At 45.1% G+C, this 71,599-nt stretch overlaps 3 protein-coding genes, 1 long non-coding RNA gene and 2 pseudogenes across 4 annotated transcripts; all 6 read left to right on the forward strand.

Moving 5' to 3' along the window:
- The first annotated feature begins 30,299 nt into the window (after positions 1 to 30,299).
- Positions 30,300 to 31,919, forward strand: LOC124699819. Its single transcript, XR_007001533.1, has 3 exons — positions 30,300 to 30,411; positions 30,843 to 30,936; positions 31,664 to 31,919. It is a non-coding gene; the product is annotated as an uncharacterized LOC124699819 (long non-coding RNA).
- A 125-nt stretch (positions 31,920 to 32,044) lies between these two features.
- On the forward strand, positions 32,045 to 35,187 carry LOC124699820. Its single transcript, XM_047232057.1, has 8 exons — positions 32,045 to 32,204; positions 32,285 to 32,498; positions 32,607 to 32,810; positions 32,896 to 33,072; positions 33,211 to 33,576; positions 33,656 to 33,793; positions 34,627 to 34,692; positions 34,863 to 35,187. The coding sequence occupies exons 1-8, from the start codon at positions 32,089 to 32,091 to the stop codon at positions 34,995 to 34,997; spliced, it is 1,416 nt and encodes a 471-aa protein (XP_047088013.1). The 5' UTR covers positions 32,045 to 32,088; the 3' UTR covers positions 34,998 to 35,187.
- Positions 35,188 to 37,223: 2,036 nt separating this feature from the next.
- LOC124696808 lies at positions 37,224 to 41,015 on the forward strand (annotated as a pseudogene).
- A 2,667-nt stretch (positions 41,016 to 43,682) lies between these two features.
- On the forward strand, positions 43,683 to 45,147 carry LOC124699821 (probable indole-3-pyruvate monooxygenase YUCCA10). Its single transcript, XM_047232058.1, has 4 exons — positions 43,683 to 44,294; positions 44,419 to 44,652; positions 44,747 to 44,869; positions 44,968 to 45,147. Exons 1-4 carry the CDS (start codon positions 43,683 to 43,685, stop codon positions 45,145 to 45,147), a joined length of 1,149 nt encoding a protein of 382 aa, XP_047088014.1.
- Positions 45,148 to 47,288: 2,141 nt separating this feature from the next.
- Positions 47,289 to 48,402, forward strand: LOC124696809 (annotated as a pseudogene).
- Positions 48,403 to 50,710: 2,308 nt separating this feature from the next.
- LOC124699822 (probable indole-3-pyruvate monooxygenase YUCCA10) lies at positions 50,711 to 52,174 on the forward strand. Its single transcript, XM_047232059.1, has 4 exons — positions 50,711 to 51,322; positions 51,447 to 51,680; positions 51,775 to 51,897; positions 51,995 to 52,174. Exons 1-4 carry the CDS (start codon positions 50,711 to 50,713, stop codon positions 52,172 to 52,174), a joined length of 1,149 nt encoding a protein of 382 aa, XP_047088015.1.
- The last annotated feature ends 19,425 nt before the right edge of the window (positions 52,175 to 71,599 follow it).

Here is a 71,599-nt window from a genome sequence, read left to right on the forward strand (position 1 = left end):
CGTTGGCGCCGAAATCCCTGTTGTTGCGCCGCATCACATTTCGCCACCATCAACCTTCAACGTGCTTCTTGGCTCCTCCTGGTTCGATTAAACCTTGGTTTCTTTCTGAGGGAAAACTTGCCACTGTGCGCATCATACCTTCCTCTTGGGGTTCCCAACGGACGTGTACATTTACGCGCATCAAGCCTGTTTTCACGGCGCCGTTGTCGGGGAGATCAAGACACGCTGCAAGGGGAGTCTCCACTTCTCAATCTCTTTACTTTGTTTTTGTCTTGCTTTATTTTATTTACTACTTTGTTTGCTGCACCTAAACAAAACACAAAAAAAAATTAGTTGCTAGCTTTACTTACTGTCTTGCTCTCTATATCGAAAACACAAAAAAAATTAGTTACTTGCATTTACTTTATCTAGTTTGTTTTAATTACTGTTGCTAAAATGAATACCCCTGAAAATACTAAGTTGTGTGACTTCACAAATGCAAATAATAATGATTTCCTATGCACACCTATTGCTCCACCTGCTACTACAACGAGAATTCTTTGAAATTAAACCCGCTTTCTTGAACTTGGTTATGAGAGATCAATTTTCTGGTGTTAGTTCGATGATGCTGCTGCCCATCTCAATAATTTTGTTGAACTTTGTGAAATGCAAAAGTATAAGGATGTAGATGGTGATATTATTAAATTGAAAGTATTTCCTTTCTCATTAAGAGGAAGAGCTAAAGATTAGTTGCTATCTTTGCCTAAGAATAGTATTGATTCATGGACTAAATGCAAGGATGCTTTTATTGGTAGATATTATCCTCCCGCTAAAATTATATCTTTGAGAAGTAGCATAATGAATTTTAACCAATTAGATACTGAACATGTTGCTCAAGCATGGGAGAGAATGAAAACTTTGGTAAAGAATTTCCCAACCCATGGACTGACTACTTGGATGATAATCCAAACCTTCTATGCAGGACTAAATTTTTCTTCGCGGAATTTATTGGATTCAGCTGCTGGAGGTACCTTTATGTCCATCACATTGGGGGCGGCTACAAAACTTCTTGATGATATGATGATAAATTACTCTGAATGGCACACGGAAAGAGCTCCACAAGGTAAGAAGGTAAATTCTGTTGAAGAAACCTCTTCCTTGAGTGATAAGATTGATGTGATTATGTCTATGCTTGTGAATGGTAGATCTAATGTTGATCCAAATAATGTTCCTTTAGCTTCATTGGTTGCTCAAGAAGAAAATGTTGATGTGAATTTCATTAAAAATAATAATTTCAACAACAATGCTTATAGGAACAACTCTGGTAATAACTATAGGCCATATCCTTCTGCTAATGGTAATGGTTATGGTAATTTTTATGGGAATTCTTACAACAATAATAGGAGTGTACCCTCTGGTCTTGAAGCTATGCTTAAAGAATTTATTAGTACACAAACTGCTTTTAACAATCTGTTGAGGAAAAGCTTGATAAAATTGATATTATTGCTTCTAGAGTTGATAGACTTGCCTCTGATGTTAATCTTTTAAAATTGAAAGTTATGCCTAATAATGATATTGATAATAAGATTACTACTACAGCAAATGCCATCCAAGTTAGAATTAATGAGAATATAAGATTAATGGCTGAATTGCCTGCTAGGTGGGATAGAGAAGAAAATGAAAAACTAGCTAAAGTGAATAATGTAGCTAAAGTTTGGACTATTACCACTACTAGTAATGCTAATTCTTCACATGTTGCTGCACCTCCTACTATCAATGGTAAAATAATTGGTATTGGCAATGTTTCTACTCCTAGTGCAAAGCGAACAAAACTGCCTGAAATTGCTAAAGCTATTTGAAACTGCTTGTGATAAAGCTGCTGAAATTTTTTCCAACCTTGGGAACAATGATCCCATTGCTGTAGCTCATAATGATTTAGATTTTGATGATTGCCACATCTCTGAAGTTATAAAGTTCTTACAAAAACTTGCTAAAAGTCCTAATGCTAGTGCTATAAATTTAGCCTTTACAAAACATATTACAAATGCTCTCATAAAAGCTAGAGAAGAGAAACTAAAACTTGAAACTTCTATTCCTAGAAAGTTAGAAGATGGTTGGGAGCCCATCATTAAAATGAAATTCAATGACTTTGAATGTAATGCTTTATGTGATCTTGGTGCAAGTATTTCGTTATGCCTAAAAAGATTTATGATATGCTTGACTTGCCACCATTGAAGAATTGTTATTTGGATGTTAATCTTGCCGATAATGTTAAAAAGAAACCTTTGGGGAGGATTGATAATGTGCGCATTACGGTTAACAATAACCTTGTCCCCGTTGATTTTGTTGTTTTGGATATCGAATGCAATGCATCTGGTCCTATTGTATTGGGAAGACCTTTTCTTTGAACCGTTGGTGCTGTTATTGATATGAGGGAAGGTAATATTAAATATCAATTTCCTCTCAAGAAAGGTATGGAACACTTCCCTAGAAAGAGAATGAAGTTGCCTTTTGATTCTATTATTAGAACAAGTTATGATGTTGATGCTTCTACTCTTGATGTTACTTGATTTGCACTTTACGCGCCTAGGCTGAAAGGCGTTAAAGAAAAGCGCTTATGAGAGACAACCCATGTTTTTACTACAGTACTTTGTTTTATATTTGAGTCTTGGAAGTTGTTTACTACTGTAGCAACCTCTCCTTATCATGTTTTTGTGCCAAGTAAAGTTTCTATGTCAAAGTTGATATTATATTTGGGATCGCTGCGCAGAAACAGCATTGCTGTCTGTCACGAATCTGGGCACAGGCCTCTGTAGAAAATTCGAAAAAAAATGCCAATTTACGAGCGTGATCCTCAGATATGTACGCAACTTTCATTAGTTTTGAGTTTTTCCATTTGAGCAAGTCTGGTGCCATCTTTAAATTCGTCTTTACGGACTGTTCTGTTTTTGACAGATTCTGCCTTTTATTTCGCATTGCCTCTTTTGCTATGTTGGATTCATTTCTTTGATCCATTAATGTCCAGTAGCTTTATGCAATGTCCAGAAGTGTAAAGAATGTTTGTGTCACCTCTGAATGTGTGAATTATTAATTGTGCACTAACCCTCTAATGAGTTTGCTTGAAGTTTGGTGTGAAGGAAGTTTTCAAGGGTCAAGAGAGGAGTATGATATACTATGATCAAGAGGAGTGAAAGCTCTAAGCTTGGGGATGCCCCCGTGGTTCACTCCTGCATATTTTAAGAAGACTCAAGCGTCTAAGCTTGGGGATGCCCAAGGCATCCCCTTCTTCATCGACAACATCATCAGGTTCCTCCCCGAAACTATATTTTTATTCAATCACATCTTGTGTTCTTTACTTGGAGCGTCGGTTTGTTTTTGTTTTTGTTTTTGTTTGAATAAAATGGATCCTAGCATTCACTTTGTGGGAGAGAGACACGCTCCGCTGTTGCATATGGACAAATATGTCCTTAGGCTTTACTCATAATGTTCAAGGCGAAGTTTCTTCTTCGTTAAATTGTTATATGGTTGGAATTGGAAAATGCTACATGTAGTAATTCTAAAATGTCTTGGATAATGTGATACTTGGCAATTGTTGTGCTCATGTTTAAGCTCTTGCATCATATGCTTTTCACCCATTAATGAAGAAATACATAGAGCTTGCTAAAATTTGATTTGCATATTTGGTCTCTCTAAGGTCTAGATAATATCTAGTATTGAGTTTTGAACAACAAGGAAGACGGTGTAGAGTCTTATAATGTTTACAATATGTCTTTTATGTGAGTTTTGCTGCACCGTTTCATCCTTGAGTTTGCTTCAAATAACCTTGCTAGCCTAAACCTTGTATCGAGAGGGAATACTTCTCATGCATCCAAAATCCTTGAGCCAACTACTATGCCATTTATGTCCACCATACCTACCTACTACATGGTATTTCTCCGCCATTCCAAAGTAAATTGCTTGAGTGCTACCTTTAAAATTCCATCATTCACCTTTGCAATATATAGCTCATGGGACAAAATAGCCTTAAAAACTATCGTAGTATTGAATATGTACTTATGCACTTTATCTTTTATTAAGTTGCTTGTTGTGCGATAACCATGCTTCAGGGAACGCCATCAACTATTGTTGAATATCATGTGAGTTGCTATGCATGTCCGTCTTGTACGAAGGATCTATCACCTTAGTGGTTGGAGCATGCAAAATTGTTAGAGAAGAACATTGGGCCGCTAACTAAAGCCATGAATCATGGTGGAAGTTTCAGTTTTGGACATATATCCTCAATCTCATATGAGAATAATAATTGTTGCTACATGCTTATGCATTTAAGAGGAGTCCATTATCTGTTGTCCATGTTGTCCCGGTATGGATGTCTAAGTTGAGAATAATCAAAAGCGAGAAATCCAAAATGCGAGCATTCTCCTTAGACCTTTGTACGAGGCGGCATGGAGGTACCCTTTGTGACACTTGGTTGAAACATGGCATGCAAAGATCCGGTAGTCCAAGCTAAGTAGGACAAGGTGCGGGCACTATTAGTATACTATGCATGAGGCTTGCGACTTGTAAGATATAATTTACATAACTCATATGCTTTATTACTACCGTTGACAAAATTGTTTCATGTTTTCAAAATAAAAGCTCTAGCACAAATACAGCAATCGATGCTTTCCTCTTTGAAGGACCATTCTTTTACTTTTATTGTTGAGTCGGTTTACCTATCTCCCTCCACCTAAGAAGCAAACACTTGTGTGAGCTGTGCATTGATTCCTACATATTTGCATATTGCACTTGTTATATTACTTTATGTTGACAATATCCATGAGATATACATGTTATAAGTTGAAAGCAACCGCTGAAACTTAATCTTCCTTTGTGTTGCTTCAATACCTTTACTTTGATTTATTGCTTTATGAGTTAACTCTTATGCAAGACTTATTGATGCTTGTCTTGAAGTACTATTCATGAAAAGTCTTTGCTATATGATTCACTTGTTTACTCATGTCATTACTTTTGTTTTGATCGCTGCATTCATTACATATGTTTACAAATAGTATGATCAAGATTATGATGGCATGTCACTTCAGAAATTATCTTTGTTATCGTTTTACTGCTCGGGACGAGCGAGAACTAAGCTTGGGGATGCTGATACGTCTCCAACGTATCGATAATTTCTTATGTTCCATGCTACTTTATTGATGATACCTACATGTTTTATGCACATTATATGTTGTATTTACGCATTTTCGGAACTAACTCTGTTAACAAGATGCCGAAGAGCCGATTCTTTGTTTTCTGCTGTTTTTGGTTTCTGAAATCCTAGTAAGGAAATATTCTCGAAATTGGACGAAATCACCGCCCAGGGTCCTATTTTTGCACGGAGCTTCCAGAAGACCGAAGAGGGAAGGAAGTGGGGCCACGAGGTGGCCACACCATAGGGCGGCGCGGCCCAGGCCCTGGCCGCGCCGGCCTGTGGTGTGGGCCCCTCGCGCCGCCTCTTGACCTGCCCTTTCGCCTACTTATAGCCTCCGTCGCGAAACCCCCGTACGCGAGAGCCACGATACGGAAAACCTTCCCGAGACGCCGCCGCCGCGAATCCCATCTCGGGGGATTCAGGAGATCGCCTCCGGCACCCTGCCGGAGAGGGGATTCATCTCCCGGAGGACTCTTCATCGCCATGATTGATACGTCTCCAACGTATCGATAATTTCTTATGTTCCATGCTACTTTATTGATGGTACCTACATGTTTTATGCACATTATATGTCATATTTATGCATTTTCTGGAACTAACCTATTAACAAGATGCCGAAGAGCAAGTTGCTGTTTTCTGCTGTTTTTGGTTTCAGAAATCCTAGTAAGGAAATATTCTCGGAATTGGACGAAATCTTCGCCCGAGGTCCTATTTTTGCACGGAGCTTCCAGAAGACCAAAGAGGGAAGGAAGTGGGGCCACGAGGTGGCCACACCATAGGGCGGCGCGGCCCAGGCCCTGGCCGCGCCGGCCTGTGGTGTGGGCCCCTCGCGCCGCCTCTTGACCTGCCCTTTCGCCTACTTAAAGCCCTCGTCGCGAAACCCCCCAGTACCGAGAGACACGATACGGAAAACCTTCCAGAGACGTCGCCGCCGCGAATCCCATCTCGGGGGATTCAGGAGATCGCCTCCGGCACCCTGCCGGAGAGGGGATTCATCTCCGGGAGGACTCTTCATCGCCATGATCGCCTCCGGAGTGATGAGTGAGTAGTTCACCCCTGGACCATGGGTCCATAGCAGTAGCTAGATGGTCGTCTTCTCCTAATTGTGCTTCATTGTTGGATCTTGTGAGCTGCCTAACATGATCAAGATCATCTATACTGTAATACTATATGTTGTGTTTGTCGGGATCCGATGGATAGAGAATACTATGTTATGGTGATTATCAATCTATTGTTTATGTCTTGTTTATGATCTTGCATGCTCTCCGTTATTAGTAGAGGCTCGGCCAAGTTTTTGCTCTTAACTCCAAGAGGGGTATTTATGCTCGATAGTGGGTTCATGCCTTCATTGACACCTGGGATCGTGACAGTAGGTTCTAAGGTTGTGATGTGTTGTTGCCACTAGGGATAAAACATTGATTCTATGTCTAAGGATGTAGTTGTCGATTACATTACGCACCATACTTAATGCAATTGTACTGTTGCTTTGCAACTTAATGCTGAATGGGGTTCGGATGATAACTCTGAAGGTGGACTTTTTAGGCATAGATGCGGTTGGATGGCGGTCTATGTACTTTGTCGTAATGCCCGGATTAAATCTCACTATATTTATCATATCATGTATATGCATTGTTATGCCTTTCTCTATTTGTCAATTGCCCGATCGTAATTTGTTCACCCAACATGCTTTTATCTTATGGGAGAGACACCTCTAGTGAGCTGTGGACCCCGGTCCTATTCTTTACATCGCATACAATCTCTTGCAATACTTGTTTTACTTGTTTTCTTGCAAACAATCATCTTCCACACAATACGGTTAATCCTTTGTTACGACAAGCCGGTGAGATTGACAACCTCACTTGTTTCGTTGGGGCAAAGTACTTTGGTTGTGTTGTGCATGTTCCACGTTGGCGCCGGAATCCTTGTTGTTGCGCCGCATCACATTTCGCCACCATCAACCTTCAACGTGCTTCTTGACTCCTCTCTGGTTCGATTAAACCTTGGTTTCTTTACGAGGGAAAACTTGCTACTGTGCGCATCATACCTTCCTCTTGGGGTTCCCAACGAACGTGTGAGTTACACGCCATCAAGCTCTTTTTCTGGCGCCGTTGCCGGGAGATCAAGACACGCTGCAAGGAGAGTCTCCACTTCTCAATCTCTTTACTTTGTTTTTGTCTTGCTTTATTTTATTTACCACTTTGTTTGCTGCACCTAAACAAAACACACAAAAATTAGTTGTTAGTTTTACTTTATTTATTGTCTTGCTCTCTATATCAAAAACACAAAAAAATTAGTTACTCTTCTTTACTCTGTTTGCCTAGTTTACTTTTTGCTTATTGCATCATGTTTCCTCCTAAGTACACTCTAAAAGACATACCGGTAGGCCGAGGGTCTATAATTGGAAGAGATAATATAGAGGAATTTTTCACTCATGTTAGCACAGCTGAAGATTTTGAGGATAGACACTTGGTAGAACTTGCTCCTACTTATGAAATTGCTTGTTGCTTCTTTAGTACACATGCTGGAAATTAAATTTGTTAATCTCAATCCTATAATCCAACACATGTTTCTCACACTTGGTGATATGGAGGAAGGAGAGAAGAAAGACTTTGTTTTAGAAACCCTTCTTAAAGAATTTGGTGGTGTAGCAAGAGAGGCTAGAAAAGTCTTTGCTAAATATAAAATGCTTGGTTCTTACACCAATTTTGTTAGTCTCCTTGAAAAGATGGACATGGAGAGAGTAAATTACACTAATAATATTAATGATGGTGGGGAGGTTAAGACAACAATACCATGTAAACTCCTAGGAATGCATGAAGCTCTAGAAAATAACTATGGTTGGCTTGTTCCTGAAAATTTGTTTGATGAGAATAGCAAGCCTAAGAATAATGAAAAAGGAGCCTCTGAAACTTACATAGACGAGATAACATGCATTGTTGAGAAAACTCCCAACACCCAAGGTAATAATGTTGATGCTTCATCTCTTGATAATACTTGATTTGCAATTTCTGCGCCTAGCTGAAAGGCGTTAAAGAAAAGCGCTTATGGGAGACAACCCATGTTTTTACTACAGTACTTTGTTTTATATTTGAGTCTTGAAAGTTGTTTACTACTGTAGCAACCTCTCCTTATCATGTTTTTGTGCCAAGTAAAGTTTCTATGTTAAAGTTGATGTTATATTTGGGATCGCTGCGCAGAAACAGCATTGCTGTCTGTCACGAATCTGGGCACAGGCCTCTGTAGAATATTCGAAAAAATCTGCCAATTTACGAGCGTAATCCTCAGATATGTACGCAACTTTCATTAGTTTTGAGTTTTTCCATTTGAGCAAGTCTGGTGCCAGCTTTAAATTCGTCTTTACGGACTGTTCTGTTTTTGACAGATTCTGCCTTTTATTTCGCATTGCCTCTTTTGCTATGTTGGATTTATTTCTTTGATCCATTAATGTCCAGTAGCTTTATGCAATGTCCAGAAGTGAAGATAATGATAGTGTCACCTCTGAATGAGTGAATTATTAATTGTGCACTAACCCTCTAATGAGTTTGCTTGAAGTTTGGTGTGAAGGAAGTTTTCAAGGGTCAAGAGAGGAGTATGATATACTATGATCAAGAGGAGTGAAAGCTCTAAGCTTGGGGATGCCCCGTGGTTCACCCCTGCATATTTTAAGAAGACTCAAGCGTCTAAGCTTGGGGATGCCCAAGGCATCCCCTTCTTCATCGACAACATTATCAGGTTCCTCCCCTGAAACTATATTTTTATTCAATCACATCTTTTGTTCTTTACTTGGAGCGTCAGTTTGTTATTGTTTTTGTTTTCGTTTGAATAAAATGGATCCTAGCATTCACTTTGTGGGAGAGAGACACGCTCCGCTGTTGCATATGGACAAATATGTCCTTAGGCTTTACTCATAATGTTCAAGGCGAAGTTTCTTCTTCATTAAATTGTTATATGGTTGGAATTGGAAAATGCTACATGTAGTAATTCTAAAATGTCTTGGATAATGTGATACTTGGCAATTGTTGTGCTCATGTTTAAGCTCTTGCATCATATGCTTTGCACCCATTAATGAAGAAATACATAGAGCTTGCTAAAATTTGATTTGCATATTTGGTCTCTCTAAGGTCTAGATAATATCTAGTATTGAGTTTTGAACAACAAGGAAGACGGTGTATAGTCTTATAATGTTTACAATATGTCTTTTATGTGAGTTTTGCTGCACCGATTCATCCTTGAGTTTGCTTCAAATAACCTTGCTAGCCTAAACCTTGTATCGAGAGGGAATACTTCTCATGCATCCAAAATCCTTGAGCCAACCACTATTTCATTTGTGTCCACCATACCTACCTACTACATGGTATTTCTCCGCCATTCCAAAGTAAATTGCTTGAGTGCTACCTTTAAAATTCCATCATTCACCTTTGCAATATATAGCTCATGGGACAAAATAGCCTTAAAAACTATCGTAGTATTGAATATGTACTTATGCACTTTATCTTTTATTAAGTTGCTTGTTGTGCGATAACCATGCTTACGGGGAACGCCATCAACTATTGTTGAATATCATGTGAGTTGCTATGCATGTCCGTCTTGTACGAAGGATCTATCACCTTAGTGGTTGGAGCATGCAAAATTGTTAGAGAAGAACATTGGGCCGCTAACTAAAGCCATGAATCATGGTTGAAGTTTCAGTTTTGGACATATATCCTCAATCTCATATGAGAATAATAATCATTGCTACATGCTTATGCATTTAAGAGGAGTCCATTATCTGTTGTCCATGTTGTCCCGGTATGGATGTCTAAGTTGAGAATAATCAAAAGCGAGAAATCCAAAATGCGAGCTTTCTCCTTAGACCTTTGTACAGGCGGCATGGAGGTACCCCTTTGTGACACTTATGGCATGCAAAGATCCGGTAGTCCAAGCTAAGTAGGACGAGGTGCGGGCACTATTAGTATACTATGCATGAGGCTTGCAACTTGTAAGATATAATTTACATAACTCATATGCTTTATTACTACCGTTGACAAAATTGTTTCATGGTTTCAAAACAAAAGCTCTAGCACATATACAACAATCGATGCTTTCCTCTTTGAAGGACCTTTCTTTTACTTTTATTGTTGAGTCAGTTTACCTACCTCCCTCCACCTTAAAAAGCAAACACTTGTGTGAACTGTGCATTGATTCCTACATACTTGCATATTGCACTTGTTATATTACTTTATGTTGACAATATCCATGAGATATACATGTTATAAGTTGAAAGCAACCGCTGAAACTTAATCTTCCTTTGTGTTGCTTCAACACCTTTACTCTGATTTATTGCTTTATGAGTTAACTCTTATGCAAGACTTATTGATGCTTGTCTTGAAGTACTATTCATGAAAAGTCTTTGCTATATGATTTACTTGTTTACTCATGTCATTACCTTTGTTTTGATCGCTGCATTCATTACATATGTTTACAAATAGTATGATCAAGATTATGATGGCATGTCACTTCAGAAATTATCTTTGTTATCGTTTTACTCGCTCGGGACGAGCAGAACTAAGCTTGGGGATGCTGATACGTCTCCAACGTATCGATAATTTCTTATGTTCCATGCTACTTTATTGATGATACCTACATGTTTTATGCACATTATATGTCATATTTATGCATTTTCACGGAACTAACCTATTAACAAGATGTCGAAGAGCCGATTCTGTCGTTTTCTGCTGTTTTTGGTTTCAGAAATCCTAGTAAGGAAATATTCTCGGAATTGGACGAAATCTTCGCCCATGGTCCTATTTTTGCACGGAGCTTCGAGAAGACCGAAGAGGGAAGGAAGTGGGGCCACGAGGTGGCCACACCATAGGGCGGCGCGGCCCGGGCCCGGCCGCGCCGGCCTGTGGTGTGGGCCCCTCGCGCCGCCTCTTGACCTGCCCTTTCGCCTACTTAAAGCCCCCGTCGCGAAACCCCCGATACCGAGAGCCACGATACGGAAAACCTTCCGGAGACGCCGCCACCGCGAATCCCATCTCGGGGATTCGGGAGATCGCCTCCGGCACCCTGCCGGAGAGGGGATTCATCTCCCGGAGGACTCTTCATCGCCATGATCGCCTCCGGAGTGATGAGTGAGTAGTTCACCCCTGGACCATGGGTCCATAGCAGTAGCTAGATGGTCGTCTTCTCCTAATTGTGCTTCATTGTTGGATCTTGTGAGCTGCCTAACATGATCAAGATCATCTATCCGTAATACTATATGTTGTGTTTGTCGGGATCCGATGGATAGAGAATACTATGTTATGGTGATTATCAATCTATTGTTTATGTGTTGTTTATGATCTTGCATGCTCTCCGTTATTAGTAGAGGCTCTGGCCAAGTTTTTGCTCTTAACTCCAAGAGGGGTATTTATGCTCGATAGTGGGTTCATGCCTTCATTGACACCTGGGATCGTGACGGTAGGTTCTAAGGTTGTGATGTGCTTGTTGCCACTAGGGATAAAACATTGATTCTATGTCTAAGGATGTAGTTGTCGATTACATTACGCACCATATTTAATGCAATTGTACTGTTGCTTTGCAACTTAATGCTGAATGGGGTTCGGATGATAACTTTGAAGGTGGACTTTTTAGGCATAGATGCGGTTGGATGGCGGTCTATGTACTTTGTCGTCATTGCTGGATTAAATCTCACTATATTTATCATATCATGTATATGCATTGTTATGCCTTTCTCTATTTGTCAATTGCCCGACTGTAATTTGTTCACCCAACATGCTTTTATCTTATGGGAGAGACACCTCTAGTGAACTGTGGACCCCGGTCCTATTCTTTACATCGCATACAATCTACTGCAATACTTGTTTTACTGTTTTCTTGCAAACAATCATCTTCAACACAATACTGTTAATCCTTTGTTACAGCAAGCCGGTGAGATTGACAACCTCACTGTTTCGTTGGGGCAAAGTACTTTGGTTGTGTTGTGCAGGTTCCACGTTGGCGCCGGAATCCCTGTTGTTGCGTCGCATCACATTTCGCCACCATCAACCTTCAACGTGCTTCTTGACTCCTACTGGTTCGATTAAACCTTGGTTTCTTTCTGAGGGAAAACTTGCTACTGTGCGCATCATACCTTCCTCTTGGGGTTCCCAACGAACGTGTGAGTTACACGCCATCAATGATCGCCTCCGGAGTGATGAGTGAGTAGTTCACCCCTGGACTATGGGTCCATAGCAGTAGCTAGATGGTCGTCTTCTCCTAATTGTGCTTCATTGTTGGATCTTGTGAGCTGCCTAACATGATCAAGATCATCTATATGTAATTCTATATGTTGTGTTTGTCGGGATCCGATGAATAGAGGATACTATGTTATGGTGATTATCAATCTATTGTTTATGTGTTGTTTATGATCTTGCATGCTGTCCGTTATTAGTAGAGGCTCTGGCCAAGTTTTTACTCTTAACTCCAAGAGGGAGTATTTATGCTCGATAGTGGGTTCATGCCTTCATTGACACCGGGACGAGTGATGAGAAAGTTCTAAGGTTGTGATGTGCTGTTGCCACTAGGGATAAAACATTGATTCTATGTCTAAGGATGTAGTTGTCGATTACATTACGCACCATACTTAATGCAATTTTCTGTTGCGTTGCAACTTAATACTGAATGGGGTTCGGATGATAACCTGAAGGTGGACTTTTTAGGCATAGATGCAGTTGGATGGCGGTCTATGTACTTTGTCGTAATGCCCGGATTAAATCTCACTATATTTATCATATCATGTATATGCATTGTTATGCCCTTCTCTATTTGTCAATTGCCCGACTGTAATTTGTTCACCCAACATGCTTTTATCTTATGGGAGAGACACCTCTAGTGAACTGTGGACCCCGGTCCTATTCTTTACATCGCATACAATCTACTGCAATTGTTCTTTACTGTTTTCTTGCAAACAATCATCTTCCACTCGAGACGCTTAATCCTTTGTTACAGCAAGCCGGTGAGATTGACAACCTCACTGTTTCGTTGGGGCAAAGTACTTTGGTTTTGTTGTGCAGATTCCACGTTGGCGCCGGAATCTCTGTTGTTGCGCCGCATCACATTTCGCCACCATCAACCTTCAACGTGCTTCTTGGCTCCTCCTGGTTCGATTAAACCTTGGTTTCTTTCTGAGGGAAAACTTGCCACTGTGCGCATCATACCTTCCTCTTGGGGTTCCCAACGGACGTGTACATTTACGCGCATCACCCATCTTGCCTTCGAGTGCCTTCATGGGCCTCTACCTGGACCGTATAGGGTAGAGCAATATAGATTACCCGAAGGGTAATGCCCACGTCAGCAGCTCATGAGATTATTGTATTGAAGTACATAGGAGAGAGATGAACCGCATAGCTACCGGTACAGCCCCGAGCCTCGATGGAGAACTACTCCCTCCTCATGGGAGCAGCAGCGGTGATGAAGATGGCGGTGGAGATGGCAGCGGTGTCGATGGAGAAGCCTTCCGGGGGCACTTCCCCGTCCGGCGGCGTGCCGGAACAGAGACTCCTGTCCCCCAGATCTTGGCTTCGCGATGGTGGCGGCTCTGGAAGGTTTCGCGTACCGTGGCTTCTTCCGTAAGAGTTTTCGACGCAGGGGCTTTATATAGGCGAAAGGGCAGCGTCAGAAGGTCGAAGGGGCGACGACACCATAGGGCCGCGCGGCTAGGGGGTGGGCCGCGCCACCCTATCATCTGGGGGCCCTGTGGCCCTCCTCTGGCGGCTCTCGGGTGTTATGGATGCTTCCGGGCAAAATAGGAACCTGGGCGTTGATTTCGTCCAATTCCGAGAATATTTCGTTACTAGGATTTCTGAAACCAAAAACAGCGAGAAAACGAGAGCTGGCTCTTCGGCATCTTGTTAATAGGTTAGTTCCAGAAAATGCACGAATATGACATAAAGTGTGCATAAAACATGTAGATATCATCAATAATGTGGCATGGAACATAAGAAATTATCGATACGTCGGAGACGTATCAGTGGGTACCCTGATATAAAGTGTCAAAATGACCATTATCATATGTGAGTGGGTTTTGCTTTCTCTTTTGATTTTCTTGGTATTTCTTTGATTCAAAAGTGATTATTATGAGTTTAGTTATGTTTCCAAACCATTGGCACAAGGTAGAATGGCCTAGGTTAAAGTTTTGCAAAAAATAGCCATAGGCTCATATGTGATGCAAATTTTATTTTCCTTTCTTTTTCTTTGCTTCTATTTGATCCAATTGATCATGGTTTAAGGTTTAGAAACCTTGTCAAGCACTTCAAACACATATCATGGCAATGTCACACAAACATGCATTAATACTATGCAACATACTTAAAGTTTTTGTTAGCTCCAAAATTTGAATAATGGAAAATGTCTCTTTATTGATTTGAAATTTTTGGGATGTTACATGTGTTTAAGCTGCCCTTTGGTCTTTGCGATGAATTAACAAAGATGGTAAGAAACTATTGGTGGGGAGAAGAAAACGGGAAAAGGAAAACTCATTGGATGGCCTGGGAAAGTCTGATGCGGAGCAAAGATCGTGGTGGCATTGGCTTCAGGGATCTTCGACTATTTAACCAAGCTCTGTTGGCTCGTCAAGCATGGAGCTTGATACAACTACCAGATTCCCTCTGTGCACAGGTCCTAAAGGCTAAATACTTCCCAAATGGATCCATACTAGACACTGTATTCACTGGCAACGGATCAGCGACTTGGACGGCAATTGAGTATGGGCTGGAACTTCTAAAAAAAGGTGTCATTTGGCGGGTAGGGAATGGAGCAAATATTCGAGCTTGGCGTGACCCCTGGATACCAAGAACAACTTTGTTTCGGCCCTTTTCGAAGCAAGGGCGATGCCGGTTAAAATGGGTAGCAGATTTCCCCCAAGTCGATGGTACCTGGAATGAACAACTACTAAGGCGTTGGTTCTTACCAATCGACGTGGATGACATCTTCAAGATCAAGCCCTCAAGGCGAAATGCGGAGGATTTTGTTGCGTGGCAACCAGAAAAAGGTGACATCTTCTCGGTCCGAAGCACCTACAAGATGGCTTTTGAGGAATGTCTTGTGGTCTGTTTCCACCGTCAGGTTCTGCAGGGGAGAGACCAGTTTGGAGGCTTATATGGCACTGCCCAGTACCGCCAAAGGTGCGAACGCTGGCTTGGAAGATTGCAAGCAACGGCCTAGCGACAGAAGCAAACATGCATAGGAGAGGCATGGAAACATTGCCGACTTGCAAAATCTGTGGTACTGGACCAAAGGAAACCTTCCATACGTTCATCATATGCCCACCAGCGAGAGACTTGTGGCAAGCCATGCGAACTATCTGGGACCTGCCCAGGGAGGACATGATCATCCCCAATGGCCGGGAATGGCTGCTCCACCTGCTAGCCATACTACCGGAGATACAACGTGCAATGGTGCTCATGATTCTATGGAGGATATGGCATGTGCACAATGAAATAACGCATGACAAGCCGATGCCACCAGTGGAGGGGTCCAAAAGGGTTTTAGCAAGTTACTTAGACTCTCTGTTAATGATTAAACAAGAGCCAAATGCAGACCCAGTTAAAGGCAAAATAGTGTTGTCATATAATCATGGATCCGCTAGAGGGGCAAAACATACAGAGAAGAGGCACATGGATGCTGCGAAGTGGGTTGCTCCAAGTGAAGGTATGGCCAAATTAAATACTGATGGATCGTTTGTTAATTCTGATGAAGCAGGTGCAGGCATGGTTTTAAGAGACCACCACGGAACAGTCATAGTCGCAGCGGCGAGGCAACTGTACCGATGCCCTGGACGCGGATCTTGCGGCGATATAGGAGGGCTTAGCGCTGGCGCTACACTGGATATCCATGAACCTGACGGTGGAAACAGACCGTGCTGAAGCCGTGGAGTTGATCAAGCAAACCACGCCGAACATGACCATATATGCATCGAGAATTCAAGAAATTCGTGAAATGTTGAGGGAAAGAGAAATAAGAATAGCCAAAGTGTATCGTGAAGCAAACCTTGTTAGTCACGAGCTGGCAAAATTAGGTAGAGTACAACGTAGAACTGAATCCTGGTTTCAAAACTATCCCCAGGATATTGCCAAGGCAATTGCCTCCAATTGTAACTCTATGAATAGTTAAATAAAATTCTCTTTTCCCGTGCAAAAAAAACAATAGTAACTATATAGATGGACTGTTTTCATACTAAATAGTATGTCGTAGTTCCCGCATGAAGTAGTTATGGGAATTGCTACTCCAACGATGGAGAGATACACTCTAGGGACCCACTGAAGTATCATGGTGTTCCTCATCATCATGCTAGACCGGACACCACACGTGACTAAGTTGTTATCTCACAGTAACACCGAGACTATGCGAGCATTGGGGATTGCTCGTGTGTAAGCCATCAAGAAGTTTGTTAGTTGGTGATAAAACGTATGGATGTATGGTAGGGTAGGGTAGCGTGCCTTACGGCAGAGGCTCCTCCTGTATATATATATTAGGGTATGGTACAAGTACAAGGGGTTTTACAATACATGTACACGTATACAATACGGACTATACATCTAGTTTATCACCCTCCCTCAATCTCAACGGAGCTGCGAAGATTGAGATTGCGCCTACATGACTGAAATAATGGTTGTGGTAGAGGCTTAGTGAATATATCAGCTAATTGATCTTTGGAGGAGATAAACCGTATCTGGAGCAACTTCTGAGCAACCCTTTCTCTCACAAAATGAAAGTCCACTTCAATATGTTTAGTGCGAGCGTGAAACACCGGGTTGGAAGATAGATATGTTGCTCCAATATTATCACACCATAGAATTGGCGGACGATTCTGAGAAACCCCAAGTTCTCGCAGAAGTGCTTGTACCCAAATCAACTCAGCAGTAGCATTAGCAAGTGCTTTATATTCAGACTCTGTACAGTAGCCTGTTTTCTAGCACTTCAGGTAATAAGATTACCACCATAAAATATAGCATATCCCCCGGTTGATTGCCGGTCATCAAAATTCCCTGCCCAGTCAGCATCAGAGAAGGCAGACAGAAGGGTAGGAGATGAAATAGGGCGTCTCAAACTCAAGCCATCCCCGAGTGTAGCCTGAACATAGCGGAGAATGCGCTTGACTGCCGACCAATGAGTACTCCGGGGTGCATGTAGGTATTGACAGACCTTATTGACAGAAAAGGATAAATCAGGCCGTGTCATAGTAAGATACTGCAAACCACCTACAATGCTTCGGTATCTTGTAGATTCTTCAGCAGAAAGAGGAACACCATCATGGGAGGACAACTTCTCTGAAGATATCATAGGTGTAGGAGATGGTCCACACTTTATTAAACCAGCACGCCGGAGTAATTCAGCGGCATACTTGCGCTGTGTAAGGAGAAGACTATCAGCACAGAACTGGACCTCAATACCAAGGAAGTAGTGTAGTCGCCCAAGGTCTTTGAGAGCAAATGCACCACGTAGCTGATGAATGAGGCGAGCAATAACTGTGTCTGAGGAGCTGACCACAATAATATCATCCACGTAGACCAATAGGTAGATAGTAATACCCGGATGACGCAAAATGAAGAGAGAGGTATCAGCTTTGGAGCTAGTAAAACCAAGACTCCCAAGAACAGAACTCAACCGAGCATGCCAAGCTCGTGGAGCCTGTTTGAGCCCATAGAGAGCCTTATCCAGGCGACACAAATGAGTAGGTCTGCTAGCATCTTCGAATCCAGGAGGCTGGCGCATATATACTTCTTCCTCAAGAACCCCATGCAGAAAAGCATTTTGAATATCCAGTTGATGGAGATGCCAACCCTGAGTGAGTGCCATAGATAACAACAGACGAATTGTAGTGGGCTTGACGACTGGACTGAAGGTATCTTCATAGTCAAGACCATATCGCTGTTTGAACCCTTTGGCAACTAGGCGAGCTTTATATCGTTCAATGGAACCATCAGATTTTTGCTTCACCTTAAACACCCACTTACAATCAATAATATTGATGCCTGAGACCGGAGGGACCAGGCGCCATGTCTTATTGTCTTGTAACGCAGAAAATTCTACTTCCATTGCATGGCGCCAATGAGGACTAGTCATAGCTTCATGATGATTACGGGGTTCTGTCACAGAAAGATCAATAGTATGAGCAGAACGAAGAGCAGACCATGCAACTGTACCATCTGTTCTTTGTTTCGGTTGTCGAATGCCCTGTTGAAGACGAGTAGTAACACCGCGAGCTGGAACTGGAGCAGGCTGTGGTGACTCAACAGGAGCAGACGGGGACGCCTCGTGAACAGGAGAGACAACGACAGAGCCAGGAGTAGCGATCGGTGTCGCTAGTAGCAAAGGAGAGCTGGAGCAGTCCGCAGCTGGGCCGTCCGTAGCTGGGCCGGTGCTAGGGCCACGCTGGCAAGGGCGCACCGGCGTGAGGAGACCAGCATCGCCAGCCCCCGATTGGTCTGCACGATCGTCGTCCGGTGCAGCAGGCATATCATCCAATAATTCCAAGCGCGCTCCTCTGTGTCGCCCTGCACCATGGTTAGCCAACAATGATGGAGAGTATGCAGCATCATCAAATTGGTCAGAGCGAAGAGGTGTAGTGGAAGTATTGGTGGGAGTATTTTGGGTAGGCAAGTTGGAAAAGGGAAAAACATTCTCATCGAACACAACGTCGCGAGAAATATACATGCGATTTGTAGGAATATGGAGACATTTGTAGCCTTTGTGGAGGGAGCTGTAACCAAGGAAGACACATTTTTTCGAGCGAAACTCAAGTTTGTGAGTATTATATGGGCGAAGATGAGGCCAACATGCACAGCCAAAAACTTTTAGAAAGGTATAATCAGGTACTTCACCTAAGAGACGCTCTATAGGAGTTTGCATATCAATGACTCGACTAGGGAGTCTATTTATGAGAAAACAGGCAGTTGTGAACGCATCACTCCAGAAGCGAAAAGGGACGGAGGCATGTGCTAAAAGAGTTAGACCTGTCTCGACTATGTGTCTATGTTTTCGTTCAGCGGTGCCATTCTGTTGATGTGTGTGAGGACATGACACACGATGGGAAATACCAATATCCTGGAAAAACTTATGAAGGCGATGATACTCGCCCCCCCAGTCAGTTTGCACATGTATGATCTTTCTATTCAAGAGGCGCTCAACGTGTTGCTGAAACTGAAGAAAAATTTGGAACACATCAGATTTGCGTTTGAGGAGATAAAGCCAAGTGAACCGGCTATATGCATCAACAAAGCTAACATAGTATTCATGTCCACTAACAGAGGTTTGGGCACGACCCCAGACATCGGAAAAAATAATCTCAAGAGGAGCTGTAGCAACACGAGTAGAAAGAGAAAATGGCAACTGGTGACTTTTGCCTTGTTGGCAAGCATCACAAACTACATCTTTATTGACTGACACGGGTGGAAGTTCATGGCGATGCAAAATATGTTGAACTATTGGAGTGGCTGGATGACCTAGACGTGAATGCCACCTCGAACGGGACACCTTGACACTGCTGAACACATGCTTGAAAGTGGATAACTCATCAAGTCGATAGAGACCTCCACGGCAGCTCCCTCTAAGAAGAACCTCCCTCGTGCGTCGGTCCTTAACAAGAAAATACCAAGGGTGAAACTCAAAAAAGACATTGTTATCAAGGGTAAACTTTTTAACTGACAAAAGGTTACGAGTAACAGATGGTACATGAAGGATGTTTTTGAGGTGTAGGTGTTGTGATGATGTAGGAAGTGTAGATTGACCAACAGATGGTAAATGCGCATACCTGCTCCATTTGCTGTCTGGACATGGTCCTTGCCATGGTATTGTTCCTTCACATGAAGCTTGTCGAGCTCATTGGTGAGATGATCCGTAGCACCAGTGTCGGCGTACCAGCTAGGATCAACGGGAAAGGATGATGTAGACCCGTGATAAGCAGTAACGGAAAAGGCTGCAACCTGTTTCTCCATGTAGCGTCCATCGTTCCCCGCACCGAGAAAGTTACGGTCGAAGCGCTTGAAGCAACAGGATGCCACATGCCCCACCTTTGAGCAGATTTGGCAGGTGGGACGATTACCACCACCGGTAGGCGCACCACGTCCAGCGCCAGTATGTGACGGTGGAGAAGAAAACGGTGACCCCGGCTTGGTGTATGTCGGTTTCCCCTGTGATCCAGGGTTCTTTGGTGGCTGATAGGACTGCTGAAATTGCTGCTTGCCACCCGATGCCTTAGCCCCATAGTTCGCCGACATCTGCATATCAACGGATATTTCTTCCTTGCGCTCATTCACGCGCTGCTCAGTTGCCAACATCTGTGCATAAACATCACGGAGTGGCATCGGATCGGTGAGGGTGCGCGCCGAGACAATCTGAACCAGCGAGTCGTAGTCCTGACCGAGGCCCTTCATCAGGTAGCCAGTGAACTCCACGGTGGTGAGGGGCTGGCCGATTGACATCAGCGAGTCTGACAGTGCCTTCACCTTGTTATAGTATGTGGTGATCGTGGAGTCCAGCTTCTTGCAGTCATGGAGAGCACCGCGGATCGCCATGGACCGAGCGGTTGTCTGAGAGCTGAAGCTGGATGACAGTATTCCCCACGCATCAGCAGATGAAGTGGCAAAGAGAATCATCCCTTGAATCTCCTCAGTAGACGTCGACATAATCGCCGACATGATCGCGGCAACTTGTTGATGCCAGGCCGAAAACTCTGGATTGTTGAGTAGGGGAGGAGCCGTCGCATCCGTCTTGTGCTGCGGGTTAGAGATCATCTCGGACGGACATGGAAACGTTCCGTCGACGAAACCCAGTAGCAGATGGCTGCGTAGTATGTGAGTAACATGTGCCTTCCAGTAGAGGTAGTTTTCGCCGCTCAAGCGAATATGAACGAGAGGGGCGAAGTTGAACGGCCCGGTAGACGCGCCGCCGCCAGTGCTGCCGCCGCCGAAACTGAGCGACGGATTGGCTAGCTTCGAGACCGTCTTGGAGCCGGAAGATGCTATCGAGGACAGCACGGACAAGGGTGTAGACTCCATCGTCGATCTGTGCAGCGGAAGGAAAAGGCTTGGAGAAGGAGGATCGAGAACGGCGGCGATCGATGTCGATCTAGGGTATTTAGGCCGCCGCCAGCTCTGATACCATGATAAAACGTATGGATGTATGGTAGGGTAGGGTAGCGTGCCTTACGGCAGAGGCTCCTCCTGTATATATATATTAGGGTATGGTACAAGTACAAGGGGTTTTACAATACATGTACACGTATACAATACGGACTATACATCTAGTTTATCAGTTGGTACTTCTTTCCCTTCATTGCGTAAACCTGGACATAGCTTAATCCTAATATGAGATCATTCCTTATTTCCTGCTTTTATGTTTTTAGGATAACTCCTTTTGCAAGATAGTTAAGCAGAAATTGTCCTCGGCCTCAGTCTCTCCTTTGACTTGGACACTGGCGGCAATAACAACTGCAATAACAACTGCAATGACGAGCAAGTCAGACTCTCCTTCGACTTTGACACTGGCCACGACAGGTACAACAAGCAATCCAAATCTTTCGCAAAGTGAAAGCAAGCTATACTAACAAATTATTTGTACTAAATTTGTATACTTCTAACAGATGTAGTATCAACTTATATGTTCTTTTGCATCCCTTAGTTAACATAGTTAATCACATCAGAAAATTGCATATATATACGTGTGTTTTTTTCCTATATTGTTCTCATGTATTCAAATGAAGAATCCGATGGAAACCATACATTTTAAGTATATTTACAGGAAGTCTGATGTTATTTATTTATTTACTACATTGTGAGACATTATCCCTTAGATTTTCTACCTAGATCGAGCACCTTAAATGTAAGGTAAACTGAAAGGAGGCGGGATCACAAGACTCTGTGGGCTAAGTTATGATACTTACATGATCGGTATATATGCATATTTTTAGGGTTATCTAAAACATAATATCTCAAAATATCCTAAAGAAAAGATAGAGAATGTTGGTCGTGTGTGACTTACTTTTGATAGCCTAGCTCATCTTGTTCCGAAATCTATCATGAATTTTACTACTCTTTCTGATTCATAACATGTATCGTGATTTTTGTTTAACTTAAACTAAACCACTAATATTTATTATAGACCGGAGGAAGTAGTAATAATCATATCAAGCTTGAATTCGCTACACCACTGAACGCTGTGCTTTAATTTTTTTTGACAAATGAACTTGTCTTTTTTATGTCTCGTTCCTGCTAAAATATTCACATTTTCTGCAAAGAAAACCTTTGTGCAAAATCTTATGGAAAATGTCATGCTAGCACCGCCGCACCTTAAAGACCCGATACACGGTCGAGACGAGCGAGCAAACAAATCAAACGCCTTGAGGTGCGGGACAGATCGAAGCCGCCGCGTTGGCTATCTCACCCGGCGAGCGCAACTGGACAGACAGAGACAGGTGCAAGCAACTTTGGCTGCAAATGATGCGGGATGATCGGAGGCGACGGTGGCGAGAGTACTCAGCGCACACACGTCGCGCTACGGCATGGCGGCTGCGGAACAAGTAGCAAGATGCTGTGCAACTGTACGAGGACAGACGAGGATTTATCTCTCTCGGTTGCTGCATGCCGATCGCCGCTACGCTCTTCTACTTGCAGCGCCGCCGCTCACAACCGCCGTCGGCGGAGCCCACCAACGGCTCACCTCGCCGCCACTCCCCCGCCACCGCCCGCCGCCAGGTTCACCTCTCCATTCGCTCCGCGCACCACAGGCCGGTATGAGTGATGACCATATCACAGTCGCCTCTGCCTCTGTTTCCTTTCCTTGCGAATTTGCGGCCGACTCTCTGTGACGACTTGGTAGTGGTTTTGTGGGGGTTTGCTGTGAATTCCTGCGGTAGAAACTGGGAGTGGAGGAAGCATTCCGTTCCGGATAATCCAGCGTAGGAGATGCATGTCCTGTGTTTGTTGAAATGCTTCACTTCATTATTAGTGGGTAGCAAACAAGAGCATGCAATGATCGATTCTATGTGCACAGAAAGGAGCCCCGGATTTGTGAAACAAAAATAATGGAGTGTAGGAGCCAGACAAGGCTGATATCCTGAATGGTGCGGAGGCACTCCAACTCCAAGCGACAACCACTACAGGAAAATCTGTCTATGCCGTGTGCCCAAATTTTGCCGTGCGGCAACACACGGCAAAGAATGTAATGCCGTGAGCCCACGGAGCCAGCGCACGGCATAGCAAAAGTGCACGGCACATTAGTCCGAAGCGCACGGCAAAGAATGAGCGCACGGTAAAATCTGCATAAAACGCACGGCAAAACAAAGCGCACGGCAAAGAATGGTAAAGACGCACGGCAAAACAGACCGCCCGGCATACTGGCACTGTCGGCCCACATCCCCGCCCAACGTCGTAACGGAAATTGTTTGCCGTGTGTGTGCCGTCACACACGGCAGACATTTTGCATTTTCATTTTTTCATTCCGCGCCATGTTTTGCCGCGGAAGTTTGATTTGGGCGCGCGTTTGGGGGGGCGGCCATAGGTGCAATATTTGCCGTGAGGAATGAAAATAACGCACGGCATATATGCACTATTTGCCGTGTGTCCTTCTGTCTACACACGGCAAACCTTTTTTTTTCCATTTCCCCCCAATTTCACACATGTTCCTCCTATTCGTTTCCATATATAATGCACTCGGAAACCATGTATTGCAATATTTCAACTTCTACCACGCTTTCACACATGTCCTTCGACCGTCACAGTGGGACTCCGGATATTGCCAAGGCGCGAGCGAGAGTTTTTGCGCGCCGTCATTTCATGCGGGTCCAAATCGGGCGTAACTAATTCGAAAAAAATTGAAAAATTACGAGACAATTTTGGGGGTGCCGGAAGGGCTTTATTTTGTGAAGCAGCTACATGGTGCGCATATTATAATTGGGATACGGCAGTTATTTTGAAGAACCCTTCACGAATAGGGCTATCACGTCCGGAGTTCTATGGCTTTTAGGGGAAATGAGTAGGATAAACGGCCCGTTTCACGACATAGTTTGTCGGAACGAGGCCATATTTGGCACGTGCGTGGGCCTTGGGATGGGAAGCAAGGCCTCGGTCGCGGATTTCCAATCCGACACACGGGCGACGGTTTTTCCATTTTCGGGGTGCCGGAAGGGCTTTATTTTGTGAAGCGACCTACATGGTGCGCATATTAGAATTGCGCGAGACCTCCGCGCATCGGTAGGATACCTCCGCGCATCGGTAGGATACCTCCTACGCACCACCTATCGCATGCCATATGCGCGCGGTAGCCATCTGGGAATCCCTCCCGCTTCCTGCGGTGTCCCGCCGAATCCGCTGGAAACTGACCGGATTTGAACTGGGGCCACACTTTCCTTCGGTCAATAAATGGAGGGAAAAATGTTTTTAGGTCTAGGACGTGTCATTTTATGTGCTAAATGTTTTCCGTTTCGCGCGTTGGCGGAGGGGTGCACGCGCGCGCCCGGTACGGCCATACCGCATGTCCCGGCGGCCCCGTTTTGCACACTTGGCAAAGTAAACGGAGCCAAAAAAATCGAGCGGAGCCGCGCGGCGTCATTTTATGTGTCCTATTAACCACTGCAAAAGACGGAATTGGGATACGGCAGTTATTTTGAAGAACCCTTCACGGATAGGGCTATCACGTCCGGAGTTCTATGGCTTTTAGGGGAAATGAGTAGGAAACGGCCCGTTTCACGACATAGTTTGTCGGAACGAGGCCATATTTGGCACGTGCGTGGGCCTTGGGATGGGAAGCAAGGCCTCGGTCGCGGATTTCCAATCCGACACACGGGCGACGGTTTTTCCATTTTCGGGGTGCCGGAAGGGCTTTATTTTGTGAAGCAGCTACATGGTGCGTATATTAGAATTGCGCGAGACCTCCGCGCATCGGTAGGATACCTCCTACGCACCACCTATCGCATGCCATATGCGCGCGGTAGCCATCTGGGAATCCCTCCCGCTTCCTGCGGTGTCCCGCCGAATCCGCTGGAAACTGACCGGATTTGAACTGGGGCCACACTTTCCTTCGGTCAATAAATGGAGGGAAAAATGTTTTTAGGTCTAGGACGTGTCATTTTATGTGCTAAATGTTTTCCGTTTCGCGCGTTGGCGGAGGGGTGCACGCGCGCGCCCGGTACGGCCATACCGCATGTCCGGCGGCCCCGTTTTGCACACTTGGCAAAGTAAACGGAGCCAAAAAAATCGAGCGGAGCCGCGCGGCGTCATTTTATGTGTCCTATTAACCACCGCAAAAGACGGAATTGGGATACGGCAGTTATTTTGAAGAACCCTTCACGGATAGGGCTATCACGTCCGGAGTTCTATGGCTTTTAGGGGAAATGAGTAGGAAACGGCCCGTTTCACGACATAGTTTGTCGGAACGAGGCCATATTTGGCACGTGCGTGGGCCTTGGGATGGGAAGCAAGGCCTCGGTCGCGGATTTCCAATCCGACACACGGGCGACGGTTTTTCCATTTTCGGGTGCCGGAAGGGCTTTATTTTGTGAAGCAGCTACATGGTGCGCATATTAGAATTGCGCGAGACCTCCGCGCATCGGTAGGATACCTCCTACGCACCACCTATCGCATGCCATATGCGCGCGGTAGCCATCTGGGAATCCCTCCCGCTTCCTGCGGTGTCCCGCCGAATCCGCCGGAAACCGACCGGATTTGAACTCGGGGCCACACTTTCCTTCGGTCAATAAATGGAGGGAAAAATGTTTTTAGGTCTAGGACGTGTCATTTTATGTGCTAAATGTTTTCCGTTTCGCGCGTTGGCGGAGGGTGCACGCGCGCGCCCGGTACGGCCATACCGCATGTCCCGGCGGCCCCGTTTTGCACACTTGGCAAAGTAAACGGAGCCAAAAAATCGAGCGGAGCCGCGCGGCGTCATTTTATGTGTCCTATTAACCACTGCAAAAGACGGAATTGGGATACGGCGATTATTTTGAAGAACCCTTCACGGATAGGGCTATCACGTCCGGAGTTCTATGGCTTTTAGGGGAAATGAGTAGGAAACGGCCCGTTTCACGACATAGTTTGTCGGAACGAGGCCATATTTGGCACGTGCGTGGGCCTTGGGATGGGAAGCAAGGCCTCGGTCGCGGATTTCCAATCCGACACACGGGCGACGGTTTTTCCATTTTCGGGGTGCCGTAAGGGCTTTATTTTGTGAAGCAGCCTACATGGTGCGCATATTAGAATTGCGCGAGACCTCCGCGCATCGGTAGGATACCTCCTACGCACCACCTATCGCATGCCATATGCGCGCGGTAGCCATCCGGGAATCCCTCCCGCTTCCGCGGTGTCCCGCCGAATCCGCTGGAAACTGACCGGGTTTGAACTGGGGCCACACTTTCCTTCGGTCAATAAATGGAGGGAAAAATGTTTTTAGGTCTAGGACGTGTCATTTTATGTGCTAAATGTTTTCCGTTTCGCGCGTTGGCGGAGGGGTGCACGCGCGCGCCCGGTACGGCCATACCGCATGTCCCGGCGGCCCCGTTTTGCACACTTGGCAAAGTAAACGGAGCCAAAAAAATCGAGCGGAGCCGCGCGGCGTCATTTTATGTGTCCTATTAACCACTGCAAAAGACGGAATTGGGATACGGCAGTTATTTTGAAGAACCCTTCACGGATAGGGCTATCACGTCCGGAGTTCTATGGCTTTTAGGGGAAATGAGTAGGAAACGGCCCGTTTCACGACATAGTTTGTCGGAACGAGGCCATATTTGGCACGTGCATGGGCCTTGGGATGGGAAGCAAGGCCTCGGTCGCGGATTTCCAATCCGACACACGGGCGATGGTTTTTCCATTTTCGGGGTGCCGGAAGGGCTTTATTTTGTGAAGCAGCTACATGGTGCGCATATTAGAATTGCGCGAGACCTCCGCGCATCGGTAGGATACCTCCTACGCACCACCTATCGCATGCCATATGCGCGCGGTAGCCATCTGGGAATCCCTCCCGCTTCCTGCGGTGTCCCGCCGAATCCGCCGGAAACCGACCGGGTTTGAACCGGGGCCACACTTTCCTTCGGTCAATAAATGGAGGGAAAAATGTTTTTAGGTCTAGGACGTGTCATTTTATGTGCTAAATGTTTTCCGTTTCGCGCGTTGGCGGAGGGGTGCACGCGCGCGCCCGGTACGGCCATACCGCATGTCCCGGCGGCCCCGTTTTGCACACTTGGCAAAGTAAACGGAGCCAAAAAAATCGAGCGGAGCCGCGCGGCGTCATTTTATGTGTCCTATTAACCACCGCAAAAGACGGAATTGGGATACGGCAGTTATTTTGAAGAACCCTTCACGGATAGGGCTATCACGTCCGGAGTTCTATGGCTTTTAGGGGAAATGAGTAGGAAACGGCCCGTTTCACGACATAGTTTGTCGGAACGAGGCCATATTTGGCACGTGCGTGGGCCTTGGGATGGGAAGCAAGGCCTCGGTCGCGGATTTCCAATCCGACACACGGGCGACGGTTTTTCCATTTTCGGGGTGCCTGAAGGGCTTTATTTTGTGAAGCGACTACATGGTGCGCATATTAGAATTGCGCGAGACCTCCGCGCATCGGTAGGATACCTCCTACGCACCACCTATCGCATGCCATATGCGCGCGGTAGCCATCCGGGAATCCCTCCCGCTTCCCGCGGTGTCCCGCCGAATCCGTCGGAAACCGACCGGGTTTGAACCGGGGCCACACTTTCCTTCGGTCAATAAATGGAGGGAAAAATGTTTTTAGGTCTAGGACGTGTCATTTTATGTGCTAAATGTTTTCCGTTTCGCGCGTTGGCGGAGGGGTGCACGCGCGCGCCCGGTACGGCCATACCGCATGTCCCGGCGGCCCCGTTTTGCACACTTGGCAAAGTAAACGGAGCCAAAAATCGAGCGGAGCCGCGCGGCGTCATTTTATGTGTCCTATTAACCACCGCAAAAGACGGAATTGGGATACGGCAGTTATTTTGAAGAACCCTTCACGGATAGGGCTATCACGTCCGGAGTTCTATGGCTTTTAGGGGAAATGAGTAGGAAACGGCCCGTTTCACGACATAGTTTGTCGGAACGAGGCCATATTTGGCACGTGCGTGGGCCTTGGGATGGGAAGCAAGGCCTCGGTCGCGGATTTCCAATCCGACACACGGGCGACGGTTTTTCCATTTTCGGGGTGCCGGAAGGGCTTTATTTTGTGAAGCAGCTACATGGTGCGCATATTAGAATTGCGCGAGACCTCCGCGCATCGGTAGGATACCTCCGCGCATCGGTAGGATACCTCCTACGCACCACCTATCGCATGCCATATGCGCGCGGTAGCCATCTGGGAATCCCTCCCGCTTCTCGCGGTGTCCCGCCGAATCCGCTGGAAACCGACCGGATTTGAACCGGGGCCACACTTTCCTCTCGGTCAATAAATGGAGGGAAAAATGTTTTTAGGTCTAGGACGTGTCATTTTATGTGCTAAATGTTTTCCGTTTCGCGCGTTGGCGGAGGGGTGCACGCGCGCGCCCGGTACGGCCATACCGCATGTCCCGGCGGCCCCGTTTTGCACACTTGGCAAAGTAAACGGAGCCAAAAAAATCGAGCGGAGCCGCGCGGCGTCATTTTATGTGTCCTATTAACCACCGCAAAAGACGGAATTGGGATACGGCAGTTATTTTGAAGAACCCTTCACGGATAGGGCTATCACGTCCGGAGTTCTATGGCTTTTAGGGGAAATGAGTAGGAAACGGCCCGTTTCACGACATAGTTTGTCGGAACGAGGCCATATTTGGCACGTGCGTGGGCCTTGGGATGGGAAGCAAGGCCTCGGTCGCGGATTTCCAATCCGACACACGGGCGATGGTTTTTCCATTTTCGGGGTGCCGGAAGGGCTTTATTTTGTGAAGCGACTACATGGTGCGCATATTAGAATTGCGCGAGACCTCCGCGCATCGGTAGGATACCTCCTACGCACCACCTATCGCATGCCATATGCGCGCGGTAGCCATCTGGGAATCCCTCCCGCTTCCTGCGGTGTCCCGCCGAATCCGCTGGAACGCGACCGGATTTGAACTGGGGCCACACTTTCCTTCGCTCAATAAATGGAGGGAAAAATGTTTTTAGGTCTAGGACGTGTCATTTTATGTGCTAAATGTTTTCCGTTTCGCGCGTTGGCGGAGGGGTGCACGCGCGCGCCCGGTACGGCCATACCGCATGTCCCGGCGGCCCCGTTTTGCACACTTGGCAAAGTAAACGGAGCCAAAAAAATCGAGCGGAGCCGCGCGGCGTCATTTTATGTGACCTAGTTGCGGGAAAAATATTCAAACCTTGAGAAAAAATACGAGCCCTCAGCTTGGTATTCATATGTAGGAACTATACCTGGGCATGTGTCGGGCCAGGCCGGGCCTCGGGCCGGCCCGAGGTAGGCCCGACGCAAAAAAACCCGGCCCAAGCCCGGCCCGGCCCGACCCGACCAAAATCCCACCAAGCCCGTCGGGCCGTCGGGCCGAGCCGTAGTGTTAAAATGCTTTTTCGGGCTACCCAGGCCCGGCCCGGCCCGGCAGTCGGGCCAACATTTCAGGCCCAAGCCCGAGTTTTTCGGGCCGGGCTCGGGCCGGGCTGCACATGGCCAGATATAGTAGGAACCCTAAAATCTGAAAGTTTGCCGTGTACTTTTTTCTTGGCACACGGCATAGAAGCAATGTGCTGTGAGTTCTACTATGTGGCGCACGGCAAACGGATGAAACCCTAGCTAATCTGATTCCCCATACCAGCTGCGCCGCCCACTGTGCACTACCATTGGATCTAAAAAAAAGATAGAAAAAAACAGCCCGTCCTCGCTGCCCAGCTCGCTGCCCACCGCCGCCGCCCGCTCGCCCCACCTCGCTGCACCTCCGCCGCCGCCCGCTCGCCCCATCTCGCTGGCCCACCGCCGCCGCCCGCTCGCCCGACCGCCGCCGCCCGCTCGCCCGACCGCCGCCGCCCGGCCTCCCGCCCACTCGAGCCCCCTCTGGTCCGCCCCCTCGAGCCCCCTCTGGTCCGCCCCTCTGGTCCGCCCCCCTGCTCCGGCCATGGTCGCCGGCGGCGGCCCGAGCTAGCTGGCTCGCGCAAGGACCGGCCGGCTGCAGGAGGGAGGCCCCTGCAGGCGCCCAGACCGCCGCCGCCTCCCATCCTCCGACCACGTCTGCTTCTCCTCCGGCCGGGCGCCGCCCTGCTCCTCCTCCTGGACTTTCTTTCTCCAGTGGTGATCTTTGAACGCCACCAAAGGTGCGTCGGCCCTTTGAATCGATTTGTTTAGGTCTGGAGCAATTGCCTAAGCATGATTTCTTCTTGGTACAATTACCTGTGCATCACAATAGTGACAAAAGGATCCAAAACATAGTGATGTATACGTACATATATTTAAAGGCTTGTACGTATTTACACGCATAAAAAAGGCTTGTATGTACTCCTCTATGACTCAGTTTTTAGAATAAGCTGTGCTGATGTTAGAGCATCTTCAGTAGATGATGCAACATAGAGAATACGATAAAAGCATAAATTTTACATAACATCGAGCGAAAAAAAGTTTATGATGCAACATAGAGTAGATGATTGCTTAGTATATGCAGTATATGCTTTTAGTAATGCAGTGTTGCTTAGTATATGCAGTATATGCAGTATATGCTTTTAGTAATGTGCATTATTTCTTTTTGCAGTATATGCTTCAAGATTGAGGGTGGGGTGTCGCAGGGCTTCTTGCAGTGTTGTCCGTGATCGTCTTCACCTTCATCGACCGGTCACGCTTCGAGGGTAAGAAATCTTCAACTCTCCTACATAGGTTTTTTTAAAGTCTAGATAACCAAGTCAGTCGCGAAAACCTAGGCGTCTCCCGTTCGGAAGGCTTATGCGAATAAATATGCATTAAATTGCATATTTATGGCCATAACTCTTTCGGATTGTCCACGTATTTTGGACAGCCGGAGGATGTGTAGATTGGGTATGTTTTCCATGCTTTGCTCTGTTCTAAGACAGGATTTCGGTGACACCTCCCCGTTGTTCTTCGGATGCACATCCTCTCGGCTTTTGGCCGAGACGTGTATCGGGAGAACAACGGGGAGGTGCTGCCGAAATTCTGTCTTGGGGCGGGGTAGAGCATGGAGAACGTACCCAATCTGCACATCCTCGGGTGGGATTAGGACTTATCTTTACCTATTAGAGAGATAGGTGGATGCATGGCGTAAAACCTGTATTTGCTAAAATTATTCGCACTAATACTGGATGTAACGACATACTAAATTGAAAGCATTATAATTTTCTTTTGTACTGGATAGAGGATGGATCCGTCTCGTTTGTGGATGTACGAGGGCAGAACCAGTCAGTGGGATTTTACTGATGAATGGAGAGATAAGACCGAGCAGTTCGTGGACAGTGTGTTTGCCATCCCTACCAGACCAGGAGAGATAAGACCGAACAGTTCGTCTACATCATTTGATATAATCATGTGTACTAATGAAGATACTATTTTTGGTGAATGCAGGTGATTCCAACATGCCAGGAGGGGGGCGCAAAGGAGGAGGAAGAAAGAGGCCCTCGAAGAAAGTTAGGGGCATGTCGACCATTCTCTCGAAGGCTCCACTTCAGGCTCCACTTCCCTCAGACTCCACTCCAGGCTCCACACGGTCTCCTAGTCCTCCACCTCTGAAGCGTCAGAGGGCTAGACGGCCATCTACTCCTCCCCCAGTCGAGGAGCAGGTGGAGGAGGAGGAGGACGAGGAGGGGGATGAGGACGAGGACGAGGACGAGGAGGGGGATGGGGAGGGGTATGAGGAGGACGAGGATTCGGGGGAGGAGGACGAGGAGGGGGAGGAGGAGGAAGAGGAGGTGATGGTGGAGGAGGAGGAGGAGGAGGAGGGGGACACCAGGATTTGGAAGGAACCGGAGGAGTATGTTGAGATTCACGGGATGCCTCTTGAGCCTGGAACACGTGTTCCCTACCAGCGTGGGGTTGCAGACCTACCTGGCCTTCCTGAGTGGGAGGCAAACGGCGGGGTTGTTACGCTCGTCCCGGCAGGGGAGAAGTACAAATTTTGACAATCTTATTATTTGACAACTTTTCATCACTATTTTCTCATAGCTTTTTTGTTTTCTCATTGTGCAGCTCCTTCGTGTACAAGGAAGGCTACAAAGTGCGCACCTACTCGAGCATCCTTGGATGCATTGTAAGAAAGCACTTCCCTGGGTTTGTGACCATGCCTAATGGTTGCAAGGAGGTAGCTTGGACTTGGGGCCACTACGCGCACGCACCTGATCCAGAGGCCACACACACGAGGAGGCTCAAGAACTGCCAGAGTAGGGTGATCCGTGAATTTTGGGTAAGTTAAGTTGACTTCTCTTGTCATTCTGTAATTCTGGCTCGAAATCCTACTTTTTGTCATTTTCTTTCACTAATGTCTTTTTTTCACAATTTTGCATCCTTGTAGACCTACTTTACTATGGACCCCGATTCTAAGCGCGATGATTGCATACAAGTGGCCGGCAACATAGCGCGGAAGAAAGTGACTGATGCGCACTATGAGGGGCGTGTTTTGTCCATCCGCAATTGGTATGCTGAGAAACGCAAGCTCCGGATGCGGAAGGATCAAGCCCGAGAAATCGTGAACTTCCAGCCGTGGCAGTACTTGCAGGTACTTCCATTTCCGCCTTACCGACTTGGTGACTTGGTGACCGCCGGACATTTTTCACTAATATGTGTATTTTGTGCATATGCAGTGCCCTCCTCCGTACGTAGGTCACGCTAGACCGCAAGTCTGGCACGCGATGGTCCGTCACTACACAAGCGCCGCGTACAAGAGGAAGCACGAAGAACAAAAGATAAAGAGAGCCGAGATGGGAGGCGGATCACACACGCAAGGCAGCGTCCCCCTCGCAGTATGCAAGCAGAAAAAGGTGAGAAAATGCATTCTCTTCACCTTGATGCACTCACTGTACCAAGAAATAGACCAGCTTCACCTAATTGCATTTGCCACTTGTATATGCCAATACTCCTGCGCCTCTATTCATGTATCATTGTGCTATCTTTTGCAGGAAAAAGAGACAGGCGTGAAGTCCTCGTTATTCAAGATCTGGGGCGACCACCGCAAGAAGACGGACAAAAAAGACGGGACGGTGAAGTGGGTTAGCAAGATCGCCGAAGTCAAGGACAAGAAGTACCGGTCCAAGTTTGCCCACACTCATGGCGACGAGGCGAACCCCGAGACCGAGCCATTTGACCCCGAGGTTGCCATGCGTGCGGGAGAGGGCAAGAAGCATGGTCGCTTGTTTGTCTGTGATGGGGCCGTCGATCCCAAGACCATCCCGTCTTTGAGACAGATAAAAGGTGGCAACACGAGCTCCTCGCCTGCCGTAGAGCCCCGCCCGACGCCGTCGTCTATAGCCATTGACGCGATCCGGGTATGTTCTTCTTCCTTGGTCACCTACACTTCATTTTTTTCTATTGCAACATCCATGACCTTCCGATGACACAACGTAGGCTGAATTGGAGGCTGAGAAGGCACAGAGGGAGAAGGCTGAGGCCCTCCTTACTCAGAACCAGCAGCAGATGGCGATGCAGCAGCAGATGATGTTCTGGATGACACGGAAGCTCACTGCCCACGATGCCCACTTATCGGTGAGTTCTTGCTCATAGAATTTGGAGATGACATAGCCATAGTGTTTCAGTTTATTAAGTCATTAATCCAGCCACAGATCATTAGTTCAGGAAAAATGAATCTGGTAATGTCAACACAGCAGACTGCACTCTATTAGTCTGGCAAACTAATATATTAGTCGAGAGAAGCCAAAATTACAGTGCTGTACTTTTGCTTTGTGCATCGATCGATGCCTGTCCTCAAGAAACAGTTAATGCCATTTACTCAGATTTTCCAAAACTTATTACGTATCTATGGTAACAGCTAAAATGAACTATGTAGAGATAAATCAATGCCTAACTTAGGCAAGTTTCATACTTAAGCTAAATCTGCAATATCATGCCTTTTCCATTGTTATAGATACTTGACTGATTGTCAATTGGAAGCTATTAAATTACATAAATATGAATGCACACTATAATTACTAAATCGATGCCAGAAGGCATATAAGCTAACAGAAAACTTTCCAAATGTTAATGCTTCAACCACTGTAGTACTACTAACAATACTACTGCATCTTTCATATTCTAAGATGTACACATTTTAGTAGATCGAGCACATATGTTGTTTTTATCATTCTCTTTTATATGAAAGTAAATAAACTAAAAAGTAAAATATTAAATACTTTCAGATCACCAAAAATTTCTTACAGAAGGTGGACTTGGACATACAGTTTTGGTCACATATATCATTTTTAGTGTTATAAAATGAATGACATACTACTGCATCAGATAGCAGATTCATGGTTCTCTCTTGGTCAGTTGACTTCAGGGGAAGTAGCAAAAGCTTCACAGTATCGCCTCTTGATTTGCAGGCCTCTATGCCGAGTGGCACCACTCTTCCTCCGCTTGATCCACCTCCTTTTGACATCAACACATGGGTAAGTGTATCCAATAAACTTGCTGCCCTTGATTATTATCTATAAAAAAGAATTGGAAACCTGATTGCTGAGGTGCAACTGAGTTTGTGCCATACAGTTCGTCTACTTTTAAGGCTTCTACTTTGTGTATTGGCTTGTGTTAGCTGCCTATTCATGTTTCTATCTTGTAGCTACATGCCTCAGGTGGATCCAACAACATTGAGCTCCATCGATCATCCACTCAGGATGGGAATGACAACTTGATGACGCCGCCTACAGGGGGACAGCCTAGCTTGAACAACCTCGGCATCGTCCGCCGGCTTTAAACCTCAACATGAAGGATGAACTCTTAGATCTTCGGGTGTTGGGCAATGTGTCAATGAATTATGAACCCATGCACTTGTCATGCACTATTTGTGGTTATGGAACATGTATTATGCACTATTTGTGGTCATGGATCTTGTATTATGCACTATTTGTCAATGTATTATAAATCTATGTTGGCTTTGATGCAAATATGTTGCTGTGGTGCCAGTGCTGTTGGCTTAGATCAATTCTATCAATATGTCTATTTCAATTGCAGGGATTTCTGTAAACAAATAAATAAAGAAAAAACAGTGTTTATTTGCCGTGTGTCAGCTCACGGCAAACAAACCAAATGACCTATGCCGTGTGCTAGCTCACGGCAAAGAGGCCACGCGTCGCCCACCTGCGTGCCTGGGAGGGCGTATGCAATCCTTGGAGAAGGCTTTGCCGTGAGTCTTTCTCCAGGATGCACACGGCACAGACAGACCCACGGCGAAGCGGCGGCTCACGGCGAAGAGTGGCGCACGGCGAAGCGACGGCTCACGGCGAATGCTGGCACACGGTGAAGAGCTGGCGCACGGCATTGTCCGACGCACGGCAAATATCAAAACAAGGGCGCACGGCGAAGACGTAGCTCACGGTAAACTGCGCCTCGGGCCTACCGTCTGGTTCCGTCGATGGTGGGGACGTCGTTAAGTGCTTTACTTTGCCGTGGAGCTCAGCACAGCACACGGCAAAAAAATTTCCGTGCGGGTCTGCGTTTGCGCACGGCAGAGATTCTATGCCGTGGCTTTCTATGCCGTGTGCACTTTGCCGTGCGGGAACTCACGGCAGAGTGTTTGCCGTGTGTATTACCATGTTTGCCGTGGGTCCTAGGCACACGGCAGAGTCCAGATTTCCAGTAGTGAACTCTTCAGACCCGTATGGCTGCTTTTTTTCCAATCACACGCTGAGAATTGAAGGTCAGGATGTCTCAACAGATGAAGAGGCAGCGTGATCAAGGTCAAGGTTGCCACATCTAATGGGCACAACGGAGGTTTTGAGGAAGTTCGTGGAGAGCCCGGTGACCTTCCCGAAGTCATGGAGGATGGAAGTAAGGTTTTGGATGTCTTCCTTGATCGGAGCCATGAAGATGGCCGCATCGTCCGCATAAAGCGAGGTGCGAAGAATGTCTCCCCTCCCTTTCAACTTGTGAAGCAAACCATGGGTAGTCGCTTTCTCAAGGATTTGAGCAAGCGTATCAATGGCCAAGACGAAAAGGAGAGGCGAGAGGGGGTCCCCTTGCCGAAGCCCACGCCCATGTTTAATTGGGAGACCGGGCACCCCATTAAGGAGCACCCTTGAGGAGGCGGTGACTAGAAGTGCGACAATCCAATTCCGGAAACGAACCGGGAAACCTCTTTTTTCAAGAAGATCAATAAGATAACCCCAAGAAACGGAGTCGAAAGCTTTGCGGATGTCAAGCTTGAAGAGGAGAGCCGGGGTCTTGTTTCTATGGTATCTTGTGGCGAGATTCTTAACATAGAGGAAGTTGTCGTGGATGCTCCGTTTTTTAATGAAAGCACTTTGGGCATTGGAGACGAGCTCATCCATTAAAGGCCCCAAACGATTTGCAAGAGTCTTGGAGAGGATTTTCGCGATGGCATGGATCAAGCTAATGGGGCGGTAGTCGGATATTTCCTCGGCCCCCTCCTTCTTGGGCAACAACACAATATTTGCGGAGTTGAGCCAATGGAAGTTTTGAACATGAAGGTTCCCAAAGAGATGTACCACGGCCATGACATCCTCTTTGATAATGTCCCAACACCTCTTGAAGAAAAGGCCGGTGAAACCATCCGGCCCCGGCGCCTTATCCCTGGGCATTTGAGTGATAGCAACTTTGACCTCCTCCTCCGTTATCGGCGCCCCGAGCGAGTGCAAATCCGGCGTGGAAAAATTCAGCTCGGCCCAATTGAAGTCATGGGAGCCACGGTCCCCTCTCCCCATAATCGACTTGAAATGGTCAAGGACGACTTTCTCTTTTTCCTCATGCCCGGTAACCCACCCATTGTTATGCTTCAAACGGTGCATGTGGTTCTTTCTCCTCCTAGCATTCACCCTCAAATGGAAACGCGGTGAGGGAATCTTTCCCGCTACGCTACCTTGGGCTTCCGCTTACGGTTAGGTGCCTAAAGAGGAGTGATATTCAACACCTCGAGGATAAATGCGCCGGCAAGCTTCCCACTTGGAATGGGAAATACATCACGATGGCCGGACGAGCCGCCCTTGTGAAATCCGTCATAGCCACCCAAGCGATCTACTACCTAACCCCGCTCTCCATCCCCGCGGGCACAATTGCCTTCATCAACAAGATCGAGCGTGCTTTCCTTTGGTCCGCAAAGGACCACACTACGGGTGCAAAATGTAAAGTTAATTGGGAATTGGTTTGTCGGCCAAAGAAACTTGGGGGCCTTGGCATCTTGCACATGGATAAATTTGCGACGGCCCTTCGCCTCCGTTGGCCTTGGTTGGAGTGGAAGGATCCTACGAAGATTTGGGCGGGATCCGGGAACCCTTGCTCGGAGCATGACATGGAGATTTTCTACGCCGCCACTATCATCACGGTAGGAAACGGAAGAAAAACCCCTTTTTGGCATGCCCCATGGCTTGAGGGGAAGAGGCCTATCGACATTGCGCCTTTGATCTTTCACTCCTCCAAGCGGAAAAATTGGAAGGTGGCGCAAGCCTTGCATGACAATGCTTGGGTGCGGAAAATTGACTTCCACCAAAACTTCTCTTTCGACCATCTTGCCCAATTTGTGGACCTATGGACTCTACTACAAGACTTCCATATCAATGACAACTCGGAGGACGATATCTCTTGGAGGCTCACGGAGGATGGGTGCTACACTTCTAAGTCCGCATATGAGGTGCAATTCCTTGGGTCCACTATGTCACCCCTCTACAAGTCGGTTTGGAAGGTTTGGGCTCCGCCGAAGATCAAGTTTTTCGCTTGGCTTGTTAATCAAAATAGGATTTGGACCGCCGACCGGTTGGCCAAGCGGGGATGGCCAAATTGTGGCCTTTGCCCCCTTTGCAAGCGTAGCACGGAGTCGGTTGATCATCTTTTTGTGCATTGCCGGTTTGCCAAGAGGCTTTGGGAGAGGGTCAAGGAGTGGTTGGGCATCCCACATATTCGCCCAAACAATTGGGGAGTGCTCTCCTTCCCGGAATGGTGGGGGTCGATGGCCACGGGTCAAAGCCGCGGAGGGGTGGCCTCGCTCTCTAGGCTAATCATTTGGGAGTTATGGAATGAGAGAAATGATAGGGTCTTCAAGAACAAGCATGCTCCCGTGCAAGTTGTCTTTGATAGAATTAGAAAAGAGGGTAGTCTTTGGGTGTTAGCCGGTGCAAAAAAGTTGGGTCTTTTGATGCCGGGAGAGTGATGTTGTATTTTTTTCCCGGCCTTTTTTCTTTATTGTAAAACTCCTTTCTTAATCAATGAAATGGGCAAAGCTTTTGCCCACGTTTCAAAAAAAAAAGAGGCAGCGTGATGGTCGCCATCGTCCTGTGCATTGAGTTGTCACTAAAAAAACTCGTGTATATATATGCCCTGGTTACCCAAAAAATGTTGTGGTACGTTTAGGTCTCTTTTGATCTTGTAGATGATGGATGTGAGAAACTGGAGTTTTAGCAAGGATGAAAAGGCAGGTTAAGTTGGGTGCTGCTGGTGTTCTCTTTTCAGGTGTTGGGGCTTCCAGGCTATGCCTGGTGGATATTCTGCAGCTCTCCCAGACCATGTAACTCTTTTTTAGGTCTTTTTCTTATTCTTCGTTGACCTTTGGTGAAATGCAACACAAACAACACTTTGCTCCGTTATCTTCTGATAGTGGAACCTGGAGCATGTCATGCTTTGTGTTGCAAAAACAAAAACAAAAAAAGGATTCCCGTCGAATCACTGCAAAATTTCAGACCATTAGTTATGTTAAATAGATTGTGGGAATTGAGGTCTTTTATCGTGACCGGTCTAAACAGTTTAATTGCTTGTTGTTTTGACAAGGTCCTCTTAAACCAAATATTTTGGCAAGGAACATAAGCAATGTCCTCGCAGAAAATAGGGAGATTTCAGTCATGAGTGGGGTTGCGGATTAACACTTGATTCAAATGCTACTCTTAATTGATGATTTATAGTATGTCATTTTACATTTTGTAAAGAGCTACTCAAGAATTTGTTTCTGCTGACATGGTTAGTTTGTTTGGTCAACGTTTTAAGGAAACAAACCATGTCAGTCTGATGCTTAATCCAATACAGGTCGTTTGTTTCAGTGTTAAATTATTGATAGCAAATTCCTTTGTGTCGTAAAAGAAGAGGGTGATTTACATTATATTATGGAAAGACAAAATTATCTGAATCGTAACAAGGATAAAATTGAAGTGTGCATTTAGTCATGGTCAAAAAAAGTGTGCATTTAGTTTGGTTACAGTTTTGGCCTTTTTGGAGGTGATGTGAGTGTTTCCAGCTTTGAACATGTGGCAATTAGAATGCAACTAGCTGCAAATATGCCGTGTGTGCAACCTGTTTTTCACTTATTGTTCTACAGAACAGTTTATGTTAGACCTTTCCACGGATTGCAAACGACATTCTTAATCATGTTATTAATCTAAAATTTCTTACATAGGTTCTCTTGCTTTTTTATACTCCCTCCGTTCCTTTCTATATTGCCTATTATATTTTGGCATGGAAATTAGCGCAAGCCATTTTTTGACACAAAACCCCCTAACAATCTTAGAGACAAAATAGGAAACGGAAATCAGATCTCAGAAAATAATCATGTTTCCATAATCGATTGCGTCATGTACTCCCTCTATTCTTTCCATAATCAGATTGGTTTCCACATTTTTTGGACGGGAATAGATTGGTTTCCACATTTTCTGGACGGGAATAGATTGGTTTCCAGATTTTCTGGACGGGAATAGATTCGTTCCCAGATTTTCTGGACGGGAACACATCGGTGGAAGGGGTTCTTTGCAAAAAAAAAAAGCTTTACTCTTATATTCTGAAACAAAAGCGAAAAAACAATAGGCATTATAGAAAGGAACGGAGGGAGTATAAATTTGGTAAAGAAAAGAAGCAAATGCATGATTACATGAACATCTGCTATACGAGATGCAATACAAAAGTCTGAACGTTTTCCAAATTCAGTTTCCCTTACTGTACCAACTTTTGTGAAGCATTGATAATTACAGTATAAACTAGATTGTTTTTTTATCATCTGTCAATCTAGGAAGCGCAGGGCTATGAAATTACTCGGGGTAGCCAGAGAGATTGTGGGGCATCAAGAAAAAGCATAACTGAGCCCACAAGGGACAAACTCTTGAGTTCAGGATTGAGCACCAACACATCAAATGACCGACATCCTGATGCGGTTTAGCAAGCAAATGAGAGGCTTCATCAAAGACTCCGAAGCCTAGACTTGTTTGCGGGAAGAAGGTCTGACAAAAATTTAGCTCACACTGTTGGCTTGTTTTAAGCACTAAGTCTACGTGCTACAATATTCGCAGTTCTTCATTGATCCACATTTCCCACTTGTTGCAGGCAAACAGCACCAGTACGAACCATTCGAGCTGGGCCTCATCTCACTTCTGAAACTGGTGTCTGCACATCAAAGGACAGCAGCCTGGATGGCCAAACCATTCGCTTCAACTCCAGTGCCTCCCTGTCAACCCACAAAGTTAAACGAATCACAGCAGGGCCTTGCAGCGACGTGGTAGGGGTAGCGCCAGGTACGAGACCTGTCTCCAAACTAGGAGAAGAAACTCTCCCAATAACTATCGAATGCGGTGACAGGGAGTCCTCAGTGGACTGCTCGATATGCCTGGAAGGATGCCATGGTGCTGCAGAAGGCCTGGTACAGCTGCAGTGCAAGCACATCTTCCATTCAGCATGTCTGGAGCAATGGCTTCAGTCCCGCGCCGATTGTCCATACTGCAGGGCCAGCGTTAGCCTATCACGGAAAGAGTGGCCTCGAGTGTTAGCAAAGGTGGCACCTCTCCAGTGAAAGAACACTTGGATATATCAGTAATGTATATATCAGTAATGTGTCCCTGCATCGCAACAGAACAATGAATAATATTTATAGATGAATTGGTGGTCAGAGTAGCTATATGCGTGCCGTGACGGACACCGATGTCTTCTGCAACGACCCGTGGATCTCTCTCCCTTGCCACCATCCGGTGTCCTCTTCACATACACATTGTTTGCCCTTCAGATCCGGTGTGACATAAAGCAACGATGGCACAGATGGCTTCGGCTCTGCTTGGTGAATGGTGACGGACTAACTGGCAAGTCTAGATTCCACCTCTCTCTCCTGCACGCACAAAGCCACTTCCCACAAATCGAAGACACGCAGCTAGCTGCTCAAAGAGACCACTTTATGTAAACAAGGAACATTTTTTGCTTCATATATAAATGATTAATAGTGTCATCATAAGCACCTACGTATGAACAATTAGGAACCAGAAGAAATATCTTACGCCCGAAAATAATTTTGGCTAATTATAAAACACTGAGCTTCTGTGCTCATCCAGAAATACCCTGTCATATATTTTGTACAGGGATTTGTTCTCATATGGCATCTTTGTTATACTCATGTTTTACAAAATAAAAATCCAAGTAGAATACAAGGTTCACTCTTTGTTTTATTTTGCTACTTTACATCACCTATGTAATCTAAAATTTCCATGCACATAAGACATTCACGACTAGCACGCAACCATCAACTAGAAGCAAAAGAGCGATAATAAGCTGCACCAGAGTTCACATATGTAGTGTGCAGATCATACCATGGTGGAATAGTTCATCCACATGAGAAAATGTTGTGATATGCCGAGTCTAATGCATGTTTAGGACTCGGCGCACGACTCACACGCGCGTGTTTAGGACCTAGTTCAAGATAGGACACTGTAAACACCCTCCCGCACCCCAGAACCCTCCCGCACACTCGAACCCTAGCCGCCTCCCGCCGCCGCCGGTGCAGCCGGGCAAAGGCTGCGGGGCGTGGCGGCGGCGGCGGCCTTTCCTCGCGTCGCGCTGGGGAAGGCGGACGGGATCTTCCTCGATGCTGCGGCGGCGCCGCCGCCTCCCGTGTGGATGGCTTGACGGCGGCGGTTAGATATGGATGGTTGGGCGGCGGCGGCCAGACCTGATCTGTGCTCCCCCCGCCCCCCGTCGGCGGCACGCCGGTGATGGCTGGTGGTGGGTGGCGGCCAGATCCTCGATCTGCGCCATCCCCCCGCCTCTCGCTGGTGCGTGGAGATCTTGGGCTTCTCCCACGGCACGAGGTCGCTCGGGGAAGCAGCCTTGGTCGCCGGCGTGGGGGCCCGACCTGAATAAAGACGGCGGTCCTAGGGTCTCTCTTGGGCGAAGATGAAGAATGACATGTGGTTTGCTCTTCTCGATCTGGCAGGAGTGTTGAGTTCCGGAAGGCGCCGCCGGCAAATGTAACCGTGTTTTTTTTTGGCCTGGAGTTTGCTGGATCGGTGGTATTCGGTCGTGCACACCCATGCTTTTATTCCGACCGATTGGTTCTAGAGGGAGCGGCGCGAAGCTCTGGTATGTGTTGGCATCCAGAGGCATTTTGGTCCATGATGCAGTCTGATGAAGGGAATAACATGAAGGCTGGAACGGAGGACTAGCTAAGGGAGGTTCAAATCTCCGCGTTGTTGAGAGACTTGCTTGGTGTCCCGGTATCCGCAGCAGTGGTATGGAAGTGGGGGCGGCAGCACAGGTGAAGTTCAGAGTCCTGCCTTTCAGGGTGAAACCCCAATGTCTGGCCTTAACTGGTTGTGCCTGGCAATGATCTTGTTGGAGGCATTGTTTTGAGAGGGGGGACTATCTTCAGGGTGAAAACCTAAGATCTTTTTCGGGCGATGACGGCGCTGATGCACCATTGTCTCGGTGGTGGTTGTATTGTTGTTTCTAAGCCTAGGATGCTATAGCGGGACTATTGTTTATTAGTTTTCTTTTCTTTTTTTGGTTGTGCGCATCCGTACTGCCATTAGGGTGTTGCGTTGTTGGATAGGCTGAATGTAATTGGTATCTTTTGATATTAATATATTCCCTTTATCGAAAAATTCCTAGTCTAATGCACTTTCATCTCTTGGGTAATCAAATAATAATGTTTATAAATGCACAGTGAGAATCCTTCTATTTTGGTCAAAATTTTGAGAGACGTTGACTCATCCTTATCATATCAAATTTCATTTTATATTGTCAACAAATGCAGGAAATGAAAGAAACATTTGGAATATATATACTCTGAACATATCTTTATCCTGGATGAATTTTTAGTGATGATGATAGGAATTAAAAGAAAGAAACACTAATCAACTATACACTATATCCAAATATGGCTGGTAAGTTTCCAAAAGAATGCAAGCAATGGGGATTGCATTTCCTGCCTATTCTATAGCAGACATGGTTTCACACCAACCATGGCATCTATAACATTCGAATTTATAGGTTATACGTGTCAATTGATCTTTATCTCTTTCCGCTTCCCTTAATCTTGGCACCCGGCATTTACAATCATATATATGCCTCATATGTGACTATCTCATCCACAGATTCATTCAGATAGCAAGCAAACACATACCTCTTCTTATTCTAAGTCTCCTAGCCTAGCACTGCACCCCTTCCCACAAGTTCGCCAAATCTTGTCTTTGCAATGGAGAATGTAGTGGTGCTGATTGTTGGTGCTGGGCCAGCAGGCCTCGCAACAGCAGCGTGCCTTACCCAATTGTCCATTCCCTATGTCATCGTCGAGCGTGAGGACTGCAGTGCGTCACTTTGGCGCAACCGCGCATACGATCGTTTGAAGCTGCATCTTGCGAAGGAGTTTTGTGAGTTACCACACATGTCATATCCAGCAGATGCACCAACATACGTACCAAAAGCCCTATTTGTCAAGTACGTAGATGACTATATTGAGTGTTTCAATATTCAACCGAAGTATCTCACTAGCGTGGAGTTATCAACATATGACAGTGAGGAAAAAGTTTGGTCCATCGTGGCTCATGACATGGCAGAGAGCAAAAGAATAAATTACACAGCAAAGTTTCTTATTGTGGCAAGTGGTGAGAATAGTGCAGAGAATATTCCGGTGATCCCTGGACTTCAAAATTTTCCGGGTGAGACCATCCACTCATCAAGATACAAGTCAGACAAGAGCTTCTCCGGTAAGAGTGTGCTGGTCATTGGATCTGGCAACTCCGGGATGGAAATCTCTTACGACCTTGCGACACATGGTGTCAATACTTCAATTGTTGTAAGAAGCCCGGTATGTGCACTATATATTTTTATTTGGTATTGGGATACAATTTCTTAGTATAACTACCACCAGAATGATATTTTAATTTATCTTGTATGCTCCTAAAGATGTGTCACATATTTTGCGGATGCAGATTCATGTAATGACAAAGGAGCTAATTCGGTTGGGGATGACACTAGCCCACCATCTTCCGCTGAATCTAGTGGATAAACTCCTTGTTATGGGGGCAAAATTCATGTTTGGAGACCTATCAAGGCATGGCATCACAATGCCACACATGGGTCCAATGATGCTCAAGTCAAAAACTGGCCGATCCGCCGTGATTGATGTCGGCACCGTTGGTTTGATTAAAAACGGCATCATCCAAGTAAGTATATCCTTAGATGTGATATAAACCTTTACATATACCATGGGTTGATTTACTATGCCGCTTTATTAATATTTTCTTTACCAATCTGTAGGTTAAAGGAAGCATTAGTAAGATCATGAGCAATATAGTTAAATTTCAAAGCGGAGATGAAATCTCAGTTGACGCCATCGTATTTGCAACTGGATACAAGAGCACAGCGAATATGTGGCTCAAGGTACTAACAATTTTTGAAAATTTGCCCTAATCTAGTTAGACTCTGCATAACAATTACTATTTTTTTTAACCAATTTTATATGTTATTTATGAGCGCAGAATGGTGAGAGTATGTTAAACGACAATGGGCTGCCAACCAAAGAATATCCGAATCATTGGAAAGGTTTAAATGGGCTCTACTGTGTTGGGTTAGCGAGGAGAGGATTGGCCGGTATCGCCGCAGATGCCAAGAATATTGCCAATGACATTAAGTCTATGATAAGCTCTATGTCCGGCTAAATTAGCCTCTAAATGGAGTTCAATATGCGAAGTGTCTCAGACTATTCATATATTTGGGACATCTTCATGTATAGGCTCATGGGAGTATGCTCTGGTCTTGTATGCTATATCATCAAGGGGTTTTAGGTCAACTCTTCTGTAAAAGGGCTTCCTCTTTTATTGTTGGACTTACGGTAGTCTACAGTATTCTATTTGCGTCAATTTCTATATGCAGAAGTCGTGGGATCACTAGTGTATTAGAGCAAGTCCAACCCAGTAGCTATCTGGGTCACCAAATCGAAATTAGATGAATTTAGGCATGAAAAAAAACTCCGACCAGCCACCAATGCACACAAGTCTATAAATAGAGAATCGCCTAATTCCCCATCGTGTGTGCCAAATTTACGAACCTGGGGAGGAATAGAAAAATCGCTGAGCTGGTCGCTTACGCTGCTCGGAAGGCTCTTCCTCTTCTTCCTTCGATGCGCCGCCGCCGGAAGGAAAACTCCTTGTTTTGTTTTTCCTCCCAGCGCCATCACCTTGATCTGGTAAAATGGTGCACTGGCATGCGGATGTGGAACTTTACCGGACCCAGGCTCCGCTCTACAAACGCTGGAGGTATCCCATTCGTTTCGGAGGGGGATTGGGCATTTAGGTCTAGGCTCACTTGCGTGTGACGCGCAAGTCAGCTTGCCCTGGTCTGAGTTTCATACGCATGCGAAATGCTCGGTTCCACGGAAATTCACTTTTGATTTTTTATTTTGGGTGCTAGTGTTCTGCCGTCGGAATTTTTTTTTAAAATAGAGGCATATACAGTTTTAGTCCCACAACTTGCATTCCGGGTGCATTTTAGTTCCACTTCTTGCACAAATGTCAAAGGAATTTGCACAAAAGAATTACGCGTACATCTCAACATTATCAGTGCACAAGCCAAATTTTGTGGAAAATTACCATTTTCATGACCTATGTAAAATAATAAAGAAATGTTTGGTGAAGAGTTTTTATAACACCGAATTTTGTCTTTTTTACACACAATGTAAACTATATCAATTTTTTGTCAAGCGACTTTGCAAGCACAGAGAAAATCGAGATGTATGTGCGATACTTTTTGTCATTTTTTTTGAACATTTTTAAATACCTATAAAATTCATTTTAAAAAATGAAGAGCATATGCTCCCGAGATGTAAAAAACGCTTGTCCTCGCTTCCGGTATTTTGCTCCCGAAAGGTAAAAGATGGAAGTTTTACCGATGGTGGATACACGTCATAGCCTGATAGAATTGTGATATTTCGATTGATCAAAGAAAATCATTAGAAATAGACTACAATCTGGGATAGAGTTTCTAAAACAAATAGAAACCGAGGAGTGGAGGGAGTGCACCGTTAAGTACAATCCAGCGTAGGAGATGCGTGTCTTGTGTTTGATGAAATGCCTTCCTCGGTAGTGGCTTTGGGGATACCAGGGTATGGGTATGCTTGGCGGATAATCTGCAACTCTCGTTTTTTAGGTCTTTTTATTTTTCGTCCGTTCCTTGGGGCGTTGCAGCAAAAACAAAACATTGTTCCATTATCTAACCCGGAGCATGTTATGCTTTGTATCGAAAAAAGAAAATAAATGGACACAGAGGTGCATTCCCGTTTGATTGATCACTGCAAAATTTTAGACCATTACCTATGTTAAATAAATTCTAGGAACTCAGGTCCTTTATCGTGATCGGTCTAAACAGTTTAATTGCTTATTCTTTTGTCAAGGTTCTCTTAAACCAAACATTTTCGCAAGAAAACATAAACTATGCCTTCGCCGTGGGGTTGCAGATTATTAACACTTGATCCAAATGATACTCTTAATTGATGATTTATAGTATGTCATTTTACATTTTGTAAAGAGCTACCCAAGAATTTGTTTCTGCTGACATGGTCAGTTTGTTTGGTCAACATTTCAAGGAAACAAACCATGTCACTCTGATGCTTAATCCAACACTGTTCATTTGTTTCAGTGTTAAATTACTGATAGCAAATGCCTTTGGGTCTTAAAAGAAGGGGGTGCCTTCCATTATATTTATGGACAAAATTATCTGGGCTGTAACAAGGGTCAAAATGAAGTGATTTGGCCTTTTTGGAGGTGATGTGAGTGTTCCCAGCTTTGAGCGTGTGGCAATTAGAATGACGCTAACTGCAAATGTGCCGTGTGTGCAGCCTGTTTGTTCACTTATTGTTCTACAGAATAGTTTATTTTAGACCTAGAATTCCAGAGTTCCAAGGATTGCAAATAACATTCTTAGTCATTTTATTTTTCTGAAATTGCTTACATAGGTTCGCTTGCTTTTTTATACAAATTTGGTAAAAAAAAAAGCAAATACATGATTACAGTTTGCAATAAGCATTGATACTTACAGTAAACGGGATGCAATACAAAAGTCTGAACGTTTTCCAATTCAGTTTGCCTTATTGTACCAACTTTTGTGAAGCATTGATACTTACAGTAAACGGGATTGTTGATTTCTCATCTGTCAATTTATAAAACACAGGGCTATGAAGTTACTCGGGGTAGCCAGAGAGATTGTGGGGCTTCAAGCAAAAGGGTAATTAAACCCACAAGAAACATTATCTTCAGCTCAGGATTGAGAACCAACACATCAAATGACCGAGTTCCTGATGCGGTTCAACAAGGAAAGGAGAGGCTTCATCGGAGACTCCGGAGTGCAGATTTATTTCCGGTCAGAAGGTAGTGTCAACAATTTAGCTCACACTGTTGGTTTATTTTAGGAACCAAATCTATGTACTACAATATTCGCAATTCTGCATTGATCCATATTTTCCAGTGGTTGCAGGCAGACAGCACCAGCAGTAGGAACCATTCGGGATGGGCCTCAGCTCTCTTATGAAACTGATATCTGCATAGCAAAGGACGGCAGCCTGGATGGCCAAACTATTCGCTTCAACCCAGCCACCTCCCTTTCAACCCACAAAGTTAAAGAAACGCCAGCAGAGCCTTGCAGCGGCACGGCAGGGTAGTGGCGTATCCAAGACCTCTCTCCTAACTAGCTAGGACAAGAAACACTCCAAGGAACAATCGAAGACGACGATGTTGACTCCTCCATGGGCTGCTCGATATGCATGGAGGGATGCCATGGTGCCGCAGAAGGGCTGGTACAGCTGCAAAGCAAACACATCTTCCATTCAGCCTGCCTGGAGCAATGGCTCCAGTCCCGCGCCGATTGTCCGTACTGCAGGGCCAGCGTTAGCCTACCACGGAAAGAGTGACCTGGAGTGTTAGCAAAGGTGGCACCTCTCAAGTGAAAGAACACTTGGAGTTGCTGTGTTTTTTGATCTATATATCAGTAATGTGTCCCTGCGTCGCAACAGAACAATGAATAATATTTGTAGATGAATTGGTCAGAGTAGCTATATTTGTAGATGAATTGTGTCCCTGATGTCTTCTGCAACGACCCGTGGGTCTCTCTCCCTTGCCACCATCTGGCTCCTCCTGTTCACATACATATTGTTTGCCCTTCGGATCCGGTGTCACATTAAGTAACGATGGCACAGATGCGGCAACTGGGTTCGGCTCTGCTTGGTGAACGGTCGGCTCTGCTTGGTGAATGGTGACGGACTGAGAGTGTCCTGGCAAGCCTGCATTCCACCTCTCTCTCCTGCACCCACAAAGCCACTTCCCACAAATCAAAGACACGCAATTAGCGGCTCAAAGGTACCACTTTATGTAAACAAGGAACAATTGTTGCTTCATATATGAATGATTAATAGTGTCATCATAAGCACCTACGTACGAACAATTAGGAACCAGAAGAAATATCAAAAACAAAATAATTTTGGGTAATTATAAACACCGAGCTTCTGTGCTCATCCAGAAATACACTGTCATATATTTTGCACAGGTATTTGAAATCGAAAAAATAGTAAGAGAACAAAAAATTGAGTTGGTGTATATAGACCTGAAAACATCCTACCTTAATACCCGCCAAAGAGTCCTTGGTTCTCCATCGTTATGTTCTGTATGTCACCCTCAAATAACAACTTATTATATGGTCATCCAATATTAGACCAAAGATTGTGTGTTTCCGGTTCTCTAGATGCACATAAGTGCTCATTCATGTACTTGTAGACACAATGCACCAGTTTATGTAATTACATGCACATGCAGTTGGTGCAAACAGGAATGTGCATGTTGTTTTCGGTAGCGCCACATTACCACTTCTTGTTGCCACATGGATTAAGATCATAAACAAAACAATGTATCTCTCCTAGAGATGCATACATGAACCCATACTAATCATCCCTACTTTGTCTTTGATGTTTTTGATTGCAGGTTTGAAGAACATTAGGAGAAAAAAAAGACAACGATAAGTATAAATGATTTTGTATTTCATTTTTTACTTTGTTCACTTGTAATTATGCCATTTGGATTTAATCTTCTGATTCAAACTGCATTTAAATTATACATTCCAACTGTGTACATGTATTCTGTTTGAGTTAATAATATTCTGTTTTTTCAAATTCGAATTAAAGTTCAGTTCTAAAATTTGATCTTAGTTGTGTTTGTGCATGTAAGTCATTTAATTACTTGTTATTTACCATGTGTTCCAAAATAGCAAAATAAGCAAAGGTCATGCCCATGCATATTTTAATAGCTTCTTGCCAATGACTTTGATTACTAAAAGAACTTCTATTCCTTGTCCTCATTGATAAACTACGGTTTCTCATATGGCATCTTTGTTATACTCATGTTTTACAAAATAAAAAAATTCAAGTAGAATACAAGGTCCACTCTTTGTTTTATTTTGCTACTTTACAGCACCCATGTAATCTACAATTTCCATGCACATAACACATTCACGACTAGCGCGCAACCATCAACTAGAAGCAAAAAAGCGATAATAATCTGCACCAGAGTTCACATATGTAGTGTGCAGATTATACCATGGTGGAATAGTTCATTCACACAAGAAAATGTTGTGGTATGCGAGTCTAATGCAGAATGTTGTCAATCGAAGAAGCACTTTGATCTCTTGGGTAATCAAATAATAATGTTTATAAATGCACAGTGAGAAATCCTCCCGTTCTGGTCAAAGTGTTGAGAGACGTTGACTCATCCTTATCGCATCAAATTTCAGTTTATATTGTCCACAAGTGCAGGAAAGGAAAGAAACAGTTCGAATATATACTCTGAACATATCTTTATCTTGGATGAATTTTTATTGATGATGATAGGAATTAAAAGAAAGAAACACTAATCAACAATACGCTATACTCAAATATGGCTGGTAAGTTTCCAAAAGAATGCAAGCAATCGGGATTGCGTTTCCTGCCTTTCATGGTTTCACACCAACAATGGCATCTATAACATTCCAATTTCCAGGTTATACGTGTCAATTGATCTTTTATCTCTTTCCGCGTCCCTTAATCTTGGTACGCGACATCTACAAGCATATATATACCTCATATATGTGACTATCTCAAACACAGATTCATTCAGCTAGCAAGCAAACACATACCTCTTCTTATTCTAAGTCTCCTAGCCTACCACTGCACCCCTTCCCACAACTTCGCTAAATCTCGTCTTTGCAATGGAGAATGTAGTGGTGCTGATTGTTGGTGCTGGGCCAGCAGGCCTCGCAACAGCAGCGTGCCTTACCCAATTGTCCATTCCCTATATCATCGTCGAGCGTGAGGACTGCAGTGCATCTCTTTGGCGCAACCGCGCATACGATCGTTTGAAGCTGCATCTTGCGAAAGAGTTTTGTGAGTTACCACACATGTCATATCCAGCAGATGCACCAACATACATACCAAAATCTCTATTTGTCAAGTACGTAGATGACTATATTGAGTGTTTCAATATTAAACCGAAGTATCTCACTAGCGTGGAGTCATCAACATACGATGGTGAGAAAAAAGTTTGGTCCATCGTGGCTCATGACATGGCAGAGTGCAAAAGAATAAATTTCACAACAAAGTTTCTTGTTGTGGCAAGTGGTGAGAATAGTGCAGAGAATATTCCGGTGATCCCTGGACTTCAAAATTTTCCGGGTGAGACCATCCACTCATCAAGATACAAGTCAGGCAAAAGCTTCTCCGGTAAGAGTGTGCTGGTCATTGGATCTGGCAACTCCGGGATGGAAATTGCTTACGACCTTGCGACCCATGGTGTCAATACTTCAATTGTTGTAAGAAGCCCGGTATGTGCACTGTATATTTTTATTTGGTAATGGGATACAATTTCTTAGTATAACTACCAGTAGAATGATATTTTAATTTATCGTGTATGCTGCTAAAGATGTGTCACAAATTTTGTGGATGCAGATTCATGTAATGACAAAGGAGCTAATCCGGTTGGGGATGACACTAGCCCACCATCTTCCGCTGAATCTAGTGGATAAATTCCTTGTTATGGGGGCAAAATTCATGTTTGGAGACTTATCAAGGCATGGCATCACAATGCCAAACATGGGTCCAATGATGCTCAAGTCAAAAACCAGTCGATCTGCTGTGATTGATGTCGGCACCGTTGGTTTGATAAAAAGGGGTGTCATCCAAGTAAGTATATCCTCAGACATGATATAAACCTTTACATATACCATACGTTGATTTACGATGCCATTTTATTAATATTTTCTTTACCAATGTGTAGGTTCAAGGAAGCATTAGTGAGATCATGGGTAATATAGTTAAATTTCAAAGTGGAGATGAAATCTCATTTGAGGCAATTGTATTTGCAACTGGATACAAGAGCATGGCAAATATGTGGCTGAAGGTACTACTATAGTTTTTTTAATATGCCTAAGTTAGATTCTTTTTGCTGCAACAATTGTTAAACTCCTAACCAAGTTACATCTTATTTATGAGTGCAGAATGGTGAGAGCATGTTAAATGATAATGGGCTGCCAACCAAGGAATATCCGAATCATTGGAAAGGTGAAAATAGGCTCTACTGTGCTGGGTTGGCGAGGAGAGGATTGGCTAGTATTGCCGCAGACGCCAAGAATATTGCCAATGACATCGAATCTGTGATAAGCTCTATGTCCAGCTAGAATAGATGATATATGTAGTTTAACATGCCAGGTGTGTTAGACTATTAATAGTATCTTTTGGGCAACTTCATGTCGAGGCACATGTCATATCCAGGGAGTAAGCTGAGCTCTGATCCTGTATACTATAATCAAGGGTCTCCAGTTCTTCTACTTTCGTTGTGTAAAAGAGCTTCATTGTCTGCCGTGTTCAATTTAATTCAATTCATGTACGCACAAGTCTTGGGATCAGTATCAGTATGTTCCTAAAGTATAAAAGGCGTTGGCGTCAGTCCCTGATGTTTTTAGGTGATGCACCGCAGGTCCTAAACGTCTTTGACCGTGCATTGACCGGTGCCACGTAGTAAGAAATGCCACGGTGGCAAACCGTGTGGTGCTGGGAATAAGCAAAAAGGCCCTCGCTGAATATAGCTATAGGAGTAGACGGTCCCCGACCACTTTCCCCAATCGAAACAGAGGTGAGCGGCGGATCTGAGGCGACTGACGGCGACCGCCGTCGAGGGGGCTGTAGCTCCGTGCTCCTCCGGCCATCCGCCGCTGGAAGACTGCGGCTGGGGATCTGACGGCGACCGCCGTTGAGCTTGCTGTAGCTCCGTCCTCCTCCGGCCATCCGCCGCTGGAAGACTGCGGCTGGTGATCAAGGATGGCTCCGAGGAGACGGGCCGCCGGCGAGCCACCGCCAGTGTATGGTAATATCGCAAACCCTAGCCGCTGTAGGATGCACGCCAGTGTATGGTAAGATCGCATGGTGGTTTTCTTTGTGGAGTTGATAGCAGCAAGTGTTATGTGGATGGAAGAACTGCTTATTTTGATGGCTGTGAAGTGGACACTTGGTCGCCGCTGTGGATCAAAGATTTTATTGAGCAGTTAGGTCACGATCCGGCGAAATGTTTTGTTTACTGGCTGCTACCAGGTATGAGTCTGAATGAGGGTTTGCGGATAGTGGACCGAGACATAGACACACTGAACATGACAATGGTGGTGCCAAAGTTTCAGCATTTCACACTATATGTTGATCAACCACAAAAATCACCAGTACACCATCACAAAAAACCAGATCCAGCTTACCCTGTGATTAGGACACTTGAAGAACACACAGCCCGGATTCGCCTCCGACTACGACACAAGCCGAATTGCTCTCCTCCATCCGCAACAGTCACAGTTCACAAGCGGCAGCGTTAGCCCTGCCTGAGATGTGAACGACGACGCCAACGACTTGCTTGACGTCCTTGAGCTTGCAGCCATGGGGGAAGAGTGGAGGAGAGAGAGGCAGAGATATGAGCTGTGAAGAAGAAAGGCAGCTCCTGACCCTGTTTTATACGAGTAAGGGCTTATCTGCTTATTTCCCAACTGCTTCTGGCGGGAAGTTTCCCGCCATGGGCATTTCTTACTACGTGGCATCGGTCAATGCACGGTCAAAGTCGTTTAGGACCTGCGGTGCATCACTTAAAAACATCAGGGACTGACGCCAACGCCTTTTATACTTCGGGGACTTGCATACGGTGTGCCCCATACTTTAGGGACTTCCCGCGCATAAATCTCGGGAAAAAAAGGAGCACGGGAATGCGGAGGTTGCCGATCTGATTATATCTGCTCTTCATATTCTCCAATCATAGCTGCGATCCGGCGCTGCGCACGGGGCGGACTAATTCTGGGTAGTGTCTGCTTTTCCGGTTTTCTTCGGTTTATTCTTCGATTTTCTTGGTTTTTCAGCTGTTATTTCGATTTTGCCAGTCAGTTTTTTGAACTTTTTTCAAACATGAAATTCTTAAGTTTTTCTGAAATTTTTAAAATCAGATTTTTTTTAGAATTTTGAACATTTTTTAAATTGAACATTTTCACCTCCCACTAGGTTTAGATTTGATTTTTAAGAAATTTAAATTTTTCATATTCGTACATTTTTTTAATCCAAACATTTTCGGATTCAAGCATTTTTTAGATTTGAACATTTTTAAATTTAAACATTTTCAGATTTGGTAATTTTTGAAATTCGAATATTTTTCAGATTCAAACAATTTTTAAATTTGGAAACTTTTTAAAATCTAATATTTTTATGAACATAAGTTCTGGAGCCTTATTCTATTGCGCACAAGAGGAAACACTGAAACAAATATGCGCGAGCAAAAGTTGGAACACATACGCGCCACGAGTATTCTCTACTGTGCGTGAGAAATTACAACGAATTGGGTACACACAGAAACAAAGAAATAGGAAAACATCTGCCCAACCGAAATGGGCCGAGCCCATTGTAGGTAAGGTTTTGGGTAGTCAATCGTATGGTCCGCTTAAAGCCGACAATACACCGATCTGGTCGGTGCCGATCGAAGAGCCGCACACCCCCAGGTCTTTGTTGGGCCCGGCCCATGATTCTCCTCGGCAACCAGCTGAGACTGCTTCGTTGTTCGGTAACGAGCTAAGTTCGATTCTCGTCGGTAGCAAATTTAAAAAATCCTCGGTAACGAGCTGAGACTGCTTCTCAATGAGGCGAGTTCGAATCTACTCTCCTTTGAACAATTTTTAAAAGATTTTCGCTTTAAAAAATTTTTTTGAACAATTTTCAAATTGGAACAAATTTTAAATTTGAACAATTTTAAGTTTCAACAATTTTCTAATCTGAACAATTTTAAGTTTAAAGAATTTTCTAATTTGAACATTTTTTTAAATTGAACAATTTTCTACTTTGAACAATTTTAGATGTGAACAAATTTTAAATTTGAACAAATTTTACATTTGAACATTTTTTAAATTTGAACAAATTTTCAATTTGAACATTATAAAATTTTAAACAATTTTTGAATTTGAAAAAATTTCATATTTGAACGGTTTTTAAATTTGAACGGTTTTCAAAGTTGAACGGTTTTTAGATTTGAACGGTTTTCAAATTTGAACATTTTTTAATTTAATTTATTTTTCAGTTTGAACAATTTTTAAAAATTAAAATTTTCGAATCTAAAAAAATATACACAAAACCGAAAACAGAAAAAAGAATTCAGAAAAAAAAGAAAAGGCAAAAACGAACTGCACAGGCTAAACAGACCCAAATGGGCCTGGCCCATACCCGACCAGAGGGTGTGTGGTGGCCGGTAGCCACCGACCTGGTCGGTGTATAGGTTTTGCGATAGGCACTCCCTTGATCGAACTAGTTGCTGCTGTGGTAGCCTGGTGTAGCTATTCAATTGTAAGGATAGCTAGGCATGCGCACCCCGGCCCGGCCTAAAAATTCTGGGCCGGGCCGGGCATCAGCGCATGTATGTCTGGTGGGGCTTGGGCTTGAATCTTGAGCCAAACGGGTCAGTTAGGCTTGGGCCTACAAAATATATGATTTAGACAGGAGTCAGGCTGGGCCGCGCTTGATTTCTATTCCTGACGGTCTAGCCAGGTCAAACTTGGGCCTAAATTTAAGCTCCGGGTTTTTTAGACTGGTCCGAAGCTCGACCCGGTCCGAGTTTTGACTAAACTAGATGATTTTCCGCGCGTTGCTGCGGAACATAAAGTGTGCTAAATAGCGTAGGATTATCTTGCATTAGGAGGAAGAAAAAAAATACGAACATAACATTAAAAAAAGAAGGGATCAACAAATACACTGTAAATTAAATGTTATAAGTATAAGTTGAAAAATGTGTACCCTTATTAGGGTAAGGTGTGTGATCAAAGTGGACGTATACTTCCAGACGAACCCAGAGTTAATCAGGTCCGGTATTAGTAAGTTGAAGCGACCCTACTAAATTTGTACGAAAAGTAAAACAGAAAACCCTAAGCACAATTGAGTAAATTGTTAAGAAAAAATTTGGTCGCGCGGAATGTTCTGTTCTGTTGAGTAAATGTTTTAACTTCAGTTTACATCAGATTGTAGACCACCTGAGATTGCAATACGGAAGGTGAATATATTTTAAATCCATCTTAGAATCGTAGAATAATAGACTAACTGTTTACGCAAGCCTTTATAGCTCACCAATATGATACCCCCTCCATCGGTTTCTTATAGCAGAACATATGAAGTCATGCATCTGCAGCGAGCCAACTTAGAGAATAAATGATCCAAAAATTAGCATGAGAAATAATATATCAAACAATTGCAAGCCAAATCACTTTATAATATGCCAACATGTGAAGTTTGTGGGATAGAAAAAAAAATTATGACAACGTAAATATATTAAAAGCAAACCAAGGCTGTAGGGTTTGTTGCTTACCTAGAATCAGGAACCTGGGCAATAGAAGTGAAATGAAATAGTATGAATGAAAAAAAATGTTAATTTGATAGAATTGAAAGGAAATCACCGGAGGTTGAACTTGAGGTTCTAGAATCGTTACCATACTGAGGTGAGACAGTACTTTGATGACTTCTTCAGAAAACAAAGGACGGGAGCCAGGTCCTGACACTTAAGATGAAGTGCATGGAACATACGTTTCTGGAATCAAAAAAACGCAAATAAAAATTGAAGCATGAAGGTATGTAAACAGACCGGAAGGGAAAAAAATGAACCACAATCCCTCACATCGAGTGAACCCTTACATCCAATCTATGGAAAAGACACAGACATGTTGAGTGGGAATGACCTCGTGGAATACAAAATTAAGAGAAAGCGTATAAGAAGGCAAGACACTTTGGAAGGCTGCCATGAGATGCATGCAATTCACCGGCGCAAGGAAAGTATTGGACACCAAGATGAGGAAAACGCGAAATCGATCCTGATCTTTATATAGAAGCCAAAAGAAGGCTGCTCAGCTACCTCCTTTCGCGGAGATTCTAGTGGACTCCCGTTCTTCAATTTTGGATGCACAATCATTTAGGTGTACTTATGGTGGAGGAGGTAAGATAGGAAGGGGAACAGATCAGCCGGATCATTTAGGTGCACTTAAGTTAAAACGGACTGACGTGGCTGGGAGGTGACGTGGAATACAGCTAATCACAAACTGATACAAATGATGTGGCATGCTTGCATGTTGAGAGAATTCAACTTAGTGGGTTGCTCCTATTTAGTTATTATAGATATTGAGGGATAGAAAGAACGAGAGTAAAAAAAGTCGAACTCTACACAATGGAGATTTTTGGCTTGGGCTCCACTGATTCTGTTATTTTAACTAAAATTAGAAATCATATTCTAATTTTTTAAAAAATATGAAATAAATAATTGTTGATGTATCCATAAACATGCAGAATATTACAAAAACAACAACGTCATCAAAAGAATTGCTAAGTTAGGGCAAGCTATATATGAAACCCAAAAGAAACAAAGGGAGAGCGTTCAAAATGGAAGCCCAAAAACGTTTAGCTCTCCCCTGTGTGTCTCCTCTTTGGGGTGACACACCCTAGCCCCTCCCCTTCCTTTCCTTCTCCCTCGGCACTTCCGGAGGTGACCGCCGGGAAGCCCGCGCATGGCCACCGAGGAATGTAGCAGTAAGGTTCTCACTACTTCGCGGTCCACGTGGAGAGCTCATGAATCTAGGGGGGCGGCCTCGTCAGGAAGGTGGCGGTGACGTTCTCGCTACTTCGCAGGTCACGCGGAGAGCTCAAGCATCTAGGGAGGCGGCCTCACAAGGTGAAGGCGGAGTTGAACCGGCGGTAGGAGGCGCTTGCCGGTATTGGTGGCTTTACTTGTTGGCCGCGAGGAGGCGGTGGTTTGGGGAAGCACTTGATGTGAAGTGTACATTGACCTTTGCTCGAGACAAAAGACTGAACAACATCAAGTGCTTCCTCAAAGACCTGGCTTGTTCTTTATGATCTGTGACATGTTGTCCCATTCGTCTTTTGCTTATTAATTTAGCACATATCGTTTGTCGAGTTGAACACTTGGTTGTTCCCTCTTTTCCTTAATGATGTCCTGAAATGTATCTGTGACACCCTTTGTAATGATTTGTTTAAGTGAACAAAGAAGGGCTGAACTCTCTAAGGAAAAAAAGAGAGGCTGTAATACCCCATTGCTGCCGGAGATCACCGGAGCGTGAGGAGAGGATAATGCCGCTTGTGGAGAGCGGCCACCGGAGGATATCACTGCTTGTGGAGAGCAGCCACCGGAGAGGTAGGAGACGGGAGAGAGAGGAACGGGACCAACCCAACTCGGTACAATTTCTTCGATGCCTTTCCCAGGTGCGGATTCCCCTTTTGTTGCCATCCACTGATGCTGCCAGCCCATGATCTCCATCCCGTGGCCCATGACAACCAGGCCCATGTCTCCCAAGGTACGGGCATGACAATACCACCCCCAAAAAACATTGCTTGTTCCCAAGCAATGGCGTGTAACCTCCACACCATCTAGCTCCAACATGTAGATCAACCATGACAAAGAGAGCACAAATGCAGTACAGATTGTGACAATGCCGGGATCGGATGGTATCCGCAGATCAAAACAGCTCGACAGTTTATTGTTGTGCCAAGTAGCAAACCCAAATGGAATCCACTCCAAAGAAATGCCAGTGATGTGCACCGATTCAATAATAGTCCTCGTGTTACTCCTGAACTCAATACTATAAATAGCAGGAGCAAGAAATGACCGTGGGTTTTTGGGCTTCAATGGAGATATATGCTCCACAGATTGAATGACGAACAGCTGCAGCTCAATTCCAATTAAAATACTTTCGACCGACTGAATGTTAAAGCAGTAGTATTCCCCACTCCCAACTACACAAGGCTGCACTATCCTCTTGTGAACAGTTCCTGCACGACCATAGAATAAATGATCCGCTTGTGCCGCCAAGACGAAACAACAGTCATCACAACTTTGATATCCAAATGAATGAGATCCATCAGATGGAGAGAACCAAGACTGAACCCTGTGATGTAAGCTTGTTGTATCCCCTGGAAATTCTTCTGTAGGCTTGACCATTAGAATACTTTCAGCAACTTGATGCACCAGGTGTGAGCAGAACACGCTTGTTTTAGTTGAGAAAACTATAATTAAGCCACCATGACTGACGCTTCCATGCCTCCAAGATGGAATTCTACAAAAGTGTAGCTGCTCCTGGTATCCAGGGCGAAACATCTCCTCCACGGTGGCAGCCTGGCAAATTTGCAAGGACTGAAAGCACCTCCATCACATGGTGTCACTTCTATCATTATGGTCTTTGATATATACTCATCTTGACAGCATCGTGCATCAGATATGGTTTTGGCTGCATAATGGTCCATGCTATCACAATGCTTATGTAGCATGTCAACCCTCACTGATATTCCATACATAATAACAACCTTCACAATTCCAGGGTCCCATTGCACGTAACACTCAGTTGGCAGAAATACTGACATGCTGTCCGCCCAAACAATTGAATCCATTAGCAGGCTATTCATGGAATAGACTATGGTGTATCCAACAAAGGTTAGACTATTCAGTACCAAGTATGCAAATCTTGAACCTCCAGGGTCCCAAGGGCTATTTAACCTGTCCATCTCCTCTGTTGGCCATAAGATGGTAAAGTTCAGCACTACAGCAAAGTTTCCAGACAGCGCTAACTGACAAGGGATTAACTTGTCAATGCCTACAGATTGTAGACTAGGATTTTGTTAGAAGTAGAGGGCAAGTAGATCTCGAAGGTTTCAGCCGAAAAGTACTCGCTAATTGTAAAACTAGGGTTATGTTGACAATAGATTTGATCCTCTCTTTGCCCCTCGACTCCCCCTTATATAGGAGGTGGAGCTGAGGGATTCGTGATACACAAATTACAGAGTCCGGGAGGGTTTCATACCCATCCCGCAAGATTACAAGTTATACTTCCTAATACAACTCTAGCTTTCCTTACTAGCATCTTGGGCTTCCGAATCTTCTTATTCTTCGAGTTCTGAGCCTTCAGTAAACCCTGGGTACCATCTTCGGCAGTTCCATTGGGGATGCCTATGTCAGTAGCCCCCGAGATTTTTCTTGAATCGAAGAATCAGGAAAAATCTCCAATTTTAATCATTCAATAATCTTGTCGAATTTATCGCATATCTTTTGGATACGCAAATACTATATTGTACAGGGATAATGGTAGTTGGGGCTAGTTCATCTGACGGATCAGGTACTAGTTAACTGCTCTAGTGGCAATCCGCAAAAACCTACTTCAAGATCACGTCTCTGGACATGATCTCGGGATACTGGTGTAAACTTCGACAGGTGCCGCTTAAAGTCTTACCATTCTGTCGAGTCCCAGTCATATTTTATCGGGTATACCTAACACGTCCGTTATGATTTTTCTTCGTATCTGTTGATACGGAAAAAAGCAGCAAACCGCCGTCAGAGACGGTGCCACGCCGCTCAGAACGGATCTGGGGTCTTACCTTCGCAAAGTTTTGCGGCATTCAGAGATTATTCGCGACTTTTAGCGCTCTTAGAATATATTGTCGAGTGCTTTTCGGCTGTTGGAATAGAACATTTTATTTAGTCATATTTAATGACTTATTTTGCCTTCCCGATGGGAGTATATGTAGAGTTATTTGTATAACTCGAAATATACTCACTTCTTTTTTCCTTTCTTTATATTTTTGTATAAATTCATCGGGCACGCGAACAGCGTTCCCGATGGGAGTAGCCCCCGAGGCTACAGCCAAGGACTTGTGCTTGGTTGTAGGCTCAACAGATTAATATCTTCTATCGCTATATTGTTATTCCTTCTCGAGCTTTTCACATCTATCGGGTGCGCGACCAGCGCTCCCGATGGGAGTAGCCCCCGAGGCGATGAACAAAATGCTTGCATTTGGTCATAGGCTCTTGATACGTCGCAAACGTATCTATAATTTCTTATGTTCCATGCTACTTTTATTACAATACTTGAATGTTTTATACATACTTTACAACATTATTTTACATTTTCCGGCACTAACCTATTAACAAGATGCCGAAGTGTCAGTTGCTATTTTTCTGCTGTTTTTGGTTTCAGAAATCCTAGTAAGGAAATATTCTCGGAATTGGACGAAATCAACGCCCAGTGGCCTATTTTTACACGAAGCTTCCAGAAGACCGAGGGAGGTACGAAGTGGGGCCACGAGGCGCCGACACAACAGGGTGGCGCCGCCTGGCCCCTGGCCTCGCGGCCCTAGTGTGTGGGGCCCTCGTGCCGCCACTTGACCTACCCTTCCGCCTACAAATAGACTTCGTCGCGAAACCCCCTGTACCGAGAGCCACGATACGAAAAACATTACTGAGAGGCCGCCACCGCCAATCCCATCTCGGGGGATTCAGGAGATCGCCTTTGGCACCCTGCCGGAGAGGGGAATCATCACCGGAGGGGCTCTACATCATAATGCCCGCCTCCGGATTGATGCGTGAGTAGTTCATCCTTGGACTATGGGTCCATAGCAGTAGCTAGATGGTTGTCTTCTCCGCTTGTGCTTTCATTGTATTAGATCTTGTGAGCTGCCTAACATGATCAAGATCATCTATTTGTAATGCTACATGTTGTGTTTGGCGAGATCCGATGACTAGAGAATACTATGTTAAGTTGATTATCAATCTATCATATATGTGTTGTTTATGTTCTTGCATGCTCTCCGTTGCTAGTAGAGGCTCTGGCCAAGTTGATACTTGTAACTCCAAGAGGGAGTAATTATGCTCGATAGTGGGTTCATGCCTCCATTAAATCTGGGACCAGTGACAGAAAGTTCTAAGGTTGTGGATGTGTTGTTGCTACTAGGGATAAAACATTGATGCTTTGTCTAAGGATATTTGTGTTGATTACATTACGCACCATACTTAATGCAATTATCTGTTGTTTACAACTTAATACTGGAAGGGGTTCGGATGATAACTTGAAGGTGGATTATTTAGGCATAGATGCATGCTGGATAGCGGTCTATGTACTTTGTCGTAATGCCCTGATTAAATCACATAGTAATCATCGTTGATATGTATTGAATCTTTATTTGTCAATTGCTCGCCTGTAATTTGTTCACCCAGCATGTTAGTTATCTTTTTGGAGAGACACCACTAGTGAACTGTGGATCCCGGTCCATTCTTTTACATCTGAATACATTCTACTGCTTTTACTGTTCTTTGCAAACAACCACCATCTTCCACTCGATACGCTTAATCCTTTGTTTTCAGAAAGCCGGTGAGATTGACAACCTCACTGTTACGTTGGGGCAAAGTACTTTGATTGTGTTGTGCAGGTTCCACGTTGGCGCCGGTTTCACTGGTGTTGCGCCGCACTACATTCCTCCACCAACAACCTTCACGTGCTTCTTGGCTCATACTGGTTCGATAACCTTGGTTTCTTTCTGAGGGAAAACTTGCTGCTGTGCGCATCATACCTTCCTCTTGGGGTTCCCAACGGACGTGTACATCTACGCACATCAAGCTCTTTTTCTGGCGCCGTTGCCGGGGAGATCAAGACACGCTGCAAGGGGAGTCTTGATACGTCCAAAACGTATCTACTTTCCCGAACACTTTTGCTATTGTTTTGCCTCTAATTTGTGTATTTTGGATACAACTAACACGGACTAACGCTGTTTTCAGCAGAACTGCTCTGGTGTCTTGTTTTTGTGCAGAAATCCAACTTTCGGGAAAATCCTCGAATTTATGCAGAAGGCCCTATTTTACCGAATATTGACGGAGCCGAAGGGCAAGAGAGGTGGAGGCCCGAGGGCCCCACACCATAGGGCGGCGCGGCCCGGGGGGGCCCGCGCGGCCCTATGGTGTGGCCCCTCGGCTGGCCTCCGACGCCCCCTTCGGACTACTTATCGGGTTCGACCTAAAAACGCACGGAGAGAAGTCGAAGTCGCCGAAACCCTCCGCAGAGCCGCCACATCGCGAAACTCCGTCGCGGGAGCCGAAGTCTCCGTTCCGGCACTCCGCCGGACGGGGAATTGGAGGAGATCTTCACCGCCATCACCGCCAACGCCTCTCCATCGACCAGCCATGTTTCCCCCATCCATGTGTGAGTAATTCCCCGCTCGTAGGCTGAAGGGGATGGTAGGGATTGGATGAGATTGGTCATGTAATAGTCATAAGATTGTTAGGGCATAGTGCCTAGTATCCGTAGATGTCACTTTTATGATATTGTTGCAACTTGTTATGCTTAATGCTTGTCACTAGGGCCCGAGTGCCATGATCTCAGATCTGAACATGTTATTGATTCATGAAGATATTCGTTGTTTATGATCTTACCCGCAAGTTGTATACACATGTCGCTGTCCGGAACCAATGGCCCCGAAGTGACAGAAATCGGGACAACCGGAGGGAATGGTAGCGATGTGAGGATCACATGTGTTCACGGAGTGTTAATGCTTTGCTCCGGTACTCTATTAAAAGGAGTACCTTAATATCCAAGTAGTTTCCCTAGAGGCCCGGCTGCCACCGGCTGGTAGGACGAAGATGTTGTGCAAGTTTCTCATTGCGAGCACGTACGACTAAATATGGAACACATGCCTATTGATTGATTAGTACTTGGATACCATTTTATTATTATCTCGCAAATGCCCTCGCTTTGATTGTTACATGAGTTTCTCTCATCCATGCAACGCCCGTTAATCCGTCCCCGTGCCTACAGTATTTTAATCCTGCTCGTTTACTATAATCACTACTGCTGTCTTTATTTCACCGCTGCTCGTTATTTCACTATTCCTACCGCCATAAAACTGTTACTATCGATAAACTCTTGCGAGCAAGTTCTGTTTCCAGTGCAGACTGAATTGACAACTCCGCTGTTAAGGCTTACAAGTATTCTTTGTCTCCCCTTGTGTCGAATCAATAAATTGGGTAATACTTCCCTCGAAGACTGTTGCGATCCCCTATACTTGTGGGTCATCAAGACTATTTTCTGGCGCCGTTGCCGGGGAGCATAGCTTTATTTGGAAGTTCACTTGGATTGATATTGTTCGCTGCCATTCTCCATCATGGGTAAACCTCGCGATACTAAGATCGCCATATTACCATCCACTACAAGAAAAGGTACAACTCTTAGTACCTCTGCTGCTCTTGATTCACCATCTGTGATAAGTAAACTTGTTTCACCACCACAAGCTTCAAATGCTCGGTACTTCGCTCGAATCTGAAAATTCCTCTCATAATTGTGATGATGCTTCAGCTGTGCTTGATAATGATGGTTCGTTAGGATCTTTTCTAGATGCTACAATTGCTAAGTCTAGACAAATTGAAAATACTGAAACTCCTAATGAAAATGCTGCTACACCTGTTAATTCACCCGAGTCTCGTTGAATATTCTAGTGATGATCTTGATGAAGATTATGTAGAGCTTGATGATGATTTTATTGAAAAATGCAATGCTACTACTGATGCAAGAAAAATTAAAAAGTTGCTTGCGGAACATGCTGTTAGATATAAATTGTCTCCTGATCCTAAATTTGCCACATCTCCTATAAACATTAGGGATAAAGATTATGATTTTTCTCTTGATCTATCTCATATAGCTATTGTTGAGAAAACACCATTTTGTGGTATTGAAAAAGAAAGTGCTGTTGAACACATGACTGAGTTATCTACTCTTATTGGCTTGTTTTCTGATGATATTAAGATGCGTACTTATTTTGTCGCTAAATTTTTTCCTTTCTCATTAAAGGATGATGCTAAAACTTGGTATAATAATTTGCCTCCAGGTTCTATTAAAAGTCCAAAAGAATTGCTTGATGTTTTCTTCTGGAGATACTTTCCTGCTAGTGCTCAACATGCTGCTTTGCAGAGAATTTATAATTTTGACCAGGAAGATGGAGAGAAATTGCCTGAGGCTTGGGCGAGATTTTGCTCTCTTATTAGAGCTCAGCCCGACCATGATTTGGAAAAGCATGATTTACTTGATATATTTTATAGTGGACTAACTATTGAGTCTAGGGCATACCTGGATAGTTGTGCTGGTTGTGTTTTCAGGAAAAGAACTCCAGACGACGCTGAAGAATTTTTGGCTAAAATAGGCCGGAATCATGATGATTGGTCTACACCTGAACCAACCTCGACACCGATAGTGAAGAAGAGGGGTATGATTAAATTAAATGATGAAGATATGAGGGAAGCCAAGAAGTCTCTTAAAGAGAAGGGTATTAAACCTGAAGATGTGAAGAATTTACCTCCTATAGAAGATTTATGTGAGATAACTCCCCTTCATCCATGATTGAGGTACACTCTCTTCAACGCTTTACTAGGGAAGATATTCCGTATTCAAAACCTCCTGCTCAATGCTTAGATGAATTTGATAATTATATTGTTAAGCAAGAAAACTTTAATATGAGAGTAGAGAATCATTTAATGGAAAATTCCCGAGCTATTAGTGAATTGCATGGTATTGTGGAGAGAACCTCCAATGATGTTAAGATACTTGTTAAACATTTTCAAATGGTTCAAACTCAAATTGATCAACTTATCGAAGTGCAAAATGACTTGTTGGGAAATAATTCTAAAGAAAAACATGCTTATGAAGTAACAACTAGAGGTGGTGTTTCTACCCAGGATCCTCTATATCCCGAAGGGCATCCCAAAAGAGTTGAACAAGATTCTCAACTAACTAAAACTAGTGCTCCATCTAAGAAAAAGAAAAAGAAACATAAGAATGTTGTAGAATCCTCTCGAACTTGTTAATGATCCTAATAGTATTTCTATTTCGATGCTGAAACCGAAAGTGGTAATGAACATGAGGAAGATAATGATAAGAATGATACTCCCGATAAAGAAGAAATTGAAAAAGAACCCGAAAAGCCCGCTAAAAATAAAAAGTACACTAAAGAAGATTTTATTACCGAGAAACATGGTAATGAAAGAGAACCTTGGGTTCAAAAGCAAATGCCTTTTCCCGTTAAGAAACTAAAATCAAAGGAGGAGGAACATTATAATAAATTTTGTGATTGGATGAAACCTTTATTTTTGCAAATCCCTTTGACCGATGCTATTAAATTGCCTCCTTATTCAAAGTATATGAAAGATATTGTTACTAACAAAAGGAAAATCCCCAATGAGGAAATTTCCACTATGCTCGCTAATTACTCCTTCAATGGTAAGATTCCAAAGAAGCTTGGAGACCCAGGTATACCGACTATTCCTTGTTCCATCAAGAATAATTATGTTAGAACTCGCTCTATGTGATTTGGGAGCAGGTGTTAGTGTGATGCCTTTTTCTCTTTATAAGAGACTTGATTTAGATAAGTTGATACCAACCGATATATCTTTGCAAATGGCTGATAAATCTACTCGCTATTCCCGTTGGTTTATGTGAAAATGTTCCCGTGCAAGTTACTCAGCATTGCTTGATATTAACTGATTTTGTTGTGTTGGAAATGCCCGAAGATGATAATATGTCCATTATTCTTGGAAGACCCTTTCTTAATACTGCAGGGGCTGTTATTGATTGCAATAAAGGCATGGTTACTTTCAATGTTGATGATAAGGAACACACTCGTCTATTTTCCCAAGAGGATTGATAAAGTATGTGGAGTTAATACAATTTTTAACGTGAAAACTATCAAAGTGGGATCCATTGATTGTCCTATATATGAGCCTAAAGAAGAATATCAAACTCTTGTGATTGGATCCATATCAATTCAATATAAGGTAACATGATTGATTTGAGGTTTATTTCTTCTTATGTCATATAAAATTTATTTGGTAGCAAGACTTGATCAACCTTGTTAACAAGTATATTTTATTGCATAAAAGAGCTAAACAACATTTCTTTCTTTCTTTCTCCCTCCACTTATTTTACTTGCTGTAGCACTTTTTGTTTTGCAATATGCTTTAGCTATTTAAGATTTTAGAAATCATTTTCCTGCGCAAGAATCATTAATTTAATACCTGTAAATGTGCATTTTTCGAAGTTCTCTAAAAATTACAAAAATTACACCGTTGGTCCTATTTTTCGACGAGGCACCCGGGAGTACCGTAGGATGACCCGTGGGGCACCGCAGGGTGGCACACCACAGGCCGGCGCGGCCAAGGAGGTGGGCGCGCCACCCCGTGGTGTGGGCCCCTCCTTGCCCCACTACATCATCTCTTCCTCCCAAGCATCTTCTCTCTACCGAAAAAACTCGTACCAAGTTCCTCTCACTCGTGTTTCTGCTCAAGAACTCGCGATTTTTCGATCTCCTTGCTCAGCCCAGATTTCTGTTTGAAATTTGGCATATTTACTCCTTGGTATGTGACTCCTTTGATTGTCCAATTAGAATTTCATTTGGTTGAGTATATCTTGAATATTTTGCTGCTGTAGATAACATGTTTAGTGAGCTTGCATGCTTGTTCTAGGTGGAAGAAATTAGTTTTGATGCATGTTTAGTACTCTAGCAAGTTCCTATAGTAGTTCCCTTCAATTACATACCTTGAAATCAAATTTTATAATGATTGTTGAAAAATTTCAGAAAATGGAAGGGAGTATGCACCAACTTAACCAAGAAGAGTTGGAGGTACAGCAAGTCATGAGAGTTCATCGTGAAGAGGGAGTATACCCCTCTTATTACCCATGCACGGATTTTATGCGGAATGCAGGAATCCTGCAAGACGTTCAAACACTGATTTCCAATGCAGGGTTGGAAGGTTTTACTGTTGGTGAACCTCACCAATATGCTAAACTAACGGTGTCGGTTGTGCAGGATTTCGAATTTCACCGGTCTCAAACTAACCCCATGGTCCGGTACAAGATTTATAACAAAACTATCGACTTGCCTTTCAGTGATTTTTGTACAAGCAATTAGAGTGCCGCGGTGGGGATCCCGCGAGAAGATCGTGGGAACACCGCGGGAGCTCTCAAATCTTTATACAAGGATTTGTAATGGGAGGAGCTTCTCCAATGATAGTGGTAAGATTAGTAGCATTCAACAGCCAGCCATCCGCTACTTTGCCTATTTCATTACAAAGTGCGTTCTTGCGAGAAGGATCGGAGGTAAATTATCTCGTCCAAGATTTGGCTTTCTTAGTCGTCGCTTTGCAACAGGATAGGACTTATAATTTGGGTGCTTTAATAGCTTGTAGACTTGCTACTAACCGTGAGAAAGGAGGAATTTGTGGAGGTCTTATCGCCTCTCGCTTATTAGCTATGCATGGTGTAGGACCCCACCATTTAGATATTTCGCTTTCTATAGAGAAGCTTGATGTTGTTTCCATGATTAAACATGAATTTATTTCAGATGCATCTAATTTGAACAACCTGCATTATAGGATAACTTTGTATAAGAAAAATTGGAGTATAACCAAGAAAATTGAAAAACTAGTACGCTTGCTTGCACCTGCTTTGTTTAACCTTGATGCCAGGAACGGGTGGTCGATCACAGAGAATGAGCTAAACGCATACATAGAAAGGGAAAGCCGTCGTGCAAGGGAAGATGTGGAGGAGGCCGAGGAGCACCCCGACTCTTCATCCGATGCAGCGAGCTCCTCATATCAACATCATGGGCATGTGGAACCTCCACGATATTCTTCTGCACAGGGGCCCTATTACCACTCCATGTATGATCCACCGGCGTGGAACTCCGACCCTCGTTGGGAATGAACTCCACTTAGGCCAAAAGCCTAAGCTTGGGGGGAGGTATACCGGCATCACTCATTCTTTGCATATTATGGTTGCTGGATGTCGTGGTATCGTCATGACATATGCCATAGGGTGGCTAATCGAGGTGGTTCCTAGTGGTCTCACGGCGGTATCCGGATGCGGGTATGGGCACGAGTGACACAGCGACGTACCCAGGTTCGAGGCCCTCCGATGGAGGTAACACCTCTACTCCTGCTATGAGTGTATATGATGATCACACAGTACAATGGTGCTCCTTGAGCTGTATGACCGGCTGCTCCTGGGAGGCTAAGGTAGACGAAGGTCTCTCTCACAGGGCAGCTCTAAGACTAGTGAATGAGAACTGATCGATCGTCCCCCTCACGAGGGGGGTAGCCCGGCTTATATAGGCGCCGGTACTTTACATATAAGTCCCTAAGGTCTACTGGCCAGCATGGCCGGCTTCGGCTCCCGTCCCTTCCCGAGGCGCTGACGCTAGGGAGCCGTTGAGCGTAGTGGCACGTCCCATCCGCCTGCTCAGGTCAGCGGCGTGGGAGGTGCTCGTCGTTGTCGTCATCATGCTCCGTAGCGCGTACGGCTCGACGTACGCCATGATGGCTCTGTCTGGCGCGTGGCACTGCTGCTCCACAGTGCCCCGTACTTTACGGGAGATGAGGTCAGCGTGGACCTTTGAACCCGGCTCACCTACCCAGTTCCTTCCAGTGCAAGACTCGCCAGCCTCGAGTCGGTCTAAGGTACAAACCCCAGTCGGATATGGCTTGTGGAAGCCGGCCCAGCTACAGCGTCGAAGGCCGCAGCCGGACCGACTAGGACTTAGAGCCAGCCCGCTTCCGAGGCAGCCGGCCACGGCTCCAGCCGGCTGCTCCTCAGCCGGCCTTTGCCGCGAGCCGGCCGTCCTCAAGCCGGCCGCTCCGCGTCCATTGCCCTACCCGGGGTCTTCCCCCCGACATTAGCCCCCGAAGCTGGCAAGGTCCTGCGTTAAGAAGGACCTAGGCAGGTTTCCCTGGCTTCTATATATCTCTCGCTTGTTTCCGGCGGCTCCCGGAGGGGCCAGCTGAGAATTTTCATTCAGCCGGCTGCGCCCTCGTCCGGCTCGCCCCGTCCGGCTTCCTCCAGCCGGACGCCCTTTTTTGCTCCTGTTGTTTTCACTTTTCTTAAGTGTTGGTGATGCTTCCGTCTTGTTGCCAGAATTTGGGGCCGGGTCGACTTTATTGTCCGGCTCCGGCTCGGGCGCACCGGCAACTCCGCCGCTTCGAGTCCCGCGCCCGACTTGACCGTTCTGACGGCTTCGTCAGCGTGGTCGTTTCGTATGGTCACATCACTGCCCCCTTCCGGATTTTCTGCGGTTGTGGGCGAAGTGGTGCGGCCGTTTCTGGTAACTGCCGGCGTCGTGTGGGGCGGTTTCGGCGCAGTTAATCCCATCGTGGCCCACGATCGCCACGTGGCTGCGTAACGGGCGTGCGGGACGGCTATAAATGCCCCTGGAGCGGCCCGAGGATTCTTTCTTCTTCTTCCTCGCTCCACTGCTTCTTCTCTCTCTCTCTTTCTCGAGCGCTTTCGCACGCCGTCGATTCTTCTCCGGTGACCTCCTGGCGAACCTCGGCGACCTTTCGAGGCCGGAGCTCTCCGCCGTTCGGCAGCCGCCCGCACGCCAAGCCGGCGCCACGGGGCCCCGCGGCTCGACGCTGCGCTCGTCGCCGCCGCGCTCTCCTCCGGTGAGGAGCGGTTCCTCTTCTCCCTTCGATCTTGCTTGGTCCTCTTCCTCCTCTTCTTCGTCAATGGCCTCCGCCAGCGGGTCCTGGAGGGGCTCATACATGAACGACGACGACATCGAGCGACTGGTGCGCCTCCGCCGGATTCCTCGGGAGGTGGTCACGCGGGCGCCTGGCGCGGAGGTGGAGCCCAAGCCGGAGCCCGGCGAGCGCGTCGTCTTCGGCGCGCACCTTGACCGTGGGCTAGGTCTGCCGGCTTCGGCCTTCTTCCGCCGGTTCCTGGACTTCTTCGGCCTGCAGCCGCACCACTTGCCGGCCAACGCGTGGGTCCTCCTTAGCTGCTATGTGGCTTTTATGGAGGGCTACGCCAGCTTGTGGCCAGACGTCGACTTCTGGAGCCGGCTCTTTTACCTTAAGTCGCAAATGACTGAGGGCCGCCTGAGGACCTGCGGCTGCGCCTCCATCTATCCCCGCGCCGGCTCGCTCTTCCCGAAGATTCCGACTGTCGACTCGGTGAAGAACTGACAGATGTCGTTCTTCTATGTGAAGAACGCCAACCCAGCCTTCGACCGGATCAACCTGCCGGAGTATAATCCGGCTCCTCCGACCACCCGGCTCAACTGGGGTCACAACGCCAAGTCGGCGGATCCGGACGCGGAGGTCAACCTTCTCTGGGACTTCTTGGGGGAGTGCGTCGCTGGGGGCCGGCTGAGTGATGTCTACGTTCCCCCTCCTTTCCTGTAGACAGTGTTGGGCCTCCAAGTGCAGAGGTTTGTAGAACAGCAGCAAGTTTTCCCTTAAGTGGATCACCCAAGGTTTATCGAACTCGTGGAGGAAGAGGTCAAAGATATCCCTCTCATGCAACCCCGCAACCACAAAGCAAGAAGTCTCTTGTGTCCCCAACACACCTAATAGGTGCACTAGTTCGGCGAAGAGATAGTGAAATACAGGTGGTATGAATATATATGAGCAAGTAGCAACGGTGCCGTAAAATAGCTTGCCGGCATGTAGTTGATGGTGGTAGTATTGCAGCAGTAGTAACACAAGAAACAAGAAACAAGCAGTAGTAACTCAGCAGTATTTAGGAACAAGGCCTAGGGAATAGACTTTCACTAGTGGACACTCTCAACATTGATCACATAACGGAATAGATAAATGCATACTCTACACTTTTGTTGGATGATGAACACGTTGCGTAGGATTACACGAACCCTCAATGCCGGAGTTAACAAGCTCCACAATAATGCTCATATTTTAGTAACCTTTAGTGTAAGATAGATCAAAAGACTAAACCAAGTACTAGCATAGC

This window comes from Lolium rigidum, chromosome 3, assembly GCF_022539505.1.
Source record: "Lolium rigidum isolate FL_2022 chromosome 3, APGP_CSIRO_Lrig_0.1, whole genome shotgun sequence".
Taxonomy (NCBI): Eukaryota; Viridiplantae; Streptophyta; class Magnoliopsida; order Poales; family Poaceae; genus Lolium; species Lolium rigidum.

What these genes read in the sequence shown, in the direction of transcription:
- LOC124699821 (XM_047232058.1), top strand. Translation starts at nt 43,683, where the DNA reads ATGGAGAATGTAGTGGTGCTGATTGTTGGTGCTGGGCCAGCAGGCCTC. An exon ending in CAATTGTTGTAAGAAGCCCG is followed by an intron (nt 44,295 to 44,418) that starts GTATGTGCACTA and finishes TTGCGGATGCAG; the next exon opens with ATTCATGTAATGACAAAGGA. An exon ending in CAGCGAATATGTGGCTCAAG is followed by an intron (nt 44,870 to 44,967) that starts GTACTAACAATT and finishes TTATGAGCGCAG; the next exon opens with AATGGTGAGAGTATGTTAAA.
- LOC124699822 (XM_047232059.1), top strand. Translation starts at nt 50,711, where the DNA reads ATGGAGAATGTAGTGGTGCTGATTGTTGGTGCTGGGCCAGCAGGCCTC. An exon ending in TAAAAAGGGGTGTCATCCAA is followed by an intron (nt 51,681 to 51,774) that starts GTAAGTATATCC and finishes ACCAATGTGTAG; the next exon opens with GTTCAAGGAAGCATTAGTGA. An exon ending in TGGCAAATATGTGGCTGAAG is followed by an intron (nt 51,898 to 51,994) that starts GTACTACTATAG and finishes TTATGAGTGCAG; the next exon opens with AATGGTGAGAGCATGTTAAA.
- LOC124699820 (XM_047232057.1), top strand. Translation starts at nt 32,089, where the DNA reads ATGCCTCTTGAGCCTGGAACACGTGTTCCCTACCAGCGTGGGGTTGCA. An exon ending in AGCCGTGGCAGTACTTGCAG is followed by an intron (nt 32,811 to 32,895) that starts GTACTTCCATTT and finishes GTGCATATGCAG; the next exon opens with TGCCCTCCTCCGTACGTAGG. An exon ending in TAGCCATTGACGCGATCCGG is followed by an intron (nt 33,577 to 33,655) that starts GTATGTTCTTCT and finishes GACACAACGTAG; the next exon opens with GCTGAATTGGAGGCTGAGAA.